Raw genomic sequence first — 72,089 nt, 5'->3', positions numbered from 1 at the left:
TTACTGCCTGATCATCCCTCCATATTGATCTGACAGAATCTAGATGCACAGACTGTGTTATGCAGCTCCTTTGCTCTCCTGATTTTTCTGGAATGGGTAGATTGCAGGACCTTGGGGAAGTGACTATTTATGGTGGGCTGATTAAGAGGTCAATTTATATTTTAAGGGTTGGGTAACTCTGGAAAGACTGTTAAAATCAAAAGATCTGTTTTTCTGCCATCCCTCTTTTGTTTTGGATGCATAGTGTGTATTTTGATAACATTTGTGATTTCCTTCATAGAAATTGCCCTGGTAGCAACATCTTTTGCTACCAGAGAGCATAGCAGCTATATACTGCTCAAGCTAAGGAGGAAGAGTATCTACATACCTATTCCGAGGCCCAAAGTTTCATGAAGATGAAGTTAAGGCTGGCAGTAATGTGTAGTTGCAAAGAACAGCTAGGAAATTCAGAGTTCTACCTAACCATAAAAAGGGACCTTGTGTACTCAAGTGCACTATGTGATATGATCTTTTGGAAAAAAAGGTTATGAAGTGATAGCCCGAGAAAGTATCTCCCATTATGATTGTCCCCTTGTAGCAGCTGGACAACATATGTAGGTTTATTAGTCTGTTAGTTTAGAAACATAAGTAAATATAAAGTTTTAACTCAGACAAATGAGGCTCCTAATTTTAGATCTTGGGTTAAATTCCTGAAGATGACTAACCCAGGGGTGCTGTTAATAAGGCTACTTGAAAATTTGCTGCCAAAATTGTTTTTCAACGTAAACTTGGGTTTGTCAAACACAAGTTTACATGAAAGAATTCTTCCTTCTGTGGAAAATTCTGAATTTGTCAGAAATGAACATCTGAAAACCAAAATGATTAAATTTGGAAATGTCAATGCCGTGCCTCATGGGAGTTGTAGTTTGTTTACATTGTGACCTCATTCTGTCCTGTGGGCTGAGTTCCCATGCTTGACTACTACTCCCATGATGCACGATTGCAAGAAACTCTCATGATGCCTCAGCAAGAGAGAAGACCAATAGTGGTATATCATGGGAAATGCATTCTAGCCAGGAACCCCAGCCAGTAGAGAGATGGGGTCATGCAGGACCCAAACTACAACTCCCATGAGTCACCATGGCAGCATTTCTAAATAAAAATATTTCATTTTTTTTTACTTTTTGCTAAGAAGTCAAAAATTTGTGTGTAAAAATATAGCATTTTCAACCTGTTTTAGTTGTTACATATACAATGGTAAGAAAACAAATAGTTTTTAAATGCTAGCTAAAGATAGCAAAAATTTCCTATTTTGGAAACATCCCAGTGGACAGTAAAGAAGGAGATCATGCAAATCACATCATATTAATTTCTCTCTTTAAATAAAAGATAATATTTCACCTTCCTCTACAACTTCTATGATTAAAGTGAAATTTTTGAATTCACCTAAAACAGGGGCAGTTAACAAATTATTAGTTCTGCTTAAAAATAATTGCCACTTGTTTTGTTTAATTTGAGCTCCGCTGGTGACATTGGATTAGATTTAACTGCATCTTATTTTGATGCTAACTAACATTTGCCCTAAGACTAGGCATACATAAATTGGAGTTTCTCCTGAGACAAAGCAGATTATTGCATCTTTTAAGGGAGCTAATAGACATAAGCAAGCCAATCACCCCACTATGAGATTAGAATTGTGGGTTTTTTCTCCTTTTACAGTTAATGAACACAGAAAAGCACTAGAAGCCATTAGGCTTTCTCCATAAACACCAAATAAAAATAAAACAATCATTCATTCTCACACACAAAAGCTTGCATGTTCTCTAAAATACACTGCCTTGTCCTGAAAAGCAGGCATTCTGTCCATGGGTCTGAGCTCCTTTTCAGACCTTCACATCAGTGGAGATTGAGAGAATTCATCATCTCCTAAGAACCTCTCAGGAGGGGGCTGTACATGCTTCACCTTGGAGCAAGTGTAATGCCATCAGCTGGGATAGACCCTGGAATTTCTGAAGTTTAGTGTATGACCCTCTACTGTATGAGCTAACAGACACATGGGTCTTAGCCAAGGATATAGCAGGCTCAATCTCTAACTGACCACAGGCCACTTGAGGAGGATAGAGTGCCACACCAAGCAGGCATGGGTTACACAAGCCCACTGGGGAAAGAAACACACATTTAGCCAAGCTGACACAATAGTCAAATAGTCTAACATACCTGAGGCCCATCGTCCCCTCAGCAGTAGAGCTCATCTCCCACTGGTGTCAATGAGACCTGAATGCAGCTGCCTGAGGGGACAATCTGACTTCTTTGGAATAAGACGTTTCAATCAGATGCAACACGTATGGTGTCCTTTGGTTTCTCTCATGTTCGTTCTCCTTATTTTTCCCTTTGTTCTCTGCACTGAAATACTCCTCTCTCCGTCTCCTCCCCAGCCCCACACTGCTACTTCCATTATGGTACAAGACGAGGGTTGTTCAGGGGCCTATGGAAAATAAAGATGGCCTCTCAGTCTGGTTCCCAATGAGACAGATGTGTACATGACAATAACCACCACTGCTACTCAGGCTAGCCAGTCCCCTTGTCAGCTGTCTCACCAGCAAGTGAAAGGTCCACCCTGACTGAGCCTTGAAGCCCAGAGGTGCTTAGGGCTGAGGCACATTGAGAGGGAACTTGTTTTGCTGCTGTTCTGGGGCTAAATGGAGGATGGCATTTTCCAGAAATGCCTTTCATCAGCACGATATTCATTCAGATAGACTCCTGCTGCTCCTCATTTCTGGCCCTGCTGTTTGCCTGGAGGAATTGGTGGTGGGACAGCAGGGATTCTGTTCTGTTTCCCAGCCCTGTAGATGGGTAGGCTAGGCAGGAGAAGGCCAACATTCAACTACGCATGCCTAGAATTAGAGACCTCAATCCATATTTAGCCACCTACATACTCCTGTGTGCTCGTTTAGGGATCTAAACACCCATTTTAGGTTCCCCCATAAGGATCTCAGTGCTTAAACATACCTAACTCAGACATCCAGGCTTGAAAATGTGACCTGTATTGTTAGCCACTGGTCAAGGCTGAGGAGCCAGTGACAATGGTGGGTGATGATCATAACCTTTGTCTCACTGCAGTTACTTGCTCATCAAACCATCACTATCCATAACTTAGTGACAGCCACAGCATCCAGCTTTGTTTGTATTATTAAAGTCTGGCTGTGGGCAGCCTGAATTACTTGTATGAGGGCAGCATGTAGGGACCCCCCAACCTGCTAACCCAACCTCTCTCTGGTGCCTCACAAGAAGCCCTGGCAGGGACGCCCATCTCAAACCCTCCATCCCCCTAGCCACTTGGGCATGGTCCCCCGCTCCTCACCCTGCCCTCCTACACAGCAGATTGCAGACTGGATTTATCTGATTTGCACAGTGAGGAATATAGCGTTAAAAACCAGTATAATCTGTCAGTTGCAGTGCAACACACAACATTACCTAGGTCAGTGGTCCCCAACATTTTCCATGGGGTGGGCGCTGGACGCCTAGTCACTGAGGACCATGGCTGCCAGACAAGCAGTCGCTGAAATGCCGCCATGAAGCGGCAACGTCAAGAGTGTCGCCGCTGAAATGCCACCATGAAGGAGCGTCATGAAGAGGCGTTGCGGCAGAAATCTGGTGGGATTTCGGCAATAGCGCTTCTTGACATTGCCACTTCTCGGCGGCATTTCAGTGGCTGCTTGTCTGGCAACCAGTAGGCGGGTGCACATGGATGCCCTGGTGGGCAGCATGGCACCCGTGGGCACCGCGTTGGGGACCCCTGACCTAGGAGTTCCACATTTTGGCTGTTTCTCCCACATTTCAAGGCTTGCATCACACACTAAGTCCAAGGTGGAGAGGAGTGTATGCAAAGCCTCGCTGAAGTTCAGGGCTCTATAAAAACTGCAGTGGGAGGTAAAAGGGAAATGAGCAGATGAGCACAGCAATGTGTCTCTTGTTCACCTGCCCTTCTTCATGTGTTACTGATTCCTTGGCAAGGCATATACGAGCTATGCTGGCGAGGAGGCAATATGGGGATATTCCAAAAATGCTGCTGCCTGATGAGAAGGTAACACAGAATGACACATATACAAAGGCTGTTTTTGAACTAGGAGGTGATCTTGACATCACATGATCTACCCCAGAAAAGGGGACGTGAGGTTATTCCAGTCAATCAAGCTTAGGCAGGTATTTGTCATCCCGAAGCTATGGTGTTGAAGGGCTTTGGATCAGAGGAGCAAGCGAGAAAAGCAAATGGAAAACAGGAATGTAACTTCTCAGAATGCCAGTATATTTAGAGCAAGAAGTGTCTGATGTCACCACACTATCTGGCTCCCTCTTCCTGGGATAGGGGTGGGAACAAAGGCAATAAACTTCTGTTGGGTTTCTCAGGATGAATGTTAATTGTTTATGGAGGCATGGGTCAATTTAAATCCAGACATCTAAATTTAGGTCAGGTGTCCTATATCCAAGGGCAATCCCAAGTACACTCTTGTTTCATGTAGGTTCTCTCTAAAGGTGCACTGTAACCTGAGCCCCTCCCTGAAGAATGAGTTCTCAGATGGGCTGGGTGGACCCAGGGCCACCAGGAGCGGGTTCGGGCTCCGATGAAAAAAAATTTTTGGGTCCCCCAGCAAAGGTGGACCAGCTAAACAGGGCCGACAAAGCTGGGGAAGCCAGGCCGTGGGCCCCCTTCCGGACTGCTGGGCCCTGGTAATTTGTACTGGCTTCCCCACTCCCTCTCGTCGGCCCTGGGTGGACCTAGAAGACTGTGTGGACTGTGACTGAGATCACCTCCACGAATGTGGGTATCAGCATTGGAAAAAAACAAAGAATAGCTCAGCCCATGTGTTACTGGTATCCTGCAATGCCAGCAGCAGCCACTGCTAAGAGGCAAGAAATGAGCTCCTCTCAGAGCATGTCCAGAAGCCCTCTGCTATTGGGTGATTTGGTGTGTATAGCATGCAGCTCTGGATTCTGCCTGGCAGCCTTTACAAGATAGTTCAGCTTGAATCATAACAAGATGCTAACCAGGCAGGCAGCATCTGTTATCTCCTAGATGCCTGCATGGCAGTGCTTTTTCCTAGCTGCTGCTTGCACTGGCCAAGTGATGCACAACATACTTGGTCTCACAAGGTGATGAATGCTCTTCAGTGCCATATGACATCAATGCGGGCCAAAGGCCTTCAGCACCTTGCAGGGTTAAGCACTGCTGCAAAGACATTTCTTAAGATCGTCAATATTAGAGCTGGGGGAGAGGTCCCATTCTGGTGCATGGACATCATGTTTTTAAGTACATTTTGGGCCACCTCTGGTTCTTTCCTTGCACCTCTGTTTTCCACATTAGCCTGGGCATAGCCACAATGGGTTCTCCTCAGAAGACTCCCCTTCACAAAGCTAAAAACAGTGGAGGTACAAACAGAACATAAAATAAAAGAGAAGCCAAGGGCAAGTAGGAAGCATCTACTAGAGGGAACAGAGGTATGTTCAGATGGAATCTGAAAATACCAGGACACCCAGTGTGGGCAAGAGATGTAGGAAAGTTCCTCTAGACAGGTGCAGAGGAAAAGGCTAAGGTGAGATTGTGGGAGGAGATACATAGGAGGCCTTAGCTAGATGGGTGAGAAGGGAAGGAGAGAGAAGATTTACGCAGTGGCTGGAGCAAAACACAGGAGGGTTCATTGAACAGTGAAGGTGATTTTGAACTGGCTCCTGAAGTGAAAATCTGATGGTGAGGTCAGTGGGTAATTCTTCCTTGTATTTATGTGAAGGTGGGCAGCAAGGTGCTACGGGCTGGGATGTGGGAAAGCCATCAGGAAGGGAGCTACAGTAGCTATGGCAAGAGGAGATGAATGCCTGGACGAGGACACCTATGTTAGAGTGGAGGCAGTGGCACTTGTGGGGCAACATGACGAGGTAGGAGGTGGAAAGTGCAGGGTTGAGATTCACACCAAGAATATAGACAGTGGAGTGCAATGGAAAGACCAAGTCAAAGAGAGAGGCAGATAAAGGAGATGGAAATCTCTTGGCAGGTGCTTCTCTCCCAGCCTTCAGAGAGCTTTAGCTGCAGGGAGTTAAGATGAAGCCACATGTTCCCTTGGCCAGGTGAGGCAGGGAGGAGTCATTAAAGGAAGCAGTGCATATAGAACTTTCAGGATCGTGCACCAAAATGCACACTAAGGCTACAGACAGAGATCATAAATCTGACCTGTCAGCTGTCTTAAGACTCACAGCAGAGACCTAGTAAGGGGGGCTTGGATCTAAGTTTAGAAAGTTTCATAGCGTGTGCCTGGGATTTTCAAAGGAGCTCAGGAGAGCAAGGCACCCAACTTCTACTGAATTCCAATAGGAGCTGGGCACCTAACTCCCTTAAGATCAGAGGTCTCAAAGTCCCAGCCAGTGGGCCATCTGCGGACCGAGCAGCAGCCCGCAGAGGAAAGACACATACAGCCATACTGCTGGCAATGTCTGCTGCAGGCGCCACCCCCCACAGCTCCCATTGGCTGGGGGAGAAGGACAGAGATACTATCACTAGTCGCTGGGGAGAGTCAGCCATGGAGGCAGCATTGTTAGTTGCCGGGCACAGTCAGCATCACTTTTTTCCACAATGAATATAAAGAAGTCTAAATACCGAACACAACTATCTGATGCACACCTTGCTGCAATCCTGAAGGTTTCAATTGCTCAGTCACTGAGGCCAAACATTAACAAACTGACAGAACTGAAGTGTTGCCAGGTGTCTGGCAAACACTAAAACTCTCTGGCAGGTGAAGAATTCTATACAGTTATATGACAGTTTTATTATTTCTAAGAAATTCAAAATAAAAAAATAAAATATAAACATTTTCTTTTCTGAACACCATTTTCAGTGACATTATGCACCCGCTGGGAGGATTTGAGGACTGGCACTGGCCCTAAGGTAAATTGAATTTGAGACCCCTGTTTAAGATCCTCAGGTCATCCCAGCCTCTATCTATTCAACAGGCTTTGCTATCACATGTGGAATAAAAGAAACCGTTAAAACTGGAGGCCTCCAAATGCCTCTGCTCAAATCTCTGATGAGCTCCTCCTTGTAGCTCTAGGTTTAATTAGTTTTCATTGCAATATTAATGATCCAAACAAACCATTTTAACTTTCTTGTTGCACAGCTGGAATCCTCTTATTTAGCATTCTGTCTCTATAAGGGACTCACACAAACTTCCTTCCCCCCCACCCTCATTTGGGCCATTAATATGCATTAAAATCATAATCTCACTTGCTCTAGAGCTTCCAACCTGCTATGTAGCTCTCATCATTTCCCAAAATGTCAGGGTCGAACTAAGCACACAGCCTCATCCAAATAATATAAAGATGGATCACTTCACGGTTTTGACAATGATGGTGATTAATATTTCATTTATTTACAGTATCAACCTTTATGAAGAGTATGCGCATTTCTCTGGGCATACTTATATTGTGGCATTAAGACAATAATTCATATTACAAGAATTCATAATTTGTTACCCACTATCAGCAGCAAATAGCTGATTGGGAGCTGGTCTATCTGCGACTCCCAGAAACATGTGCCCTAGTATTCCCAGCACAGGCCTACCAGCCAAGTATCCCAAAGTTCTTCCACCAGGTCCCAGTGGGCGGGGGTACAGCTCACAGCTCTCTCCAGTAGAAACATTGAGCAAAAGACAATCAGAGACGGTAAGCTGTTGGTCACCCCCTGTTGAGTTGTTGCCCCCCAGCACATCTGGGATTCTATAGTTGTATCATGTTGGGCTAGGATCTTGTAAAGGAGACATGGTTGGACCTGGTGAGCACTTGAATGGGGGACCTTCAAGGAAAAGCCCAACAACTGCTGGGAGTGGTGTTGGTTATTCAGTAGATGGGGCTCTCCCCTGTGACTCAGTGCTGTAACTATGCCCCAAGTGGCTTTATGGGGTCACTGTCTCCTTAGGGGAGCCATCTTCCAGCTGAGATACAAGACAGAGAGTTGTGGCCATTGAAGGTCTCATGGTAGTTTTTGCAAGGGCAGAAATGTGGCCAAATTCATTTGTTGCTAGTTTCAATGAATATTCTGCACTTCCCATCCTACACTCTGTCATGTAGCAGTGCTGCGCACTATTAAATAGCAGCTGTGTTCCACCTAGCGAATGTCTGCTAGTGAATGTTAGTGGGGAGTGAAAAGAGTCTTGTATGCAGTTTGTAAATAGTTTGTGGATCTTCTGTGCTGAAGGGTACTAGAGAAATGTTAACTTAGCACCTGCTTAAGGTCTGAGACTGAGTCCTTGCAAAAGGCACTCTCCTTTTCCTTGTGGAGTTGGTGTGACACAGAGCTAACTGCAGAAGTTTCACAACATAATTTAAAGCAGGCTAATTTCGGAACCAGACTCTTTCAGTATAGATTGTCTGACTTGTCTCAGTAGGAAGTCGGATTTTGTTGGAAACAATTCTGTTTGTTTAGAATATAATAAAGATGGAGGTGTCATTGCCATGCTAGAAGGGATCCAGTACAGAAGCATGTATACAGTGAGTGTGAAAGGGGACCAGGGCTCCATTTCTGCATGTTTATTAGAGATGTACTGAAGTTGAACAATTCAGATTAGGATTTTCAGTGTCTCTGAAATAAGGAGTGGGGTTTTCAAAGGAGTTGGGCACCCAAAATTCCAGGCTAGGAGTATTTGGACGGGAGGTTTTCCTTTGTCCTATTATAGGCATCAATCGGGGTAACATTTTCAAAAATGCTTCCGTGACCTAGGAATTTAAGTCTCGTTTTTACAAATTGTCTTTCAGTGACAGTGTCCTAAGGCCCAGATCCTCAAAGGTATTTAAGCACCTAACTCCCACTAACTTCAATGGGAATTAGGTGTCTAAATACTTGTTATAGGAACCTAAGTTTCTTCTGAAAATGGCACTTAGGCTCATAAGCCACATAGGACCTTTTGAAAATTTTACCCCAGAAGTGAAATTCAAATCCAGTTTTGAATTCCCAAACAGCTTTCCACCCAACCACACTGAACTGCAAGAGGGCTCACAGCTACCATTACGGGTTTGACCTCTCAGTGTGAAATAAAGAAATAATAAGTAAAAACATCATGAAGTAGATCCTTTAGGGATGAGCCAAGCAGTCAGAAAACAAGTCAGATGACGGCATAGATGACTGCAACTTCCAGAACAGCATAAAATTCCTGCTCTGGCCCAATATTTACAAGCATGAGGAACCTAAAGCTGCAACATACTGCAAATATACTACTGAGTCAGGGACCATGTAGGAAAACTCTGGGGTAGGGACACTAGCAAGCACCTCGTAATGTTATCTTTGAGGGAGTGGGAGCACTTTGTCCCTATTGCCTCACTCTGTCAGTCCCTAACCAAGGCATCTGAAATGGCCCCAGACTAAACTCCAGGACTGTCAGTTCTGATCTCTGACTCTCCTTCTCAACTTCAGAAAGGTAGAGGTCAGAGAAGGTGTCTCAGGGCAGGGTTCTCTCCCCCTGTATTCTTACCCCAAACAGTCCTCTCCTCCTGTCTGCCAGTGACTGGTTCAATGCCAAGTGTTTTATTTACAGTGTGCTATATAAGAAGTGTTAGTTCCCTGCAGCATAAGGCTTTTCCCCAAGTCTTTTATCTACTACCAAGACACAGAGCAGGGGGACTGGAGATCTGTACTCGAGTTTCTCTAGTCCTTCCTTTCAGCCCTCTCCCTCCTGCTGTCTCTTCCTGCCTCTCTTTTACCTGTTTCCAGCATCACCCAGCTTATTAGTTAAGCCCTTAATACTGGAACTGTTACCTCATCAATTTACCGCATGCGGGGACACTGCCAAAGTGCACATAGTGGTGAGTCACCATAGTCACACATCTCCCTCCATTTTTTTTTCCTCTACCAGGGTCTTGTCTCCTCCCTCAGGCTCTACTGTTCCTCTGGAGGCTACTGTCCCCTCTCATGAACTATGCTTCTTTCTCCTTGGTCTCTTGCATTTCTGCAGAGGCCACCTCCACCTTCCATCTGCACAAGGTGCACTCTGGCAGCAGAGTAACCCCCACACATCTCCATTTCTGTCCAGCTGTCCTTATGCCAGGGCAACACTTTCCCCTGTGGGACTCCTCCTCTGCTCAGAAAAAGTCTCCCTTTCTCCTCCCTCACCCAGGTTACTTTCAACATCCACATCTGCTTGACCTTGTCCTGGGTCCTTCTGGTCCTTGGTATTTTTGCCTCCCCATAGGCCTTCTTTATTTGCTAAGTCGTATTCTAAATTTACCCCCTGTTCATTCTTCTCTACTTTGGGGTCCTCTCCCAGGCTTTTGGTTTCATGGCTTGTCCACCGTCTAGTATGGCCTATTTCTTCATTCTGTAGTCTTTCTTATGTGCTCTGCCTTATTCTTTGGCACCTCATCTGTTTTGGTTCTGCCCTTTCTAGCTGCTTAGGCTCACAAGGGTTCTTCCTGGCCCTTAAAGGAAAAGGGTCCCAGTCTGTCACAATCAATACCACTTGGGTCAAGGTCTTGACCACCTCAGCTGGCTTCCATCCAAATGTGTCCCTATTCTCCAGAGGTACTCTGGCCACTGGACCGGTTTGCTCCTCCCCATGAGTACATGCCACTCTTAATTTTTCTCCCAGCACCATCCAATAGGGCTTCATCCAGTCTTTCCTGATAAACAAGGTCCATCCCTTGCCTGCACCCCAGTCTCACAGAGACAGTAGGTGTCTGTTTTGCCTGCCCCTCACCCCTGCAAAGGTTTCTGACCACCCACAGGATTCAGGAAAGTCACAAACCATGTAGTAGCAGTCCCTTTTCAAGTGCCCTGCACTTACACTGGTCACATACAATTTGTCAGTGTATGGGTGGGGTCTCCTCCTCATCCTCTTTCTTTTCCTATGGCCTGACCATCTGTAACCCTTCACCTTTCCTTCCTGGGTTGTATCCTTGCAATAGACAGGTGATTATTATGGACTTCTGCCTCCACGAGTTTCCATGGCTGCTTCTAAGGTGACAAGTTGGTGTCTCCTCACCCAAGCCCTAGTGACCTTGGAGATACTCTGTAATAGTTGCTCCAAAATGGTACAGTCCATGACCTCCTTGATATCTCAGACATCTGGCCTCAGCCGCTACTTGCCCCATCTTATAATTTTTTGGGGGAAAGCCCTCGGTTGCATCTCCTCTGACCACCTTGCCACTCAAAGCTTCTGTCTAGACCTTTCTGTAGGCAGCCCCATTCAGTCTAGGATGACAGCTTCTATAATATCATAATCATCCACCTGCACATCACTCAGCACCAAATCAGAAGTGTGGGTTTCACCCAAGCAGTAGGGAGCCAATCGGAGGCCCCATGCCCTCTTCTCCCATCCCACTCGTGATGTCATCCTCTCAACTGTTAAAAAAAAGGCACCAGGATTGTCTGTCAGGCCCATTTTACACAGACCTGTGCCGACCATCCGGTTCTCATCCCCTACCAGGAGACTCACCAGCTTCTCCAAGCGCTGTTGTGGCATCTGCACCTGGCCTGTAATAGATCACTGGAAATTCTGTTGTTGTTCTGCCCGTGAGGATAACTAGGACTGTCTCTCTTGTCACCAGGTCTGCAGAAATTCTTGGAGAGGTTTCTGTTACTCCTTCTGCTAATCTGCTACCCAGCACACCAGTTCCACCATGCTGTCCAGTCCATCAAACCTTCTTGTCAGCTCCCTTCTCCAACACTGGAGAGTAGGATATCCCGGACAAGCCCCCATTTATCACTGGGCAGGGCTCCCTCAGCCTGGATTATTTCTGCAAACAGTATACACACACACACACACACACACAACCTCATGGGCTGTGCTTTATAAATGTTCATTCCCCACAGCATAAGGCCTTTCCCCCAAGTCTTTACCTGCTACTAAGGCACAGGATGGGCAATCTGGCCTCTCTGACCCTTCCTTCCAGCCCAGCTCCTCCTAATGTCTCCTCCTGCCTCTTAACTGTTTCCAGCTGATGAGTGGAATCACCTAGCTAATTAGTTAATTACCTAGTACTTAAACTACCCCCATGTGAGGACATAGAATGGTGAGTGCATAGAATGGTTAGTCAGCTGATCACACCTTGTCACAGATGGAAACCGAGGACAGTTTAGGTGTGTGGGGCCAAGGAGGCAACCTCTAAACAGAGATCTTCCTACTTCAGCTCTAGCTAGAGTCCACCCATTTTAGGGCTGAATTGCTTTCAGACACCCTATAATATGGTCTGTGAGCAAAAGAGCAACACTCAGTCTTCAAGTAAGGGAGGTAACTAGGCTGTTCCTCTAGCACAGCTTCTCAGCCTTGGAATCCTTTAACTGAGTCTATAGCAGAGATAAGAATTGAACTCAGATGGCTTGAGTTGCCAGCCAGCACCTTAAGCACAAGTCCATCCTTGCTTTCAAGGGGTACCTGCTCAGTGGACAGACATCTCCTCACCAGAGAGGTACAAAGTCAACCGCTGGTATCCTGATCTGCTCAAAAACAGCTCTTTAAACATCATGATTATTTAAAATAAAAATACATTTTGGGTTCTTCTGATTTGCTTTGGGTTTCTGAGCCTTTGGGGCATAGTCAGTTTCAGGCTTTTCTCTGCAATCAAAAGGGATAAATGTATTTGTACTTTTAAAGGAAAGCTCAGATTTTTGCATAATCATGTGACTCCAGGAGTTGGACTTGCTGAGAGCTGTTAAACATGGAGCCCCCCAGAGCCATTTTGACAGACTCACTCTCCTGAGCAGAACTGCACTGCAGGAGCCATGTACATTTACAGTGCTGGATAAATAATCACAATGGAGGTGTGGAGGTGGCAGAGCAGGCTTCTTCTACTGGAACTGAAATATCAGAGTGAAATCCTCAGCCGTTGGGTGTTTGATTGAAAGCTTCACGCAGCGTGGCATTTCCACACATAAGCTCTTCCAGAGAAAGGCTTTGCACTGCCGATTGTTGTGAGAGCTAATGCAGGCATTAAAAATGTAGCCGCTTACCAGGGGAAAATGGGGAACATGTGTTACAAGCATATGCTGTAACTAGATTGTAAGAGTCTCTGTGTATTAATGAGCGATGGCTGACCTCCCCTCTGCTAGGGCACACATGTGGGTGTCCATCATGACAACACACTCTGAACTTATTCCACCGGAGGCTCTTGGAAAAATATCTACCATGCCCACCTCCAATTATAGACCTGCCAGTCTGCAACATAAGGCAGTGGGGGAGAGCAGCTTGATTGAAGAATCATTTGGAAACTGTGCTGGGTTTCTAGCCACTGAGATCCTCAGCATGGGATTGACCATCTCTGCTAAGAGGCAAGTGTCTGCAGCTGGTAAAGAGAAAATGCCTTTGAATGCCTCCCTGCTTTTAAAAGATCCCCACTGCCTGCACATCAGCCCACATGAAACATATGAAGCAGCAGCAGCTTGTACTGTACTTGCACTGGGTGTATATTTGCTGCTACACATAATACATAGACTGACACGTGATCTACTGCTTAGATCAGGGGGCTGGGAGTCAGCACTGTTGGATTCTATTCCTGGATCTACCAATGACTAGCTATGTGACCTTGGCCAAACCACTTAAGGAGAACAGCAGGTGCTCAGCGCCTATGACAATCAAGCCATCAAACTCTCTGTGCCTTAGTTTCCCCATCTGTAGAGCTGATAATAGCTCACAGGGGAATTGTGAGGATAGTTAATCAGAATTGAAAAGTGCTTCAAGATCCTTAGAGGAAGTGCTTCCTCTGTGGAGGAAAGGTGCCATATAAGGGCAGCAATTAATAATATAAAAAGAGTTCTTTTATTATCTTTTATTATCACTGTGAAATCACAGGGGTTTGGTTAATGTCACTCGAGCATGGTTTGTTTTTCCCTTTACTCTGCTTTGAAGACAAAGAACAAATCATTTTTCCTATTTCTTTTTAAGCACAGTGGGTGAAAATGATATATTGCTGTCTTTTAAAAGAAAATTAAAACTTTAACTCTACGGTATATGTAATAAAATGGCACTTAAATTCTCTAGTGTGCCATGCCAGCTTCTTCTGTTAATTTATTCTTTTCTTTCTGTGCCACATGTAATGTTCTGAAAATTATTAATGTGGGAATATATTTGACCACAAAAACTTTCCTTCTACTGTTGTTAAGGCCATGAATTAAACCCATAAACGGAAGGAAATTCAGAGTTCAGGTTGTTTTCTTTAAAACAATTAACAGCTAGACAGCTAGACAAAAACATTGAGGGTGACATTTTCAAATGTGCATAAGTGATTTAGGAGTCTAAGGGCTAGATGCACAGAGGAACATCGGCACCTATCTGCCACTTTAGGTGCCTATGTCTGACATATAGGCTTTCCTGAGATCCTCAAACCCCTATTCAGCTGCAGTCTAAACCCCATAGCTGACTAAATATCTGACAGTAGAGTCCCCTAGATGCATAATTTTCCACCAGTGGGCATGTGCAATCTGCCTAAGTTCTCATGACACAGAACTGCTCTTGCTCAGTGAGGTTCTCAAACTAAGGCTCCTCTCACCTATCTTGTCTGCAGGGTCCGATCCAGTCAGCGTGCTCTGAGCACATCAAGCCCTGACAAAAACCAGCTCTTATGGGGTGGGTGCATCTGTCTCCCAGGGGCTTTCTGCGAAAATGTTCACCCATCAAGCCTGACTTCCCGCACACACTGGCTGCAGAGGAGCTGGCCTAAAGCACATCTTTAGAACGATATCTAATCCTGCCTTCAAAATTCCCCGTGAAGGTGAGCCCACCTGTGGCAACATTTCATCACCCGCATGGCTAGGAAATTGTATCTGATTTCAAGGTTAAACTGGTCTAACTTCAGTTTCCAGCTGCGGGATCTCATTCTGCCTTTGTCAGCAAGGTAGCAAAGCTCCCTGTTCTCAGAGCTCTTGCCCATGTCTTGGGACCTACACATCATGATCCCCACCCCACACCTTCTCTCTGATAAGCTGAGCTCCTTTAACCTCACAGTGTAAGGCTGTTTTCCAGCCCCTGGATCATTTCTGTGGCCTCCTTTGAACTCTCTCCAATATTTCCTCAACTTTTTCGAAGTGCAGACACCAGAACTTAGCACAGTGTTCTAGAAGCGCTCTTACCAGCGCTGTGCACAGAGGCAAAAATCACCTCTCTACCTCTACTCCCTACACCCCTCTTTACACCTCCAGGGCTCACATAAGCCCTTTTTGCCACACCATTGCACTGTGTACTCAAGTTAAGGCAACTATCTTCGCTGACTCCTAAGTCTGTCTTTGAGTCGCTGCTTTCCAAGACAGAGGCTCCATTCCTGTAGGCGTAACCTTCATCCTTTGTTCTCAGAGGTATTACCTTGCATTTGGCTATGTTCAAACACATTGTGTTGCATTGTGACTATTTATCCAGGTGATTCAGATTACTCTATAACAGTAACCTGTTCTACTATTTCCTACCCCACCAGTCTCTGTGTCATCTGCAAGCTTTTGCAATAAAGACTTTATATCATTGTCTAGATCTTTAATAGAAACATTAAGTAGGACTGGCCCCACCACCAATCCCTGGAGGCAGAAGTAGCGACTTCTGGAATTCCCAGGGCGGTGCTCAACCCCTTGCTCAGCTCTAGCCACACCCCCACTCCACCTTTTCCCCAAGCCCCTGCCCCACCTCTTCCTGCCTGAGCACCCACTATTTTTTCCCATGGATGCTCCAGCCCTGGAGCACCCATGGAGTTGGCGCCTATGCCTGGAAGACCCTGTTAGAAACAGCCCTGTTCACTGATATTTCCCCCTTAACAACTACATTTTGAGATCTATCTGTAAACCAGTTTTTAATCCCTCTAATGTGTGCCCTGTTAATTCCATATAATACAAGTTTTAAATCAAAATGTAACACGGTCCACTATAAAATGCTTTGGATAAATCCAAGTACCCGCCGGGGATAGCTCTGGAATAGTGTCTTGGCAGGGACGTGAACAGAGAATGATTTGCAAAGATTGTGTCCTGAAATGTGTTGCTGTGCAATGTTGGATGTCTGCCCCGTATGCTGCTAGGGTAAGAGTCACTGCTCCCTTAGGAGAGCTCATGGCCCGGTTTTTACGGGGGCGACTGGTGTTCACTCTCCCCATGTGACTCACTGGCTGCACTGCAGACCTCCTGCCATCACTGTCTCGGGCTGTGGGCTGCAGGAGCAGATACTGCCCCATGTCCCATTGACAGGATGCTGAGCCACTTGCATCTACATATGCATGGATTCTGTGGCCCTGCCTCAACACCCCTCTCGATAGCGAGCTAGCAGAAGCACCCACTGTGCAGGGGTTGTGGAAGAGGCCTGTGCCTCTCACTCCATGGCAGCCCCATGCCCCGGTCAAGAGGTGAGCTTTCCCTTGGCTTGCTGCACCCTGACCCATTTCAGGACATCAGCAGATTGTTTGGACGCCTGGTATTTTTAAATCCCTTCTGTTCAATGTTAAGCCTGTAACGCCGTCCCTTAAAGGGCCATGGTGCTATTTGCATAACTGCACTGGATGTAGGCCAAGATTTTTAAAATACGTCATTTGCCAAGGTCATTATCTACATTGTCGCTATCTCAAGAGGTCATTATCTTGGGGAATTTCTGTACTAAACATTATTATATTATAATTATTTTTTTCATAAAAGCATAAGAATGGCCATGCTGGGTCAGATCAATGGTCCATCTAGCCCAGTATTCTGTCTTCTGACAGTGGCCAGTGCCAGGTGCTTCAAAGGGAATGAACAGAACAGGTGATCATTGATTGATCTATCCCGTTGTCCACTCTCAGCTTCTGGCAAAGAGAGGCTAGGGACACAGAGCATGGTGTGGCATCCTAGCTAATAGCCATTGATGGACCTAGCCTCCATGAGCATATCTAGTTCTGTTCTGAATCCTCTTATCGGCTTGGCCTTCACAACATCCCCTGGCAAAAAATTCCAAAGGTTGACAGATAATTTTGTGAAGAAATACTTCCTTCTTTCTGTTTTAAACCTGCTGTAAATGCGTGTAAATTGAACCCCAAAGAGATGGCTGCTTGTGCATTTGGTGGAGCTGCAAACTTCTCTGGAAGACATAGTAAAGCACAGGCTTTGCTCAGGGAAAAGTGTAACCCTAATCTCTCCCGTACACACTGCAGAGGCCATTTACTCCAGCTAGTGCTAGTATGAGCTGAAGAATCTTCAAAAGACATTGAAAAGCCATAAATTTAATGTCTCTGTTATACTCTTTTTTCTGCAAGAGTCCAAAAGAACTGAACATCTTGGGAAAAAATAGAAGATACACTGTGACTGAAGTTCAAATTAGTCCAACCAGGGTAAACCCACTGGCTTTCTCATGAGTGATCCTTGGCTGTTGTCTTAAAATTACTGCAACCGTTATTACTGGCTTTGGAAAGTCTCCACCAAGAAGGGGTGAATCTAAGTAGTGAGGCTGGTGGCCTACTGTTGCTACTAAGTGCAGAGAAGACTATTGCCATTCTCTCTGCTGCAGTACAGTAGAGCTTTGTCCAGCAATGGAAGCTATACTTGGAGTAGAGACAGACATTGAAAATGTACAGGAAGAAGCAAAGACTTCAGTCCAGAAGCTGACTAATGAAGGCACTTATAATGAGTTCTTAAGTGAAGAGGACCAGATGTGTTTATTATACCAGCTGAAAAAGTACACAGACTTGATTCTTACAAATCCACAACAGCGACTTCTGGATTCTACTCAACCTCTATGTAGCTTTTACAGATGCCTGTCTTATAAAACACCAACAGATACAGGCACCAACACTTGTTGGCGCCAGTGGGTGCTTGCACCCCCCCCCGTCCCCATCCTCACCACTGTCCCCACCCCAACTCTGCCCCTCTATGCCCCATTGGATCCCTCCTCAAATCCTTGCCCTGGCCCCACCTCTTCCACAAGCATGCCGCGTCCTTCCTCGTCCCCCCCTCCCTCCCAGGCTTACCATGTGAAACAGCTGTTTTGTGGTGCAAGCGCTTGGAGGGAGGGGGGAGAAGCAGGATGCGGCAGCCCGCTCAGGAGAGGAGGCAGAGGCAGAGATGAGCTGGGGCGGGTCATGGAGCTGCCGGTAGGTGCTCAGCACCCAAAAATTTTTCCCCGTGGGTGCTCCAGCCCCAAAGCACCCATGAAGTCGGTGCCTATGCCAACAGTTAAATGAAGTGAGGCACTACCAACAATGGGGTTGCCATGTGATTGGGACAGAGCAGAGAATTTAAACTCAAAGTGAAATGTCATACAACAAACAATTGAAGATTTGACTTCAACTTCTTTTTTTATCACTAGTGGTTCGACCCAATCTTTGTGCTATGTTTCCTGGGATGAAAGAAGTAGGAATCCATCTCTTGCTATTCCAAGTCACAACAGCTACAGTTGCGCATTCTTTTTCCTCATTGAATAGAATTTTGTATTCTGAAAGAAGTCACCTTCTGCCTGATCAGGAGCATATCATGAAGGACTGGCAGTACCGGATGCATGAGATGCCGCCAAAGATAAATGCACTGCATTTGAGAAGTTCATTAACAGAGTTGTGCAAAATTACAACAAGAAACCAAGAAGGATGCAGAGGTAGTGCTTCCCAATAGGCTTGAGTTGCCAATTTTAATTTCTGTGATGATTTTAAAACATGAGTTAAATCTAATAGAAAGGTTGTGAATCATTTTTCAGTTTTTACAACCTGCCTTCGCCCTCATTGTCTCATTCCTCATCAGCCCTTACCCCCCTGTAAATTCAAACAACACCCCCTAATTTGAATTCCTGGGGAAAACGCTGCCAGGAGGCTTCATTCTCCAGGGCTGTCAAAGAGCAGTGAAAGAAAACAAAGGCCCTCTTTACTTAGAAAAGGAGGCCTCTGACTTTTTAAGAGCTCATGTTTGCTTGTCACTCCTGTCAGCAGCACTGGCTCTTGCTGAAAGACCTTTTAGGCACCTGATTAGGTAGGAGGTGGAGTTATTTTTTTGTGCAATGTCACTGCCAATGAACCAGGAGGTGGATGGAAAGTTACAACTTACAGGGATGGGGGAGAAGGGTTAAATATCAATGCCCAGGAGTATTCCCCTCTGGGCTGCTCAGTGCTGGGTCAAAAAAGCAAGCCCAGCCACATGGGTATTGTTTGTTCATATGCCACCCCTAGCCTGTTCTAGGGAGGGTCTATGCTACTGCACATTTTCTTTCCTTAATAACCAGAAGCTACATATCAATTTGGGGTGTGCCGTGGCTTCCTTCCTGTGTCAGTGTGAAATACAGACCAGTGGTGTGAACCTGACAAATAAACAAGTTATCATGTTTTGATCTTGTCAACAGTTTAAATTCATTTTTCTCCCCCTTAAGCTTAACCCTAAAATCCTGCTGCAAAAGTAAGAAGTGTGTGCAAAGGCAACACGTGGTAAAATGTATAACTGCGCATGCTAACAGTGCAGCTTGTGAATACACGGGCTGCACTCCGTTCACTGGAGATTTCATACATGGACAGATTACTCAGTATGTTTCATTTAGACCTGCACAAAGTCACCTCGTGGGAAGGTTCAGGCAGTACCTGACCATTTCACCCTGATATAGCTTGGAAAACTTGGTCTACCTTTTTACTCATGGAGCTAAATCAGGGGTAGGTAACCTATGGCACACATACCAACGGCGGCATGCGAGCTGATTTTCAGTGGCACTCACACTGCCCTGCTCCTGGCCACCGGTCTGGGGGGCTCTGAATTTTAAATTTAATTTTAAATGAAGCTTTTAAAACATTTTAAAAACCTTATTTACTTTACATACAACAATAGTTTAGTTATATATGATAGACTTATAGAAAGAGACCTTCTAAAAACATTAAAATGTATTACTGGCACGCGAAACTTTAAATTAGAGTGAATAAATAAAGACTCAGCACAACACTTCTGAAAGCTTGCCGACCCCTGAGCTAGATTATAGGCCAAGTCAGTTGACTGTGGCTGAGATTTTTAAAGGGATCTAAGGGAGGTAAGCACTCAACTCTCATCAAGTTAAAATGGATTTGGGTGCCCAATTCCCTTAGGTTGCTTTGAACATCCCAGTTAGTTTCATTATTAAAGGCCTGGTCCTGCAAAGCTTTACTTACATGAGGAATTCTTTCGCACCTGAGCAGACCTGGTGGAGTCAATGGGAAACAAGATCAAGCCCACAAATTTTAGAAGCAAGTAATAGCTCCATTTTCCAAATTCTGTCATTGCTTTCATTCTTCCATACATTTTGAAGTCCCCCTGCCCTGCCGTCTATTCTTCCATATTTTCTTTTCCTTACTCAGAACCTATCCTCCATGCTTCTCATCCATTGCTGGGTTTCAGTTCTCTCTTCTAAATACTGACTCACATCCCCTTGCTTCGCTGGGACTTTGTTGGGCAAAGGCTTTGACCACCATCAGGTCATTCCCCTCACTGCTTGTAAATCCAAACACTGAAACTAGCATGCAGAGGTGTCTCTCTTCCCCTGAGGTAAGCTGCTGTGATTCTGACTGTTCCCTGAGAGTGATCATATTTTACAATCATAAAGCCCCCAAAGCCACCTCTGGGGTAGAAAGTATCAGCTGCTAAGGAGTGCCCGGCAATGGCAGGCAACAGTTTAGAGCAGAAATGAGCTCTAAATTACCCCTGAGTGAGGTAAGTTACACCAACAGAAGCGTCAATGGGGACAACGGTATGCCTGCAGAAGAGCTTCTCCCACCGACATAGCTACCGCCACTCGTTGGGGGTGGTTTAATTATGTCAATGGGAGAGCTCTATCCTGTCAGCATAGAAAGGCTACATGAGAGCTCTTACAGCGGCACAGCTGCATTGATACAGCTGGGTCACTGTAAACTCGCTAGTGTAAACATGGCATAATTATATACCTAGCTAGGGAGGCAGATACACGGAGGACATGATAATCCTACTGTGTAATTTTCAGTAGACAGAATGTGCTAATGAAAGTTCTGCCCTGGAGATTTTACCCTCTGTGGAGTCAGCATGATCTGATGAACAGGACATAGTGCTAGAAGTTAAGGACATCTGGATGCTAGTCTTGGTTTCACCATAGGCTCATTGTGTGACCTGGGGCGAATGACTTAACTGCTCAGAATCTTAGGACATGACTGCACAAGGAAGTTGCATCTATTTAACTAGAGGTGTCGTTTTATATCGACTGAGTTCAGCTGGCGCAGTCTCTCTGTGGATACTCTTACTTCAGCCAAAGAGTGCCTTATTTCAGTAGTGTCTGAAGTTGATTTCTAATTGATTTAAGCTAACTCAAAATAAAACTATTGGAGAACTTAGATTTTACAATCGCCCATTTTAATTGCTAATGTAACGGCTTGGTTAGTAGGGTGCTGGTCAGGGCTGGTGCAAGGAAGTTTCGCGCCTTGGGCGAAACTTCCACCTTGCACCCCGCCCCCCAGCTAACTGGCCCCCCTGCCCACGACAGCTAACTCAGCCCCGCACCTGGGGAGCAACCCCCGCAGCAGCTACTCCCCTCACCGCAACAGCTAACCCCTCTCCCCTCTGTCACCCCATGGCAACTAACCCTGCCTGGGGAGACTCCCCCTGTCCCCCCATGGCAGCTTACCCTACCTGGGGAAACTTCCCCCCTTCTCTTCCCTCCCGTCAGCTAACTCTGCCTGGGGAGACTTCCCCCCTTCCCCCGGCAGCTAACCCTGCCTGGGGTGACCTCCTGCGGAAACTAAGCCTGTCTGGGTAGTCCGCCCCAGCTCACCTCGGCTCCGCCTCCTCCACTGAGCCCGTCGGCGCTGCTCTAATTCTCCTCCCTGCCCAGGCTTGCGGTGCTAATTGGAGGAGACTTAGAGCTGGGCTGTGTGCTCAGCGGAGGAGGCAAAGCAGAGGTGAGCTGGCGCAGGGAGTGGTTTCTCTGTGCGCCCTCCCTCGTTATTGCGGGCAACCCTCTCCGTGCAACCCCTCACCCAGCTCACCTCCAGCTCCTCACCTGAGGGGGCTTTTAGGCGCCCCCAACCACTAGGCAACCTAGGCAACCGCCTAATTTGCCTAAATGGTTCCACCGGCCCTGGTGCTGGTCACTATAGAAAATGTTAAGATAGGGTATGTTATAAACTCATGAGTGTGTAAGAGACATTACAAACTAAAACAGCTTGAGTGCTAAACAAATGGAGCATGTGGTCTGAAAGCTGGAATACTTTGTGGAAGAGGTGAGTTTTCAGATGATGCTTGAAGGAGAGTGTGAGGGTTTGGTGAACATTAGCTTTGAGGTTGACTCAACAGAAGTGGTAGAACTGTAGAAAATGCAAAGTTGGATGTGAGTCAGGATACTGGAATTAAATATCTCCTGCAAAAAGTGCCTTGATTAGAGTGGTGTAAGATTTTTACAAATATTTGAAGTCAAAAGCAAATGTCAGTTTGAGTGTGTTTGCAGTTCTTTCATGATTACTTTCCATGAGCATTTGCGTACTCAAGCTTTACTGGCTCAGCGGCTAAAACAAAGTGAATTTTCAGATTCAATATTCGAAAGTAAATGTTTAATTTTGTATTTGACAGTAAAATTCACAATTCACACACAGTTGGCTAGTTACATGCATCATCTTGTATTGATTCCAGATTAAATGCCATATGTAACTAACCAATGCAGAGCATATTGAAATTTATGAATATTTACAACTGACTATACAATCTGAAATTCACACTTTCAGTTAGATAAAGATAAAAAAATCACTCAGCTGTCTGAAAATGTTTTACCTCTTGTTGTTACAGTTCTTGTTAAATTACTTCACCTGAAAGCAGGGTGGATAAAAATCATGGTTTAAAACTCCCTGGTCTTTACAATTTAAATCTTGATTTTTTTTTAATTTAAATTGATTTTTATCTATATGTTGCTAGTTCTTTACTTTCTTGCCATTTTATAGACTTAAAGTGAAACTTTTGTAATTGTTTCTATAATTATTTTCCTGTTAGCAGAATTTCTGATTTACAGAGCAATTTTTTTTTTGATCATGAAATTTCACACTTGCAATGCTCATCCATACTGACAAAGACAAGCCCAAGGCCTCATTAACGTCCTTACAGTGGGAACAACATAAACTAAACTAAACCACTGACCTGATGAGCAAATAGGGCCTCATCAGCTTCCGCTGAAGTTTATGGGAGTGTTTCCGTTGACTTTAATGGGAGATGGACCAGGCCAATAGTCTATGCTCTATTTGCAACCAATATCACCATTCAGTATATAGAACTTCCACAAGTCAAGAAAGCTGAAATGCTTTGACAGGCTCTACTCTTTATCTGGGTTTGCATTTTGAGGTCAGCGGGACTTATGCTCCTACACCACATAACGGAGCTGCTTTTGATTATCTCATCCTTAGGTGCATTCTTCTTTCATATGGAAGCAGAAACACTGACAAGTTAATAGGAAGGTGTGAAATCCTTGGAAGAGCTTTAGAAGATGCAGAGGGCACCTTCGCAATATCTCCTGGAAATGAAAAGATGGGGCACGGGTTCACAATGTGTCCGATGGTTTAGAGATCTCTGCATTTGCATTGTGGAAAATTCTGGATTCTGCATTTGTGTATCAGGTGCATGCATCTTCCACGGTCATCTCCGTTCTTCAGCAGAGCAAGAAATCTTGGAGTTCTGATGGTGGGATCATCTATGAGGTGCTTGTTGTTTACATCAGAACCTGCCCACTGCATCTGCCAGGTGTCTTCTGGGTTGAAGTTGGAGCACAGAAGAGCTTCTCCGGCCTCCCAGAATGCAGGATTTAAGGTGAATGAGTGTAAGGTAGGTGAACCAGGTTGTCATGGAGCAGAAGCTTTTGGTTAGCGAGAACTTTCTTGTACTCGCACAAGGTAGCCATCTCCTGTCCAATAGTTGGAGGGAGAATGTTTGTGAGGACCCGAAGCCAAGGCAACAAAGAGGATTTCAGGGTGCCAGTTACAAGTCTCATAACCACATTTAAAGCGGATATAAAGGAGGTCCATTTACAAGCATCTTCCCCAGGTAGGTGCATAGTACTTGGCCGGAAAATAAACTAAAGCCAGTGTTGAGACGGGCAGTGATGTTGGCAACCTTCACTTGGCCTTCTCCATTAAGTACACTTTAGTGTATGTGTAGGAACTAATGTCACCACTTTGGAGACTGAAGATCATTCATCGACCTCCCAATATGTCTGTTAGTCTATAAGGTGCCACAGGACTCTTTGCTGCTTTTACAGATCCAGACTAACACGGCTACCCCTCTGATACTTGACAGTCAAAATAGCAACTTTCCAAGAAAGGCTCCTTTCAGAACCATGCTAATCGATTAATAAGCCCATCAGTTCATCTATGCCAATTTAAATGTTGAGGGCCCGTCTCGTTTGAAGGCTTAGGTGCATAATATGAGTTTAGAAAGCTCACTTTAGGCTCCTGTTTTTGAAAATATTGGCCTCCATGCGTAAAAAGTTCACAGTAACTTTGTTAATGCACTGAAAGTATAAATAGTTTCCCATTGTTAAAACCGCTGCGATTTTGTTTTGTAGTGAAAAATGTTTTATGCCACTAAAAGTTTTTTTTACACAAATACAGGTGTAGCCCAAGGCCTTGCAAACACAAAAGTGCATGCTTAACGTTAAATACATGCAGAGTCCCCGCGAAGTCACTGATATTGTTCATGTGACTGAAAATACGTACCTGCTTCAAGGTCCGATTCCACAAAAACTTCTGCATGTGCTTAACTTTGTTACTATGATAATCCTATGGAAGTCAACAGGACTACTCACAACAATAAAAGTAAGCACATGAGTGTTTATAGGATCAGGGCCTTCATTTGCAATATTTTGTTAATAGCTGTTTTGTAAAATTCAAGTAAAAACCCTACCAGTCGTGGCATTAAAAAAAACCCCAAACCCTAGCATTTATAATTTAGTTAATTGTCATTTTAATCAAACGTTGCAATAACACATAATTAGTTTTACAGAGCTCCAAATTTTAAAGTCTTCTTTTTAAGTCAAGTGATTTAAATGAATGATTTAAACCATCTCAGGTGAAATTTCACTGCCCTAACTGCAAGAGATTAGAGGAAAACGGTGCTTTAGGGCGAGGTTTTCAGTGTTTTTACTTTGGCCATTCTAGACTATTGCATATAGTCAATGTCACTGTTTTCCCTACATAGGCCCATGAGTCACTTCACTCACCAGAGTAGTCCCTGATTACTGGGATCTCTTTAATTCAAGGAACTGAGACTTAATAATGCGGTACATAAATGATGAGCTTCACTGGGGATGCCTGTACTGCACGAGTATCCACACAGCACCAATTCACCTAGCAAAGTCCAGCTCCAGAAAAATGTGGACAGTCTCTTTTCTCTCTGCTCCAAAATCCTGGTCTGGATTCCAAACCAGATTTTCTGTAGGACAACCAGCAAAAGGTCTGCCTTAACCCCAGTTTCACATTGGCCTGGGATCAGGATTTCCTTCTCTGGTAGCAACATATATTTCTATTTCCTGTCTTTTGTGCAGCTGTACCTTTCACTTCCTCCATTCTGTTCTTTCCTTCCAAGATTCATTATTTAATAATATCCTTCTTCAGGGAAGTGCATGTGCTATCTTTCAGACCACGTTTTCAGATGTGCTGTGCCCTTCTGTGTTTGGCTCAACTGATCTCATTAGTTGCTGATAATCTCTGTACCCTGCCATCTGCATGCTTGTTAATCTTGCATTCATGGCATTCAAATAACGGCTATACAACAAAATGAATTCTTAAAAGGTGGGGTTCTACACTGCATTTCCTTTGGCACTGCTTCCTGTTGACTGGATGACAAATTCAGATTGTTTAGTGTTCTCACTGTATCATTTTGCAAAAATGCAAAAAATCTTTGTTTGTCACTATTGACACTCTACGTTTACATTTTGCATTTCACTCTGCTAAGAGGGTGGATAGAGGTTCATCAGTTTCATTTTCTGCTTCTCAGGCAGTAGCACTCATATTTCTGGCTCTGCAGAGCATGGTGTGTAGGTGTGACACTGGCATACCAGGTGACAGCTCATGCCAAGATCCCCATGCGTCAACTGAATACCGACAAATTCATAGCTGGAATCAGTCTGGCTCACCTGTGTGTTACAATTCTAATACCCATTTTAACAATACTAAGAATATGTTTAGTATTTAGACTTCATGAAATACTTGTAAATTGCTGTCAGTGTCCATCTCACTTATAATATCTGTATCAAATAAGATAATATTTGAGCAGTTCTGTTGTGAGCCTCTGTAACTGTGTAAATCACCAAATGGGAGCGAGACATCAGCACTTTGCGCTAGTTAGTCTCCAAGGGAAGGTATGTCCTGCCCAACAGGGAAGACCCATCAACACTAGAGAAACTATTGTGGAACATTAAAGGAGACAAAAAACTTTGTTGATTGCTCTCACCCACCACCATGAAAAGGAGACATGCAGGTGGATTCATCCCATCAGCTGACCCCGGAACGTAGAGCACAAGGGAGGAAGGGAATAAAAAACCCTAGCAAGCAAGAACTGTATCTTTATGCTGCTTGGACTCCGAGGGACAAGGATGACTAGGCACGAGCAAAAGATCTCCAGTAGATAGCCTGGGTTGGCTCTAAAGGACATACAAAGCTTGCTTATTATAGAAGCTTTTATTACTTTTTTGAAACTTAAGATTGGAACTCATTTGTGTGTATCTATGTTTACCTGCTTTAACCTTGTAAATAAGTCTTTTGTTTCCTTTTCCTAGTTAAGCAATCAAAATGGAATTGTCCTCTGGTCAGCTCTACTCAGCAGTTGCCACTTCACAACCCACATTAAGATCCCAAGGCAAATCACAGGGTGAAAAACTCTGCAAAGTTCAAGCAAGCTGCCCCCTATATAATAGCTCTAGTGTCTTCTAATTTCCCTCCTGACACCTACAGCGCCTGAAATGCAGCCACCTCTGGAGTGGAACTCAGCAGCTGAACAACAACACTACACAACTGTTTGGGACAGGAAGTGTATCTGATGAAGGGAGAATTTAGTTAACCCAGTTAGATATGTGCTTCTGATGTAAAGATTGTATCAGTGGTTTTGTGGGTTAGGGGCTGAACTGCAGCTCAGAAGACAGAAGTGCATGTCACTCAGTCTCTCCACTACTCAATTCTCCAGCAGTGAAAAACAGCAATAAAATTACTTCCTCTGTCTGGTAAGATTTTTCTGGGGGACTCTCTCTGACTGACTGTGGACAATGCCTAGCACAATGGAGCCCCAATTTTGATTGGGGCTTGTAGTTCCAACAAATAAATACATTATTAATTATTTATTATTATCATTCTTACTAAGGTTTGAGCTTTTCCTGACGTTGGGGGTGTTTGGCTCTGGGAAGATAGCACCAGATCCATCTCTAAAACAAACAAACTGGAATCTGGTGCACATGACCGGGTTATTGGCCTCATGAAAGATGTCATGGCATCTTAATGCCATCTGATCCAACATGTTGTGTAAAATTCAAAGTACTGCCTGAAATGTTGAGTGAGGTGGTGATGGGAAGCTGGAACACAAAGTGCCCTGGCTGACTCACCTTGTCTGTTGTGGAATAATACAGTGCGAAGTATTCCAAGAGGAACTATGTGACACAGCCAAGTTGACTAGCCTTCTAGCATGCTGGGCTTTCAAAACAATCTCTCATATGATTCCCTAAAAATAGGGCCTTATGTTTCCCATCACTGATGTCCGACTATTTTAATTAGCCCACAGTCTCCCCTTCTGCTCTTGCTTTTTCGTTTGTAAAGAGGAAATACTGATGTTATTCCAATAATGCTGCATTCCTCATGTCTCTTTTCCGAAATGGAGGGTTTATAAAAATGCCTGGTCAAGGTGATGTTTATAACATTTCTGGCACACTTGTTTTAACATTGGTAAATGTCACTGTCTTGTACTTATTATTTTAAAGCCTAATAACATCTCCTAGCTAATTTGGAGCACTCACACACAGTTCTTTATTTCTTATCAGCTTGAGCTGTCACATGAATGTGCCCCCTGCTTTGATTTTGAATAGAGATGCAAACTTAGTACACTCTAGAATCAGGAAGAGTGATTGTGGCACATGTTAACGTACCTGAGTCAGTTTTGATCTAGCTAGCTCAAGTAACAATAGCAGTGAAGCCATGGCAACACAGGTGGTCACCATTCTAAGATGGACTGGGATGGGTGGATGGAACTAGCCTGTGCAGATTAAAACTAGATCGACTATGTCTTCATTTGCTGCAGTGCAGACATCTTTAGTGCCTGATCTTGTGAGAGGCTGTTCGTTTCCTCCTGCAAAGAGCTGAATGCCTTCAATGGCCTCTGTCTTCACTGGCAGTTCAGGATGGTCAGGAGGGGACACGTTTTTCAAGGGTATTTAGGCCCCTAACAATGCAGATATGTGCCTTTGTAAATCTGGCCTGAGGAGCTTAGTACCACGCAGTATTGAGCCTCTTTGTTGTGCGATGCAGAGAAGGAGCCCAGCTTGAGTTTCAGATCCCAGGGGGAGTTTGCGAGGCTTGAAGCTAAAGGAATCACCTCTGATTTGTGGACTTGAGCCAGTTTCATCTGGATGCTGCTGAAAGAGCAGGAGTAGCTGAATCAGGCCATGTAGCAATATGTTTTACTCTAATTTATGGTGAAACCCACCTTGGTGGGGAACCCAACACAACTAGTACCACATAAACCCCACAGTGTGGCTGTGTGGAGGGGTGGCAGCTTGTAGCTTGGGGTGTGGGCTCCACACCAGCTCTAAATAGGGTGACAAGGCATGACAGCACCAAGAAAGAGGCCACAAAAATCTATGAGTAGCCACGTCCACCTACCCAAAGCCCTGCATAACAGGTGTGGAGGAACAACGTCCTTTCAGGCTATGGAGATCAGGCTCTAGACCCAGAGTTGGCATACCACCTACGGGCTGCATTCCGTCTCCACTCTCATCTGCTTTGTTCTCGTTTGTTTTGTTCAAGGAAGGGTGGATTTTGGCCAAGGAGTGGATGGGTTTATTCTGTTGACTTGGTTGACTGCTTTTGTGAAGTATGCTCAGCTGAGATTGGTGCTGTTGTGTCCAGCTATTGCTCCTCGCTGCTCAGGCTGCTGGTCAGGCACCCCTTATATGGAATAACTGTGCTGATTTAAGTAGCAGAGCTCAGGCCTTTTTGTTCTTTTCTTCAAGATAACTGCAAAAAAAAAAAAAAAAAAAAAAAAAAAAAAAAAAAAGTACAGCCAAGCTTCCTGGAATGTAGGCTCTCTTCCCTTGTTTAGCCAGTGCTCTGCAGTGACTCCTCTCTTTCAGCGCATCTATTCCCAGTTTCACAGTCCCAGTGCAACAGAATCCTTGTGTTTCTTTGTAACCCTTACCCGTTGGGGTTTATCTACTAATGAAATTAAGGCCTGATCCCCACAGACGCCTGTGTGTATAGCCTGACTCAGGAGAGGTTGGGGCTCCTTACCTGAGACAAGTTTGCCATGTCTATAAGTGTGAACAGAGGTGTGGGGCTTGATTTTGTGCAATGCCTCTTACAGCCCTGGCCTGAAGGCTGCTCCAGGGCTTAATGTAGGCCTGGCATTTGTTAGAGCAGTGGTTTTCAAACTGCGGGTTGCGACCCATTGCTGGGTTGTGGAATGGAAGGCACTGAGTCATAGCAGCTCTGGTCAGCACCACTGATTGGGCCATTAACAGTCCCATTGAGGGTGCTGATCTGGCTAAAGCAGGCTAGTCCCTACCTGTTCTGACACTGCGGTGTGCCCTGGAAGCAGCCAGCAGCAGGTCTGGCTCCTAGGAGATGGGGGGGCCACAAGGCTCTGTGCGCTGCCTTTGCCTCAAGCACCAGCTCCACACTCCCATTGGCTGGGAACTGGCCAGCGGGGGGCGGGGGAGAAATGGTGCTTGCATGCCTCCTCCTAGGAACTGGACATGCTGCTGGCTTTTTCTGGGAAGCAGCACAGTCCACAGTGCCAAGACAGGCAGGAAACCTGCCTTAGCACCCCTGCTGTGCCACTGACCGGGAGCAACCTGAGGTAAGCCCACACCCCAACCCCGCACCACAAACCCCTGCCCCAGTCCTGAGTGCCCCCCAAACCTGGAGCCCTCTCCTGTACCCCAAACCACTCATCCCTGGCCCCACCCCCAGATCCTGCACCTCCAGCCCTCACTCCCACCTCCAGCCCCAAACCTCTCATCCCCAGCTCTGCTGAGTCGCAGGCATCAACATTTTTCTTCAACTGCATCACCAAAAAAAAAAAAAAAGTTTGAAAACCACTGGGCTAGAGCAGCCACAAGGACTGTTCTAATTTATGGCAGCCATATCTGGGTGGCTCTGCCAGCCATAATTGCTGGAGTCCGATCTCTGCTCCACTCCTAGAACAGCCCACTTCCAGTGGCTGCAAGGAGGTGCACCACAGGGTCACAGATGCATATTCCCCCAGGGGGAGCTGCAGCCACTCTAATGTTACCAAAGCAGTGCAAAGGGGTTGGAGCAGTGCCCAAAATCTGACCCCTTGTCTTCCCTTTGCTCTATAAAGTACCTAGCTTGCTTTTGGGCTATGTAAACCTAAATAAATAATGCATCATACTACTGTGATGTGAGAACCAAGCCTACCTTACTCTACATTGTGCATAGAGATATTGTACAGATAAACAAAACTCAATATGATATTTTTTAAAATTGCTTTCCTCTGTTACTATGTAGCCTCTTTGTTTATTAACACAGACAGAATTGTAAATCCTCTGTGTTACCTTTCACAATGGAGGCTGTTTGTTCATTTTTTGCATTTCACTTACAATAGAACCTCAGAGTTATGAACACCAGCGTTACGAACTGACTGGTCAACCACACACCTCATTTGGAACTGGAAGTATGCAATCAGGCAGCAGCAGAGACCAAAAAGAAAAAAACAAATACTGTACAGTACTGTGTTTAATGTAAACTACATACAAAAAAGGGAAAGCAGCATTTTTCTTCTGCATAGTAAGTTTCAAAGCTGTATTAAGCTGAGGTTCTACTGTAGTTTGCCTGGTGAAAAAAGATGCTCAACACTGTGGAGGAAGAGCTAAATAATCTAATCTAGCTATATATTATTTTAATTGAAATATTTTTATAAACTGTAATAAGCTTTTAGGTAACTTTAGAATGTGTTCAGTGCAAGATCCAGTCTAACTAAAACCTCATTGCACTTTTAAAGGGATCTGTTATTGAGCCACCATCCAGTGAAATCAGCAGGAATTTTTGCTACTGACTTGTGTGCCACTGTATTGTGTTTGCTGTGTGCTGTTAAACTATTTCAGCCCAGAGGTGCTTCATTTTAGCAACAGGCAAAGTTATCTCTGTATTTAGTTTGTTTATTAAAGTTTGTGAATGCATCTATTCATTATCCATTCAATTGCACAAATAGAATGATTAGAGCTTGGGATGAGCTTTTCAGGATCTTTAGTCTGGAAAGCACATATAATATTTTTATTAGTCCATGGCAATTTGACAGTGCCTTTTTCAGATAACAGGCCATCCTGGGTTTTTCCACTTGATGCTTTTCTTCCCAATAATGCACTGCACTTGAACAACATGCCATCTCCTTTGCATAAACAATCAGCTGCTCCTTCCAGCACTTGAAAGGCATGGTTAATTTCCACAGGAACCTTTTCAGCTGTGATTCAGTCACCTATACAGAGGGGTCACCAGCAGTTGGCAGAGACTAGGCTGTACCTGACTCTCTTCATAGACAGTGTGACTGTTCTATCTCTAGCAGAGACATTGCAGAGCTTTTCAGAGCTGTGTGTGTAAGAGACAGTTTCCCCTTCATCAGTGTCTATGGGTGCTTAAAGGTCACCTGCTTGCCTTTCATTTTCACCCCAGATCTGAGGGGAGGATCTCTTTTTCACCCTCTTTCTGCAACAAACATGAATTCTCTTGAGTTGAGGATGTTTCCATACTCCAGTTCTCCTGGTGTATGTGATCAGGGCTTGGATGCAACTAGCACTCAGAAATATGAGCAATATCAGGCCACATCTTGGCATCACAGGGGGAAAATGCCGTGGAGTTAATGGGATCTGGAATTGGCCCGCAATCTACAAAGGAGACATGGTCTAGTGGTTAAAGCACAGACCTGGCACTACTACAGACTCTGGGTGAATCATTTAGTTGACTAAAGTTGGGTATCTGTAAGTAAAGGCCACCTTTGAAAATGTGAGTCTTAATTAATCCATGCCTCAGTTTTTCCATGGGTTAAATGGGAATAATGATTGTGACCTACCGCCTGGTAAGGATTAGTTCATTAATGCCTGCAGAGTGTTTTGGGTTCCTCAGACTGAGGGTGCTATATTATTATTATTCACATTGCCATGACTCGTTAATTTCATCTGTAGCTAAAACCTTTTAATAATGCAAACAAGTCCAGGGCCCAATCCCGCTCCCAGCAAAGTCAGTGAGAGCTTTGCCATGGACTTCAGTGAGAGCAGGCGTGTAATCAAGATGGTTCTGTTTCTTATTTTTGCTACAGTAAGTGTGCCAAGTCCAGATTGGTGCTGACCAGCCACAGATCCCAGTGACTTCAGCAGGAAGATGGGCAGACTCAGCGGTGCTGCTCAGAATACATCTCATTGTTTACATTTCTGAGACCAAAACTTAGCTTGCTGACTTCTTGACGTATTCCCCCTATTATTTAGTACCCTATTGCAATTCTCATAATGAACAACATGACAGCGCCTCTCTCACGATGGCTGCTCATGACAATGACAGCAAAGCAGGGTCTTTACACTAAGAATGCAGGATACATTTGGCCAGGCCTGATGATGAAATGACTAATGAGCTATTTCTGAACTGGCATATTGGGACAATCATGTGTTACTCATAAGCTCATGTTTTAGATATTGTCTTTAATGATCACTTTAATGAACATTTTCACCCACCACCTAGAGACCTAAAAATGCAATGCTTTAAGGTTTGAATCATTGGCTGTGGCCAGCCAATCACATAACATCTTCTGCCGAGTATCTCTGAAGCATTACCACTGGCAATGTAAAAATAGCTGATGAGTGAGTATGTCTGTTACTTGACACCACATGGTTATTCTAATACGTATGTTTGCTTCTTCCCCAGCATGAACTCCATTTGGTTTTCCCTTGCCTGATATCTATTTAAGTACATTTTAGTAAGTTTGAATTTCTTGCTCGCTTCATTTCACCTGACTAGGCAGGTCTGTGAGGGCTCAGAGCTTGGTCTTCTCTACTTTTTTTTGTTCGGTTTTCAATTGTTATTCCCATTAAAGAGTCATGTTAAAAAGGGTATCCCGGAGCATATAAATAATGGGACGAGTTAGTAATCAGCTAACTGTTCTATACAGTGGGGTAAGGTTTTGGCTTAACTGAAGAAAGCACAATGCTGTACTATTTCTGATCAGGAAACTGGATCACAGAAGGTAAGGGGCAAAATTATATGGACTTTTTAAAATAGGGAAATGTTGATGCTGTGTGTGTGTGTGTGTATGAGCGTGTGCGCACTTCAATATCCACTGTGAAACTGATCAGACAAGAAACTTTAAGCAGCATTTATATTTTTCCTACAGTAATTAGAGGTGAAAAGACTCCTTGGTTACTCTTGTCCATCTCCTCCCACTCTGGAGAATGCAGGATTGTTCTTAGAGTCTCCAGATGGAAAGTTGTTGGGTTTTTGTTATTTTTTATGGGACTAATGTTTATGCAATAAAATGTAATGTTATATGGAAAATTAGCTCGAGCCTCTAAAAAGATTACTAAGTTCTTATGAATGTCTCTTTCAGCGTGTTGTTTAACTGTCTATTGTGCTGTGAACAACTTTAAGCAATACAAATGGATTTTGTTTTCCAGCTGGTTATTGCATACACAAAAGATAGTTCTAAAACTCTGGGCAGATATGTGTAGGGTTTGGGGGGGGGGGATTTTTCCTTTTTTTGACAAATGGAAAAATTCCATGCAATGAGCGTGCTATGAGTGCATGAAAAAAGAAAATAGTTCAAATGTGTAGGCAATGCACAGGGGCTGATATAAATGACCAGGGCTATGACATGTATCCAATTGTAATCGCTGGAAAATTTCTTAAATGACATGAGCTTTTGGAGGGCAGTTGTTGCAGGAACGTCTCAGTCTGCCAGCATAGGGAACCATGTTTTATTATCCCAGCTGCAAAGCTCATCAGCAAAAAAAATAAGTAAAAGTCCAAATAGATCTTGAGAATCCAGACTGATTATGCTTAGTTCATTAGTCTATAATTAGACAGTCCTTTAAGAGAGCTGAGGAGGAAAGAGCATTCAAACCCTGGGCCTATGGGGCTGATGGAAGCTGAATTTATCATTGAGATGCTTAATTTTGTACTGTATTGGTCAGAGGGACACTGCACTCGTTTACCACCATTGCCAAGACGCAGGCTGGAAAGAAAGAATGGGGGAAACAGAGAAGGAGTGTAAAGGAATGGAAAAGAAGTAATAATCATGAGGTCAAACACTGAAGCCAATATACTTTTTTTCTTAGTCTTGACTGAGTCAATGGGATTTTTATCTGCACAAAGACCAAAACTCCTGAATAAGGACCTGAAGGTGTAGCCTATGGAAAATACCAACAGGTAAAATTGATCCCGTTGTATTTTGGACCACATACAATTAACTTTATCTATCCACCATGTTTGTCACCGTGGTATCCGACCGTTTTCAAATTATGTACAAGTGTTATGCCTCCCAATCCCAACTTGGTTAGCAAACTATTTGTAACAGGGGCTTATTTACTGAATTTGAAGGCCACAACAAAGTGTGGTTTCAGAGTAGCAGCCGTGTTAGTCTGTATCTGCAAAAAAGTACAAGAGTACTTGTGGCACTTTAGAGACTAACAAATTTATTTGAGCATAAGCTTTCATGGGCTACAGCCCACTTCTTTGGATGTATGCAGTGGAAAATACAGTAGGAAGATATATATACACACAGAGAACATGAAACAATGGGTGTTACCATACACACTCTAACGAGAGTTATCAGTTAAGGTGAGCTATTGCCAGCAGGAGAATGGGTAAGAAATAGCTATATCCCTGCAGCGTGAGCCAGAAATAGATTACCCTAATCCTTCATTCCTACCTGTTGCTCTGAGCTGTTTGCCTTGTCTGCTCTCGGGATTTGATTGTCTGTGCTGGTGTTACCAGAGCTGAGCAAAGATGCAGATCAAAAAGAAATCAGAGTCAGGACCAGAGAAATTCCACTTGCGTGAAATGCAGTTTTGTTTGTCCACTGTAGCCAGGTTTATCGATACATTGGGAGTTGCTTGATCAGGCAAATGCAGCTGCTGGGTTTTTTTAAATCTATTTAGGATTTGTTCTCTGCATATAATGCAGTGGAGTGTAGCATGCAAGATGACACGTGAGGAAGTTGTGGGTTTCCAGGGTTTGTGTGTTGTGCCGTGAGGTGGTGTGTGTTTCAGGATCCAGGTGTGTGAAATATTTACCAGACATGTATGGCATATGTAACCGAGAGCATGTATCTTGGGGTGTGGGGGTGTGAACTTTGTACTGGTGGTGGACAAACTTTGGCCAGAGGCAAGTGGTTGTAACTCCACTTACTTCAGTGAAGTTGTGCCATCTGCATCTGGCCCAAGTTGGTTGCATGCCGCGAGCTGGCTTGTGCAAACTGTGATTTGGTGCACATTCGTCTTGATTTGTATCTAGATACGATGTGATCAGATGGTGAGAGTTGTGCCACTTGTCAGGTTCATGTGCGCTGCTTGCTTGTCCATATGTTTTGGGGGTGATTGCCATTCGCATAAAGTTCTGGCCCTGTATGAAGTGGGTGGTACAGATCTTTGCTCCCTTCCAGAATCCATTTGAATCAATTTGTGAGATCATCAGAGGGTGCTCTCTCCCCTTAGACTTGGGATAATGGCTTCCCCTTCTCTCAGAATCCCCTTGCTGTCCTCCCACTTGGTCATGGATGGACACGGGGTGTGTTTCTTTAACTGAGTTCTGTGTTGCCTGTCTCCTGGGCTTGCTAATAGTGATGTATGCAGAGGCACTAATTGGGAGTGATTAATCTAAATTATGCAGTGATGGAATCCAAGTAATCTAGCCACAAATAGAAGAGGCCCGGCAGTGGTGCAGACTCATTTCCAAGTCTCTCACCTAGCTACATCTCAGCAGCGCTTCCTTTACATCACTCCCCGCCCTTTTCCTTGCCTTGCGTGTGCTCTCAAGTGTTACTTCTGCAGCTATTTGGAACAATGTGCTAGAGATTTGGATCCGAACAATGCTTGGAAACTTCATATCTCATGTTCTGCACTTAGAAGGATGCCACTGGTGGGTTGCTCATTAAGATCACAGAAGGCCCTTTAATTTGTTAGAAAAGTTTCTAAAGAAGCTTAACAAGATTAACTCTGGCCATGCATCAAATTAATGTGTGGAGTCAGCAAATGGCAGAATCAGCCAGTTCACAGCTACTGTAGAGCCCGCCTCTCCGGCTCTGCCTCTGTCATCAGCTTTAGTTGGATCATACATGGGTTGCCATACCTTACAGTCAGTTCTGCTCAGTTTGAGCTCATTTTGATGTCCCCCTTTGCCCTGGGCATGGTATATTTCAGCTGTTTGCCATGCCCTTGGTTTTTTTTTTCACCATACAAGACATTGTGTTCCAATGCACACATCTAGGAAGAAATGCAACGCAACATGATATAGCATCCACACAAAGCAGTGTACCTATGCATACTGTGTCATGCCAAGGGAAAACATAGAACTGATCCTGCACCTATGGAAAATAATGGGCCTTTCGCTATTGATTTTTGTTGGGCAGGCTTGGGATTTTAGTGGAGAATGGACCAGCTCCTGTAACTGTTATCCAGGCAAATCTGTCAATCCTTTTGCTTGAGCCATTGTGGAATGACTCAGGATTTGATATATGGTATGTTTCCACAAAAGGGTTGGATTGAGAAGTAATTTTGTTTACCTATGTGGTCTCAGTTCTTGAATGTACCTTTGAATTGCTTGTAGACATGTGCACATAAGTAGACTGGGCCTTTGGGGCCCAGCAACACCTGGGCCCAAAAGGACCCTGATTGGAGGGTGATCCTGTGCTCAGCAGGACTGTGGAGTCTGCTGCTGCCTGTTTGCACTGAGTGGTGCTCTGTTAGTGACACACAGCGTCCAGCAGTTAGCCAAGCACACCTCTGGGAAACGACCTGGTTTAAGGCCTTCTCCATCCTCTCAGCCAGGCAAGCGGGAGAGCAAGGAGTGAGGAGATCTGGGAAATAGGGAAGGAGGATAAAATGAGAGGATGAGTATCTTACAATAATGTCTTGCTGGGGGGCTCCAAAAGTCCATATTTGACCCTGGATTCTGGAACCTCTCCAGTGAGCAAAATACCTGCTGTGGCAATGGATACACAGAGAGGGAATTGGCCTTACCGAGGCGACGGTGAGTGATGTGGTATACAAGATGGGTGACAACAAACTCATCTATGAGCAGGACTAGATTCTGGTTAGAACTAGTTGCTTGTCATCTTTCTTTGTTGTTATAACGAATATTTATAATCAAAAGCAACCAACAGTCAAGGTCTCAGAGCGCTGCTTTAAAACGGAGAACAGAAACTAGGACATAAGTACAACAGCGCTGAGAACAAAGCATCAAATCAGGTTCCCAAAGCAGAACAGTAAATACTAGGAGCCCATCAACGCAGCCAAAGAGGAAACAGGTCATTCAGAAGGATGCCACTGGTGGGTTGCTCATTAAGAGGAAGAGAATCCAAGATCACAGATCCCTCAAGAAAGAGACAATAAAAGAGAGAAAGAGAAAAGGCCCCATGTCCTGTCTTCTCAAGGTTATTTCATGGATGAGCACCTGTTCCACACATATCTCCAGTGCTATGTAGGTAGATGGGGCCCTGCCTGTCCTCCACTAGACTGGTTAATTTTATATAATTACAGAAGAGGCAGGGGACAAATTCTGAGGAGCAGGATATAATCATAGGGAAGATATTACTATGTTAGATTGATTCTTTTGTATTTTGTATCACACACACTGGCATGTATATGAAGCTTTAGTTCCTTCCCCACCCTCCCACCACTTGGTTGGCAAAACACTTGTGACAGGTACTAATCTACTGAGCGTTGACGGCTACAGCAGTATGAAATAGCTGTATTCCTGCAGCATGAGCACGAAACCTTGGAAACTGAATCTCCCAGCCATATATCCCTATCGGGTCTGAGCTGTTTGCCCTGCCAGCTCTCAGTCTAATTACAGTTGTTGGGTTGGTGTGCGGGTGCAGGGTGGTCTCGGTGGCCTGTGATAGACAGAAGGTCAGACTGGATGATATGACTGTCCCATCTGGCCTTAAGTTCTATGATTATGTCTGTATTGGTGTTGACTAGCGCTAAGCACGGGGTGCATGGAAATGCAGAATCACTGGAGAACAAGAAATAGTGAGTCGGATCCAGACTAACAGTAAAAGACCTAAAGTTTAGTTGCTTTTTTTCTGACATTGGTTATTGCTAATGACTCAAATCCCAAGGCCTCTACTCAGGCTCAAATTCTGCTCCCACGTACCTTGCTGTAATTGTGCCATAACTCCAGTGGAGTTGATGAAATTACACACGTGCAAATCTGGAACAAAGGAAGAATTCAGCCCTCAGTTTCTGTCAGGCCTTACCCTGGGCTTGAGTAATAACTGAATAAAGTCCTCAGTCTCTGTCCCATAAGTGCATAAAGAGGCGCTGGATTTGGATAAACTGGTTCTTCATTTTTATCTGCTTATGGCCTAATTCTCCACGGACTTATACCCCCCTGAGCCCAGTGAAGCTGCAGGGGATGCAGGTCAAGCTAGAATCTGGCGTGGTGTGTAGGACATGGCCTGTAAGTGCTGCACCTGGTGCCTGTTTAAGAAGAATGTTCAATGGTTTATGGTTGCGCTGCTGAGACATTTTCTGAGGCATCACTTGTACCTGTCTGACAAGTCAGACTTCCTATTTGCAGATAGGGTATGTTTTCCCAGGATGCAATTTGTATGAAGCCTATGAATTGCATTCAGTGATGGAGGATCAGGGACGGGTCCTCAATAAATAAAAGTGTTACACTGTTTTCGATTAAAACTGAAACTCAAGTGTCAAACCTTGATGTCCATTTTGTGTGTGAAGGAATTTAGTTTAATAAACCCTGTGATATTCTGGATTTCACAGGATCTTTAGAAAGTTCTGTATGGATCACAAATCATCCTAGACTCATCCGAAATGTTTCCTTGGAAATATTAGACAGCCCTGCAGTAGGAGTTAAATGTACTTAGAAATATATTGGCTGTACTCAACACCTTAGAGGAACCAGAAATATGATTTTTCCTCTCCCCAAGAAAAATAAAGGCCAACAAAGTCCTACTTCAACAATCAAAAAGGGCAAAGTAGGGACAAAGGGGGGAGCCAGCAAAAACCAAGCGATTGCAGCACATGTCTGGTCAACGGTGCCAATTCAGATATTTCTGAGTGAGGGGAGCAAATTCTGGTCCCAACCCCCACCAGCACAGATGCTGTTCTAATCCCTGCTTCCCCCTGCAGGGACTCTGGGTCTTTCTTGACTAAGGAGTCTCCTCTTTCTCTCACCACATAGTCATGAGCGGGGTTGGCCAGGAGTCAAGTTCTCAGAAGATGCCCCCATACTCTGACATACTGGAACAGACTCCCTAGGTCACACACTATGGGTGATTTGGTCTGGACAGAATGGTGGCTAGGCCAAATTTCAGTAGCATTGTGACCACCACAGCAGGAGTGATGGTCTGGCCTGCTCGGGCAGCAGCTGTACTGATTTAGTACAGGACCACAGCTTAACAGTGGTCGGTCAATGGCGGTCAGGCCCTGACTATGTGGCCTATGAAACTTTGAGCAAGAAGCAAAAACCTTGAGGGGGACCACATTCACCCTCCACAGTGCCTCCCTCGACTGACGCCACTGCACCTTGTTAGTTCCTCAGGTTGTGTTTGTGCGTGGGTGGGTCTGAACTTCCTTCTGGGGTGGACTGGAGTTCAGACACTTCACTGACCTAAGGATGGACTTGAAGGAGGAGAGGGCGGAGGTGTATGCGGTCAGGCTCAGGCGGATGTCAGTCTTATATTTCCCAACCGGGATGGATAAATCTACCAAGGTCAGATGCTTGCTGCAGATACTCTTGTGTAAGCGACAGGGGAAAGTGCCACAGGGTCCCCGTCCTGTGCTTCTCACTTTCCAGAGTTCAATGGAATTGCAGTCTCCCCATGACTGCAGCTGTCACTCTGCCTGTCTGGGTCTCTCCTTCCAAGGCCTTCTCTATCTCTGCTTCTGGGCCTCCATCTACCTTTGCTTCCAAACCCTATTTCTGTCTTTCAGCACTTTCCTCTCCGTGGGAACTTGTTTTCCACTTGTGTCTAGCTCCAGTGCCTTCTGCTGTAGGTTTTGTGTCTTTTGACCTACTGCAGACCATGCTAGCACTCTGCTCTGGGATCTTTTGCTTTCCTCCATTCTTTCTCTGGGAAATTTCATCCTGTTCCTTTTATTGAAGAGGGGAAGACAGGAGATGAAAACCTGCTTCTTCAGCCTAAATTTTGTCACTAGAAAGGAGGTTTGAACCCACACATCTGACTCTGGGAAAGCTCTTCCACAGTCTTGAGGGTGGGGCATCTGCAGTTTCAGAGAGGGACAGAACTGAAGGGAATCCTCAACTTACCCAGGGTGGTGGTGGAGTCTCAATCATGGACAATTTGTAAATCAGGGTTGGATTGTTTTCCTGCTCTAGGAATTATTGAGGGGCAGTTCTCTGGTCTTGGTTATACAGGAGGTCAGACTAGATGATCCCAGTGGCCCCTCCTGGCCTGGGAATCTATGAATCCTGGTATCTGTGGGATCATCCCCCTGTAGAGCCAAAAGGATTTCTCTGTACAGGATGTTACTGGCCTGTGGATTTCTAATCTGTGCTGTCAACTCTGATCCTCGGGAACTCAGCGGCTCTCAATTACCCAGTGCCACTGCAGGGATCCACCATGGTGTACTCCTCCATTTAGCTATTTAATAGCAAGAAATGCCCTGCTCTTCAGTCTTTAATGCTTAAATATCATTCGCTTGTGTCAGTCACAGGGCTGTGCACACGGCCCCGGTCCTGTGGCTCTGTAGGACCCTGATGCTCTGCTCTCTGCCTTCCTGCCCTGTACCTTGCCATTTCCCCACACTGGTTTTGCCACTTCATTCCTGGTCATTTTTGCACTTCACAGGATCTTACTTGTTTCAAAGGTGATGGGCAGGGCACCGGTTCTGGGATGGCATAAACAGGAGGAGCAAAAAAGCTTTCCCTGTAACATGCATTGTGTTGCAAGCAAATCTTTTCCTCCTTCCAAACTAAACAGATCACTTGCTAGGATTTTCTTTGTTGAGGGACATTCAGGGGGTGCTAAATACACTGTGGCACCAACCTCTACCACTTGAGCTAAATAACCTGGCTCAAGTGCATGGGGCTATAATAGGCCCACCTCCTCTGTGGATCAGGTGCCACAGGGGACATATAACACACACAATGAGAATTATGCTTATCTTTCATGTCACACTCAAACTTCCTCATAAGCAGTGTTGCCATCTCTCATGAATTTATCGTAAGTAATGGGACTTTGGCCACTGTTGGTGGCAGCCTTGTGATGACGTGAAAAGCTGCAGCCTTCACATGCATTTTGGGAAACCAAACCAGGGTGCAGCACTTCCCATCACAATGTCCTCTGGGCTACAGAGCATGCACTGATCTCCAGCAATGACTTCTAGTGCTAACTTTTCTTCTGACCGCTGTCAATATTTCTGGGCCCGCATTATTAGTCAATATTTTATATTTTGAGGGGAACCTATACTGCAGATTCACAGCTAAGACAATGGAGGACTTGCACAAGGTCACTTCAGGCAGAGCTGGGAGTTGAAACCATGTTTTTAATAAAACAGATCTAACTCTCATCCACTTTGCAGTCTTTCAAAAGGAGCCTGTCAGACAGATTAGGTGTGTGTGTGTAACTCATGCTACTACAACCACTAGACCTCATTCTGCTCCAAGAGCCAGGAATAGAAACCAAGAATCCCAATGTTTTACTGATGTCTCTCAAGTACTTGTGTAACCCTCTAGAAATGCATGTGTTGCATCTCCCTGTATGGCCCCATCCAGGCAGAGAATAACACTGTAGTCACTGCTGTAGTTGAAGCAGATGAGGTCAGTACAGTGACTGGGAAGGTTTTGTATTTAAAAGTGGGTTTGGATATTGTGCCTAACAGTTTATTTTACTGTCACATTTTTATTATTTGCATATGATGAACAAGAGTGGTCCCTTTCTGAATAGAGCGTGGCAGACTTAGCGTGCACTTGACCCCTTAATTCATAGAATCGGAAGGGACCTCAGGAGGTCATCTAGTCCAACCCCCTCCTTAAAGCAAGATCAATCCCCAGACAGATTTTTACCCCAGTTCCCTAAATGGACCCCTCAAGGACTGAACTCATAAACCTGGGTTTAGCAGGCCACTGCTCAAACCACTGAGCTATCCCTCCCATGCTAACTTTCACGTGCAGAGAAGCCCTAAGAACAGCGTGTGAGAATTTTGTCTGTCTGGGCAGAGAAGGGCACACCCTGCGGGTGTCCGCTCCAGTGGTCAGAATTTGATGTAATAAACCTTTCTTTCCAGAAAGCAGTCTCAGTCCAAACAGTGTCAGCTTAGCGCCTGTATGGAAATGAACACCCCTGGAGTTAGTAATGAGTAATGAAAGCTTTCACCCGTAGATCACCTGTTTGGAGCCTGCCCAGCTCAGCAGAGATCAAAAGCCATTCCCATCTAATGGAGGTTTGGTGGCCCCTTATGAGAGTAGTTTAGTAAATCCCAGCTGCAGATCCCATATCACAAACTTCCCCCCCAGGCTTTGCACTAAGCTGTTAGGGTATGTCTACACTGCAGCTGGAAGCAAGTGTTCCCACCTGTGCAGACAGGCTTGTGGTAATGGGGTTTGAGCTACTGCATTCAAAAGAGCTGTGTGGATATTACAGCAATGGCAGAGACTCAGCCAGCCACTGGAGCTTGGATCCCATGGGTAGGGTGGCCTTGAGCTCGGTGGCCAGCCTTAGCCTTTGCCATTGCCCCAGTGTCCACACAGATCTCTTCAGTGCACTGGGCCAGCCCCGCTACCACAAGTCTCTCTACCAGGCTGGGAGGCTCACTCCCATTTGCAATGTAGACATGCCCTGAAGGGCAGGAACTGTTTCTTATTATCTGTGGGGCCAGTCCTTAGCACAATAGTGCCCTGCTCTCAGTGGATTCTCTAGTAAGTGCTCCTGCATGGGGGAGCAAAGGGCTGGTCTACACTATGGGGGGAAATCGATCTTAGATACACAACTTCAGCTACGTGAATAACGTAGCTGAAGTCGAATATCTAAGATCGGATTACTCACCCATCCTCACTATGCGGGATTGATGTCTGCGGCTCCCCCTGTCGATTCCGGAACTCCGTTGGGGTTGGTGCAGTTCCAGAATTGATATAAGCGCGCTCAGGAATCGATATATCGTGTCTAGATGAGACGCGATATATCGATCCCCGAGCAATCGATTGTAACCCCCCGATATGGCGGGTAGCCTAGACATAGCCAAAGTTGCCTTACTCACTATAAACCTGCGAGAACTTGCAACATAAGTTGTCACAGACAATTGGAAAGGAGAGTTGTTAAAAACCAGAGGAGTGACCAAAAAGCATGATTTAATTATTTCTTTTTAAAGCTCATGATTTTGGTGGAGGTCTGACTCAGGATTTTTAAATATGGGGGCTTAGTAATACTGGATAGATTTAAAATCCCTCGGCTTGACATGTTAGTCACACCACCATCTTGTGGCTATGTTCCCCCTACAAGGAAGTTGAACTTTACTATGTTACAATCACAGTTACTTAGCCAGTCCCCTTCACATAACTCAAGAACAAGAGGTCACCCAGTGGAATTAATAGGCAGCAGGACGCACAGTCAACCTGTGGAACTTGTTGCCAAGAGATGTTGTGAAGGCCACAAGAATAACTGGTTCAAAAGGAAATAGATAAGTTAATGGACTCAGGTGTATCAATGGCTATTAGCCAAGATGGTCAGGGACGCAACCCCATACTTCGGGTGTCCCTAACCCTCCAACTGCCAGAAGCTCTGACTAGGTGACAGGGGATGAATCACTCAAAATTGCCTTCTCCTATTCATTCCCTCTGAAGCATCTGACAGTGGCCACGGTCAGAAACAGGACATTAGGCTAAATGGACCATTGGTCTGACCCAGTCTGGCTGTTCTCACGTTCTTATGAGTAACACACGGGAGTTGGACTTGGAGGTTAATGTAGTTTGAGTCACACACGGCCAAATTCTGCTCTCAGTTACACTAATATAAATCCAAAGTAACTTTCCTGATGTCAGAATAATTACTGTAGATTTATACCAGTTTAACTGATAAGAGAAGTTGGCTTGAAGTCATGAAGAGCCTCTGCTACAGTCCAGAGAAAGCTGTCCAAGATACTATTGTTGGAGCAGATCTTCAGCTGAAATGGAACCACATCCATTTATACCAGTTGAGGATTTGGCCCAAGGTTTTTCCAAATCATCTCCCACTGCAACATTCAACCACATTATACTTGGGTAGTTGGAAGGCACCCGTGCTAGTTCTTACATCGTTATCACCTCCCTGATCAATCTCTGCATTCACAATCCTTGTTCTGGTCTGGAAGGAATCACTGAACCATCTTAGTCCTGGTTGTCTATGGTCTTGCACCTTGTGTAGTCATATATACCTCAGCAATGTCGGTGCAACATCCCCAGACTGGAGAAATCCGATTGGTTCCCATTGACAACCACTTTGTGCTCACTTTGCTTAACTGAAAAATGACCCCATGGGGGCGAGACAGGGTAGAGGCCTGCTCACATATTGTGCCTTATGGCCATCTTCACCCAGAAATTCTCTCTCTGCAGAGCCTAGGGAATCTTGTCTATGTGGCACACACCCTTCCGACATGCCTTGGCCTGTCATTGCTGGAGATGTCAGAGCTAGGAATTACACCCCACCCCATCCCCTATGGTTATTATCTGATCCCAGCTTACTTCAAAACACTTCTGAGGCAGTTTTAAGTTACACTGTGGGCCAACCCAGTCCCCAGCCAGCCCAGGCATCGGGAAGCACAAAGATGGCTTTTGATTCCCTACCTTCTCTTTCTGTGAGCAGTGCTCTGATTGAGCTGAGGCTGTGGCCCATTATTTTTCAAGGGGGTATCTTCATTCCAAGCATCCCAGCTCACCCACTGTTGAGTCAAGACACCTCTAACAGATTATACTGTATTCTTACAATGCTTAACCCTCTATTTCAGTTTTGCCGCTTTAGAGGACTTTCAGTTACATTGCAAAGGTTCTTTGAGCCAGCGTGAACACTCGGTTGTAGGGTGACCAGACGTCCCAATAAAATCAGGACTGTCCCAATATTTAGGCATTTGTCCAGATATTTTTTCCCTGTTTTGTTTTGTTTTTTCTACACCAGAGTAGAAGTGTGTGTGATTTTCTATGTACAGAAGTTTTGGGTTCTTGTCTCAACCCCTGGCAGTGATTCACTGGATGACCTTTAGCAAGTCACTGAAGCATCTTTGGCCCAGATCCTCAAAAGGTATTTAGATGCCTGACTCCCACTAAAATCAATGGGAGTTAGGTGCCTAAATAGCTTTCAGGAGCTGGGCCTGCGTGCCTCAGTTTCCCAATCTGCAAAATGAAGATGATGATACTGTAATAAATGACTGACCGCACAGGACATCCTAGTGGTCACCGTGCTGAATAGAATGGCCATGTAGAACTGTCCCTGCTGTTGCCAGGATGAACTCTGATCCTCCTGCTCCAAAGAAAACAGGCCAGTGCTACTTCAGCCAAAAGAGAACAGCCATTAGCTGTAAGCAATGGAAACCTATGACACATGGAGGAGAAGTTCTGCTCCCACCCAACAGAGGGTTGCGGTGCATGTGTCTGCACAAGCAATGGCCAGTTCATTAGAGACTGATCTGCTTCGCCGGGGTATGTGAGAATTAATTGCTGTTTGCAAAGAACGTAGGAATCCTCTGATTAGAGGCTCTGGGGAAGTAGTAAGTGCAAGCAAAGCACTCCCTTAAATAAACCTTGCCCAGTATTCACCCTGTGGATGCAGATTTTGGGATTCCTTACAGACTAATATCTTACAGCAAGTGCCACATTGAAAAATCATCACATAAAAATAAAAAGATACCCACCCCCCAGGGCAAGGCTGGGCTGATGACTACAGGCTGCAATGTAACACACAGGGTCCCTGCCAAAATGCCACAGTGATGCATCATGGTGCAACATTTCAACCAAACGCCGACCCAAAGGAGAAAAATAAAAACCTGTCTTCAGATATTGCAGCAACAGTGATGTCACAAGCCTTCAGTCAAGTATACTGCTTACCTAGTCCCTGCCCAAAAGCTGACGTTCAGCCGTTGCCAGAACAGGAATAGCATGTGTAACCTTACCTCCTAATCACAACGGGCTAGGCATGGAAGTGCTCCACTGAAAACCTGGGATAAGTCCGTTAGGAATGAAACACCCTTTTTTCAGTTAGCTCCCTTAAATATTCACATTTATACAAGTGCTTTAATTATTTCAGATCAGAGATGAGCCTACACTGAAAACTCAGCGCTTTAGAGTATTGCCAATCCGCCTCCAAACTTTATCACTTGCGCAGCCTCTACCATAGGCCAAATGCAAAGTCCCTTGAACGGAACAATTTGAATTCTGATCCACGCCTGAATTTTACAGCTATTTCAAATGTAATTCCAGGGCCTCGCTGGGTGCAGCTGGCTGCCATGTATGTCCAAAAGGGTAGAGGAATGTGGCTTCACCAGGTTACTCAGTGGGTTATAAACAGCTTCTTTGTCCAATATTTCAGCTGTTGTATCATGCTGGATGACTTTGGGTTGCTGACATTCTGTTCCTCTAACAGATTATACTGTATTCTTATAATGCTTAACCCTTTATTTCAGTTTTGCTGCTTTAGAGGGCTTTCAGTTACATTGCAAAGGTTCTTTGAGCCAGCGTGAACACTCGGTTGTAGGGTGACCAGACGTCCCGATATTTAGACATTTGTCCAGATATTTTTTTCCCTGTTTTTTGTTTTGTTTTTTCTCTGATGACGGGACCTCAGCTTTTTTTTTTGCTCCACTAGCGGGACTCCCCCTTCACATGCGTCCAGATATTTTCTTCCATCTGGTCACCCTACTTGGTTGCCACCGCTGTTACTACTTCACTTCTGTATAGAGAGCACTCCAAAATTTGACACTACCTGTGCACCCACTTAAAGTGTGCTTCACAGCAACCAAAAAACAGCAGAGCAGGTATTTAGTCCACCCCAGCCATACAGGACTCAGTCTAGAGGTCCTTGTACATGCAACATTCCCACTGAAGTCAGTGGGAGTTTTCCCTGAGTCAAGATTAAATTGATGCTCCCCTTAAAACCAAACTACAAAGGTGGAAAACACTGTGCACCTCACCCAGCAGTGACTTTGGGGTGCTGCACTGTAGGTTTACTTGCTGGTGAAGCTCATCATCACATCAGTGGAGAGCCTTTCTAGAGTTTCTAGGGGTCAGCACTGGTAAATTCCCAAAAAGGGAGGCTAGTTTTGTTTTGAGGAGAATGTGTATCCATGATCAGGGAGACTATCAGGTAGAGCCCATGTAAAGGTTTTCTGAGCCTGTTTTAGTCTATTTGCTAGGTTCTTCATCCAAGTGCCAGGCCTGCTAATGATTAAATCCAGTTTCAGTGCTTTTTCTAACAGTAGTTAGCTGCTGTTCTTCCCAGCTAGACAGCTTACTCTCTGAAAGGTCTTAAAATGTCAAGACTTCTTTTCTGTTGCTTGTTCATTGGTAATGAATATTGTCCTTATTGCCAAAGACAACAGTGGCAAAAAGGCACATGAGCCTAACCAGGCAGGTAGATATTGAATAGATACAGGCCTGAAATCAAAGCACCAGATCTGGGCCTGGCTGAACTTGGGGGACGTTTGGATCTGAATCCAGAGCCAGACTTCCCAGTTGGTCTCATCTCTATTATGGGCTGAACCGAAATCCTGGATCTGAATGCTCCTGGAATGTGCAGATCTAGATTTGCTATCTGAGGCTTGACCCCCATCTCTAATATGGAATCTGTACTGTTTCCTCTTTCTGATCTTTGTTTGTTCTTTCTGGTGAATATTAATCCATGTTGGAAAGTTCAGTCTGTTTCCATTTAACTAAAACGTACCTGAAATTCTCTGGGTTCTCTACAGCAGAGGGGCAGCACTGGAAACAGCAGTGTGTTTCCCCCATACACCACTCCTCTTTTAAGTGTCTTGGCTCTAGGCACGAAGGACCACCGTTTGGAAAGGGAGGAGCACTCAGTGACCATAGCTCATTCAGTCACTGCTCTCTGCTTCAACTGCCACATAGGGTCCATTACAATGCAATTAGACATCCTTGGCTGGCCCACGTCAGCTGACATGGACTCTCAGGGATGGGGCTGTTTAATTGCAGTGTAGACATTTGGACTGCAGCTCAAGCTCTGGGACCCTCCAGCCTCACAGAGTCCTACAGCCTGGGCTCCAGTCCAAGCCTGAACGTCTATACCACAATTAAACAGGCCCCTAGCCCAAGCCCCCTGAGCCCGAATCAACTGGCATGGGCCAGCCAAGGAGGTCTAATTGCAGTGTAGACATACCCTGAGTGTTAGAAGGGTGGAACTGGACTAACGCTCATCTATTCATAGAATACCAAAATACCAAGCACACGGTAACAATTCCTGGCTTTCATCAGCTTGGGCTGCCATCAGATGAGCAGCCTAAAGATGAAAGGCTCCTTACCCTACTACCTGAGGTGTCGAACCCAGCCGCAGTAGCTTTTCTGGTGGTGGTTTTTAAAAAATATAAGCTCGTAGTTCATGTTCATAGCCCTCAAAATTTTCCCCCTGCAGTTTCCTTTTTGTCAGCTGTCTGGGCAAATACCAGGTTCTCTTGGCAAAAACACATGAAATACTGTTGTGTTTTAAAATGAACTAAATTTGGCTGTATGCAGTGTTGTTGTAGCTGTGTTGGTCCCAGGATATTAGAGAGACAAGGTGGATGAGGTAATATTTTTTATTGGACCAACTTCTCTCGGTGAAATAAAGATCCAGTAAAAGATATTACCTCACTCACCTTGTCTCTCTAAATTTGGCCAGACAGACATAATTTACTTCAATTCTCCTGCATTTAAATACCTGGCTAATTTCCAAGGATTTTTCTCATGTGTTGGAGAGTACAGGGCTGGGGAGAGGTAGTTTCTTGCTGCTGGGAGACTGAGGGGATTGGTACTAGCTCCCTGCCTTCCTGTTGAATAAAACATCTCTAGTCTTCAATTAGGCTGCCAATATGTCCTACCTCCCCAGCTGGTGTGCTGGGCCAAGGGAAAGCAGACTACATTGGGGTGTTAAACTGAGGGCACAGAGGAACCAGTATGGAATACTTAAACCTATTGTCTTGAGTGCATTAAGGTCCAGATCTTCAAAAGGCACTTAGGTAACTTCCACTGAGAGCTGAAAAAGTGGAGCAAAGAGAAATTACTGCAGCGCAGAGTTCACTGCAAATTGTGCAGATTATGGATAAAACTGTGCTAAATTGAGAATTACAGAGCAGCAGTGACAGTCTGGAATTGGCCACTAAAATGGTTATTACAGGGTGAATGTATGAATGAATAGCTCCAATACATGAGCCAGTCATACCTAATTCAGCTCACACAAACAAATGAATTTGTTTTTGAATTGCAGAGTTCACTAGAGATCAAAAATGCTGAAGGTCGAAAACATATTATGACACCACTTCTGCCAAATCTACTTCATTGAACTATTTTTAACTCCTCGCTAAAGATGGGCAGCAATGAGGCCAAATGCAAGCATGAGAGGAAGTTCTAAATACACCCAAGCACAGATGACAAAATTACACAAAAGGTTTGTGCCTGCAGTATCCACTCACATAACAGGTAAGAGCCCCAGCAAGAATGAGATGGCATGTCATTTGTGTTCTCTTTGTTTTGGCTGAACATAATTTAAGCTGGGGTAGGAAGGTTAAGCCATGTCAGAGAAATCCTAGACAGAAGGAAATGGAGTATCAGTAAGTATTGGGCCTGAGTGTGGTCTTATTCTGGAGTAAATCAAGGGTAGCTCCACTGAAATCAATGGGGACAGAATCAGGTTCCACTATAGCCAGGTGAGTCTAGGAATAGGTTGGCCGAGTTTTTAATGAGAGCAGGAGGGTAAGAACTAAATCTGAATAACCCATCTGAGCAAGACTGTTCCCTGAAATATCCCTGATATAGACCACCCCGAGCCATGTTTGGGGAGTTTACTGAAATCTCAGCATCCAGCTGTCAAGCCATTTCTACAGGAGACCTCTTTAAAGGAGAGATGGGCCAAACAGGAACCCTGGATCAAAACATAGGGGGAGTTCAGATCTGGATCCAAACTTCATATCTCAGGTCTATGATAGGCATTTTATTCAACAGCCTGGCTCATGCTTTTGAATATATATACAGGGAGAATCAAAAATAGTTTAGGGCTGTACTGTGCCTATACAGTTCAGCTCTGCATTGGAGGTACAGTGGAGCCACACCAGCCCACCACTGGGTCCAGCATAATCCCCAGCGAGCCCTGGTCCATCTCGGCAGACTGCTGTAGAGGAGCCAAAAGCTGTTACAATGTGGCTCTTAACTTGCATAATGCCAGTGGATTAATGGGAGACCCAGACAGCCTCTGACTGAACTATTAACAATTCTTGCCTTTTGGTATTGTCCCTTCTGGAAATTGAGAACAACTGTTGCTTGTGCTCCTTTAGTGGGTCTAATGGGTCCCCCTAGGCTGTCCTGCCTTCTGCTGGCTATGCTGATATTAGCAGTCTCCTCAATTTCAAGATACCAGATCCACTGCGTTCTAACATACTTGGCGAAAGTATGTTGTAGCAAGAGCATTTGCCTGGGATTTGTTAATATGCAGTGGATTAAATTTATGTCTGGTGTAACTCTACTTACTCAAGTGGATTTGTGCTGGGAATAAATACATCCTAAAAGACCAAGTGTGATCTTGGTGAGAGCAGGTGCAACTCTATTGATGTCATTTACCACAGGGCCAAGCTGGTACAAGAACCTGAATAGAACAGAGATAAGGTAGGTGAGGGAATATCTTTTACCGGTCGAATTTCTGTTCGTGGAAGGTACAAGCTTCTGAGCTACAGAAAGCTGTACTTCAGGGCTGGGGAAGGAAGCAGAGTCACACTTGAAGAAGGGCTCTTTGTAAGTTGAAACCCTGAACCTTCATGTTTAAGCATCTAAATAAGTGGTCAAATGATAGAATAAACCCCTGAAATCAATGGGAATGGTTGGGTGCTCAGTTCTTTTAAAAATCTAGCCATTTATTAGGATCCTAACTATGGGATCACATTTTTTGAAACCTTGGCCTATAACACGTAGATTTTACTCAGTCTTTGACTATTACGGGTCTCTATAGGGTGTGTTCACTGTAGGAAATACCATGTATTATTAGCCTTACCATGCATTATTTATTATTTGTTAACTAACAAGTGGTAAAATCCCACTGAAGACAAAGCAGTTTGTAGCTTTCATGCCATTTAGGGGTGAGTAGAGTTTACTTCAGTTTACTTACATGTGTGAAACCTACAACTGTCTCTTTTCTTCTCATGTAAAAGCATTGGCCCATGTTCAGCAAAGCACTTTAAACACATGCTTAACTTTAAGTATGTGCTTAAGTCCCATTTAAATCAATGGGTTTTAGGTGCTTTGCTGAATCGAGACCCCGTCTTATGAATTCAATGGCACCTTCCAATGATAGAATTATCCAGTGATACTCATTTACGGTGACCAACATAAGAGTATTTTTAAACACTAATTATTTGATTCCTGAGATTTTGATTTGATTAAATATAGGATCAAATTAATGGAAGATGCTGTATGTAGGACAGGATTGTACAGTGTATGCTCATTTGTATTTTCATGTTTGTTGGTTTTGCAGAGGAGAAACTCCCGTTTTGTGATTCCATAAGGTGAATTAATGTAAAGTAATACATTCTGGAAGAAGAATTCTAGGAGAAAACATTGCAAACAATTGGGAATATCCAACAGAATCTTCTACCTATTTGACATATGCAATTAATGCTTGGGATAATTTATTCATGACTCACAAGGACAATGCAGGGAAATAAGAAACACATGGATGTACTTAGTGACTCCTCTAGTATAGGGAGCCTCCTGGATGACACAGACAGAGAGGTATGTAGCCTCACAGACCGAGCATTCAAGAGTTTGTGCGTGGCAGAACTTGAAGCATCTGACAAGGAATTGGAGCTTGTCATTTCACCGGAAATCACCCACCAATTCTCTGGTAAAATTCACCAAGGAACACTAAACCATGCCATCAGGAAAAGTAATATCTGCAATAAGTTATCATCGAAAAACAACGAGCATACAACACAGGCTTCAACATTCCAGCAATTACCAAAACGTGTTCAAGAAGAGAAAAAAGTTGCTAAAAACAGCACTGCAGAAAGGAAAAAGCCAAATTTGCCAATATCTGGTCCAAGGAAAAACAAACATGCCTCCAAAGTGTCCTGTTTGATTAAGACATTCGATAAGACTGAAAACCAATATCCAGAAGGTTCCCTGGGAGCAGTTAAAAATAGTTCTCAAAAATGCAAATTAATTCAGGGAAATGACATGGCTTTCTGGGATGACACAGCAATTTTAAATATCCAAAGGGAACTTTTCCACTTTTCTGATCTGTGTCGAGATAACCACTGGCTCAGTGACAAACACGAGGTCCAGAAGAGACATAATAAAATTGATGGGGGCTATTGTGGTCCAGATGGTTATCATCCTGTATGGATGGACACTTCAAACGTATTTAAGGCAAATCTCACCAGCTCTTCTAAAAAGACAGTCAAAAACAGGCGTGGGAAAGTTAAAGAGCCAATCAAAAAGGGCAATTTTCTTCACAGCGAGAACAGTGCTTTTGAATCATGGAATGCCCATCATAATAAACTAAGTGAAAAAGAGGAATTTGCAGATCATATACCAGAAAAGGAGGATATTACACACTTTGAAGAAACACCATTGGTTAAACCATCCTACACCTCTGAACATAAACCACTACCCAGAAAGGTCATAGGTGCTAGAATTCAGGAAAAAGATTTCCTAATGGATTTATTTCCCCCCACAACTGAATTCCAGGACCATGTCCCACCAGCAACTGTACCTCAGGTCCTTGGCCCACTAATGCCTGTACACCTTGACCCTCGAGAAGCTCAGTTTCAGGTTCCTATTCTACCAGCACCTATACCCCAAGTCTCTGGCCCATCAACATCTGTACCCCAGGTTTCTGTTCCAACATCTGTAGCCCAGGTCTCTGGTCCACCCCTAGCACCCATGTCCCAGACCCCTGATCTCCCCTCATCACCTGTATTCAAGGCCCCAGCTCCACCACTGTCTATGTCCCAAGTCACTTGCACTCAGAAGAAGGCAACCAAGCCTGAATTGGACTATATCTGTCCACCATGGAGGAAACAGAGAAATATAAAAGGGGTAGCAGCAAAAGCACAGGAGAATTCAAATGAAAAGTTACAGCTCAGTGGAGAGGAATTCTCTTTTTATAAAAAGCCATCTGCTGTTGAACCTTTTGCTGACACAACTGCAGTAGATAACCAGGTAAACTCCCCTGAATCCATTAGCCCCTCTTTCAACATCACAAAACTTTTAACACCAATCATACCATTAAAACTAGAGACAACAAATCAACCAGTGCTGGTGACACCACCAATACCTGACATTGCAGCCACAAAAGAACATGAGGGAAGTGGATTTAGTGATTATCAATCTCGGGATAATTACAAGTCTAAAGCACCAAGTTTATTATTCAACCTGAAGGATGTTCGAAAACGTGTTAAAAGCACTTATAGTCCTTCTCCTCTCTTAAAAGAGAAAAATAAGGCTAAAGAAAACATGAAACAAGAAAGTGTAAAAATGAATGCTACAGTGTCCAGTTTTCTAGAAGAAAGTAGCTTAGAGCTTGCAGAGAGAGATGAATTAAGCCATGGATCTTTGGTACAAACTGACAGTATCCAAGAAAAGGACAATAAAACTGATTTAGAGGGACACGTCACAGATAATTACCTATCTTTAAGTTCACCCCAAGTAACAGTAGATACTTCATTTTACCAAAATCAGGACAATTTGCGACAGGATGATTCAAAAAACAAAGATCTATTGAAAGACACTGAGAACAGTGAAAATGTGTCCATCTCTGGACACCAGTCAAACAAACACGGTTTAAGGAAAAGTCAACATTATCCTTCACTGAAAGGCTACAGTAGAGACAATGCAGATGCAAAAGCTGTGCAGCAAATGCAAATGTATAATTCGAGTGTACAAGGCCACGAAAATGAGAAAGATGCTGAAAGCCAGAATGGAAATGATGACCCTAAAATTCCCCCAAAACTTCTTTCACCAGCAGAAGATGATGCACCGAACAATGCAAATCAAACCAGTGTAAGAAGTAGCAATGAAAATAAAGGCAAAAGCAGCAGTAGTTCTTCCGAATACTCTTTTGTGCCCACAGTCGATCAGCCATTTCAGGAGGAGCCCTTTTCACTGATTCAGCTGTTTCAGAAAGCATGCCTTGAAGAAAGCCAGAGGAGTAGGAGTAAAATGAATATAGATGACAAGCAAAGTAGTAAAGTGAAAAGGAAACCGGTAGGGAAAGAGGAGTTGCAGTATTATGCGTTTAGTAACTGTGACACCAGCACAGAAGAAAAGCCTGAAAGAAAGGTGGCCCAGGGTGACAGCGAGAGCATGGCAGAAGAGAAATTGATGAGTGAGAAGAGGGAAGAGATCAGTAGTATGAATTCTCCAGCAGAAGGCAACAAGGATGCTTCCACCTCCCTGTTACAAGAGCCAGCATCACCACTGTCTTCAAATTCATTCAAACCCAGTCTGTTTCTGATTAAAGACAACACATTCAAATCATCTCCTGTGATAAAGGCAGTCAAGCTGCCTCTGCTTAGGTCCCTGTCCTCAGAAGATACAGTCAGTAGTAGTTACAGGGACACAGAAAGCAGATTGGAAGCTAGTGTAGAGAAGGACAAGCAGCTTTACAAGCAGGGCCAAGGTACACCTACCATTCGAGAGATTGACCGGTCATTATCAAGAAACATAAAAGAACAGGATGCAAGAGAAGATGCACTAATCAGAAATGAGGATGCCAATGCACTGGGATCTACTCCAGCTGGCACAGGCTTTCAAGGGGCAGATAACACTAGACTAATATGGGACCCCACCCTTTCAGAAGATGTAGGGAGTTTTTCATTAAGGGCATCAAGGGAAGACAATGAAGTGACTCATACTTTATTAAATAAAGTTGGGAAAAGTAATGAGGAAAGTGTTCACCACAGCAAAGAGAAGCCCATGGTTGGAAAGATGAAGCACTACTTAGCACGGTCAAAATCAGCTTTAGGAATTAGCTCAGCACAAAACAAATTGAGCTCCCCTTCAGAAGAGAAGACAAATTATTTTAAGAATTATCTTTTGTCTAATCGGAGAGGTGGATCATGTGCGAAAAAAATAATCACTAGGGAGATAAATTCTCCTGCAATAAGCTCGATATTAGAGAACCATGTGTATTGTCCTGTAACCAGTGACGTGTCAAGAGACATCAGACACTTGGAAGAAATACCTGCTGTGTTAGACGATCTTGAGTGTACCATTGTAACAAACCCAAGGTCAGACAGCATTACGTTCTCAGCTGTTACCAGTCCATTGTCAGAGAAAATTGCCAGTTCTAGTGTAACAAAGGCAGAGGATATTACAAATTCCACTTTGTTGAATTTGGTAACGAAGAACAATGCTGATATTTCTGCAGAGGAAATACTCGATTCAGTGAGGAGGAGCCTGCTCGCTGAGGACACCAGCAATTCTAGAATGACAAACGAGAGATCACAGAGTCATATGGAGAAACCGCTGGGCAAGCCACCTGCTGTGCCACCAAAAAGCGAAAAGGCCCTGCGGCGAGCAAAAAAGCTGGCAAACAAGAGAAAAAAGATAGAAGCACAGCAAAAGAACCTTCAAACAGAGCACAAAGATACTGTTGTGAGAAAGCTGTCCCATTCTGGACAGATTCCATTATCCCCCTTAACCCTGATCCATTCTCCACCATCTCCTGTGTCCTGTTCGCCTTTCCCTCCTACAGAATCTAGCATGGTGAGACTCAAAGGTGCCCAGTCAGTAAGCCCCATACCCTCTTTACCTGCAACTCAGCGTAAACTCCTTCAAGATCCTGACTCAGGGCAGTACTTTGTTGTCGATCTCTCTGGTCAAGTTCATTTAAAGACCTTTTATGAGCCAGAAACTGGCAAATACATCCAGGTACCCATCTGTTCCTCAGAAAGGGGCTTACACCAAACCGCCTCTTTGGAAAATTTAAGTTCTCCTTGTGTATTATACCCTAGTGCGCTACCTTTACCTGTGGCACCTATGAGATCAGTTTCCCAACTCTCTGAACCTCTTTCACTAATGCAGAAAGTACCAGGAGCACCAGCAGAAGCAGCTGAAGACTGTTGGCAAGATGGCAGAGATGCTCAATCGCCAGAGAGTCAACCCTATATTGAACCTGTATCTGACTCTCACAGTCAACACGCTGAGGAAACTCAGTGTAATTGTACAAAAGACACAAGTCCAGCTACAAACATGGACATCATTTCAATCAGTGATTTAGAGGATTTTGCTGTTGAAGGGATATCTTAAGAACTGAAATGATAAATTATTTGAAATATAAATATATTCAGACAGACTCACATTCGAGATATGTAAACACTAAAAGTCTGAATCTTGTTGTGGCTTGGTTTGGGTGAGAAAGAAAATGAAAGCTTGCAACTCCAAAGGGGAGAGGTGTCACTGTGAAGAAATTTGCTGTTGGGGTGAGCCCCTGGCTTATCAACAAAACAAAGGGGCAATGCTGGCAAAATCCAAATCTGATGGTAGGAAACCACCTACTGCTGCTGCTGCTGCTGCTACTGCTGTTGCTTTGCCACTAGGGTCGCAAAGATGGCAAAACTGGAGGCGATCTTGTCCAGTGCTTGGAATGGTCTGTGTGACAGATGACGGGGAGTAAGAGTGCTGAGTAGCACAGTCTCAGAACAGAATAGACAGCAACTCTAATTAAGACTCTTCACGCTCTCTGTCTTGGACCCACATTTACCAATAGACAATATTGGGCTGTGAACATCAGATATACTTGACAGAGAGTCACCTTTTTTGTGTACACTGAAAAGCCAAAATTTAATGACTAGATTATTGTATATTGGATATACAAAACAGCACCTGAATTGAAAGCAAATCAAAACCCTGAAAAGTAAAAGCAGCAGCTCTGCTCTTCTGATATACCTGTGTATGCCCGCTAAAGTGCTGCTAGCATTTTAAGATTGACGAATAGTTCCATATATTCACCCACAGTCTCAGGAGTTACAACAGATTGAAACTTGGCCTGGAAATAGTCTACCAAGGAGCAAAATTGAAAGAGATGCAGTTGCAATATGCTTTGTTAGAATGGGAAAACTTTGGATCATTGTATTTCAGATGCTTTTCTTTTTCTTACCAAGCTCCAGTGAAACACAAAGCTAACCTTAAAAAAAGTGAGAAATGTTTAGTTGTTCTTTATTTCGGACTGGTGCATTCTGTGATTTTAAAAAGTGACAAGGAACAGCCAACTTAGTAATTTCTAGAAAGTGCAGTAAGTAAGCAACTTATTTTGATCATCGCTTTTTTTGAAAGATCTGTATCAAATTTGTACCACCCTTTTTTAAGCTCTTTTTTTCACCATATACTGGAGGATACCTTGTCAAAGATCTGCATAGTCAGAAATGCATGGTCACAAGATGGCACAAGTATAATATACATTAATATGTCTGCTTATAAATGTCTCTATTCTGTGCACTGGTTTCTTTTTTAATTCTTACCACTTCCATTTTTCCTCCAAAGGAAATATAAAAGTAAAAGCTGTATAGAAGAATAACTTCGGGCCTGATTCTCCTCTTACACCAGAATAACTCAGTTGTCTCCAGTAGAGTTTCTCTTGATTTTCAATTGAGTAAGAAAGGGGAGAATCAGGCCTTTTGTCTATAATTGAAGAAAAACAGTCAAAAAGCTGAATTCTAAACAATAAGTCTGACAGTTGTTGTTCTTTTGGCATAGCCTAACAGGCTCCAGGAAATTCTGGATTTCTCATGAGAGACCTTGTTCTCATGACATAGACCAAAGGGGTTTGATTAAACTTCACTTTTTCAATATTTCCCCAAACTGAGCATGGATTTCAAACCATCTGAGGTTCACCCATCGCTGGCACACACCTGTACATTCAGAACCTATACTAGCCAAACAAATGCTGCCATTCATCGCACCCATTCAATGATACAGTTCCCTTAGAGTCAATAGTCTATGGGAATCATTCTGTTTATTTCAGTGGGCTTTGGATTGGGCCCTAAATTATTTTTTCATGCATATTTTAATGGTTGTGGAGAACTATGCAAAACTGACGCAATTTTGTGACTTGGGGGCCAGTTTGCACCTCTAGGATTTGAGTTTTCAATGAAATTCAACAAGATGTCTAAATATAAGCAAATATTCTGTGACAATTCAAATTTCTATGCAATCTTTGACTTGGAGTGGGCTCATTTTACCTCAGAAAAATGCATTCCAGTTTCCCCTGGAAAAGGGGCTCATTTTTGAGCACAAGCATTTGTAAAACATGAGTGTTTCAGGAACAAATATCCCTTCTCAAATCGGTATGGTAAGGCACGAGTCCAATGTTGAACGCTTTTCTCTTTTATTGCCAATATTTTGCAAACTTCTAACATGGTACCATCCACATTAGAAGCATAGGACTGGAAGGGACCTTAAAAGGTTATCTAGTCCAGTTCCCCGCCCTCAAGGCATTGTACTTTCCTGTCTGCTGTGCCAACCTTTATACAACACAACAGCTTATCAAGCACAAAACAAGTATGTATATAAATATTTCTAGGCTTGGAATGATTAGATTTTTATTTGTAAATGTTGATTTCACTGAACACACACAAGCTATCGAAAAAATATTTCCATCAATAATAATCAAAAATTATGCATAAGGAAAGAAAGAAAAATGCTGCTTGAGAACTTATTAGAATTTGATTTAAGGATACTTACTTTGTATATTTTGACATATGATGTTGATAATTTGTGTTTTTGCAGTTATACAGCTTTAGATTTTTGAATCTTAACATCTATCATTAAATAATTATTGTTTGACCCCCTTATTGTCTGATTCACCATAATTTCCTGCAACAGTGAAAATGTCAACAATAAAATGTCAACAATAAAATGTTGATAAAAAAAAATTTTTTAAATGTTTAAAACCCATAGTTTTGTGCAACTGAAAATTTAAACAAACAATATCAATATTATCTGTCAAAATTATAAAAAAAAAATAGAATTCTGCCATGTCTAAATATTTGTTATAAAATATTCAATTGCATGGACAAAGATGTTGCAATTTGCTTTTTGCTCATGCAAATGGATATTCTTCATGATTTATTTGCTTTGCACATGTAGCTGAATATTTTGTATGCTTACACTCAACAGCCTGGCTCACGCTACTGGAAATGAGTGTGCTGGCACAAATGGAAGGTCTTAACAAAATAAAGGCTTATAAGATCTATTCAATATCCAACAATACTAAGCACAGTCATCCATTCCTTCCTCAGCTGAAACATTGCTAAAGTCACCGGGAACTTTGAGTGTGCAAGGAATGAAGGAGCAGGTCCTAAATATACTGCCAGGCAGGACTTCTTTTTACCCATTTCTGTAGTTAAACAAAGCTCATTAACAGCTGACTGAGTCTCTAAAATAGTAGATACTTGACAGGGAGACATTCCTTAGGGCATGCCTACAAAGAAGAGAAAAACACATACATAGAGAGTTTTGAAAACAAATCTGAAAATGATTCCTGTTATATGTCTGGAGTTTTCCTTAGGATCCTTCTTTGGGGTAGGGGGGGAGGATTCAGCTTTACTGCCCTGTACCCCAGTCCGGCAATGACTCTATATGAGTGAGCAATGACTCCATCCACCAGTATAGAGCTCATTGTGGGGTCAGACTCCTAGTGGGCACAAACACTGTTTACTTGGAATTCTGGGTTAGGTTCAGGAAAAAAAAAATCAGATTAGATTTATTAATAGTAACTAAAAATGCTTGGTGCTTATATTTCATCTGACTACATCTTAAAAGCAAAAGATATCTAATGAGAAAATGAGTAATAGTTTGTTATGGTATGGTAAAGCTAAATGTGTGAAGCAAATAGGGTTAATATTTTTAAAAATAGGGGGCCAGATACTCAGATGGTGAAAAAACGGTGCAAATTCATTGCCTTCAGTGGAGGTGCACCAATTTACATCTGCTAGAGATCTTGGTATAGGAAAAACTTCATATAATTCTTTCCTTCCATTTTTCAAATGCTGTCGTTTTAGATTTTTATAAGCAAACTGCGTATAGGCAACACAATGATTGTAGCATTACTGTCAGTTTTCTATTTTTACATATTAATAATCACTTAGCATCAGTGGTTCTCGTTGCTAACATCGCATGCTTGTGCGCCAGAGGAAAATCAAGTGATATCAAATGTCCACTGCTTTAGATTTTTTACATCACTGCACTTAGAAGTTTTGTGATGCACAGTCCATCTTCTATGATCACAATGCAAAAGTACTAAACGTAGCTCTGATTTGTGTGGGGAATGTGCAATATTCATAAAAAATAATGGGCAATCACTAGATTGGGAGTCTAACTCCCAAAGAATAATGCTGACTTTAAATAGAAGTGTGAAGCCAGTTCTAGACTAATGAATCTAGAACAAAGCAAGGTTTCATCCTTTCCAGAAGAGAAAAGATAGGACTATCAAAAACAATAGACTTTTTGAATGCAAAGAGGTACAGCAAATTGAATACTGTTTATGAATCCTGATTTCACAAAAGCCTCCTTATGTCTTACAAATGGCCTCCTTTGCATGCTGCATTTCTTGGTGCTCTGGGGCTTTTTCATGGTGGTTCTTCCTCAAAGGGCATGGCTTGTTCAGAAGCTGACCTGAGATTCCATAGTCATTTGTTCTGGGCGCCAGCTTTTTCTCCCTTTGAAACTCACTCCTCTCACCTTTCTAGACAGCCACAACTCCTTCTCCTCCAAATGCCACTTCTCAGACTGAGGCCAAGCATCCACACCACCAGTGGCTGCCTCGCCGCCCCAAGAGCTCAAGTGGCATTTTCTCCCTCCTGAATGTTGGATTTGTTTTGATGAATGCAGTTTGATTTAACTGGCCCACATGTATGGATTTTATAAACAACTCCCTGATTGTTCAGTCTCTGGCTGGATTATCTGTTCCCAAAATATCTGTGGCTGGCATATTTTACAGATGAAACTGTATTTGCAAATTAACAACAAAAAAAATGGGACTTATTTTACAAGGCTGTTACCCAGCTTTTTCTCTTTAATTACATTTCAATTGTTAATTGTGCAAAAGACGTCAAAAGACAATGAACCGGAGAACCAGCTGGCTCAAGGGGCAATAAGGGCCTAGAGTAGGGATTGATTGAAAGAAACACACACACGCAAGGACCTCATCGGCTAGGGTTGCCAGCTCTGAGGTACAAAAACCTGGAACATCCAGGATGATCCTGAGCCCATAAAACTGGACAGTGGTCAGTGTATACTGAGCACCCAGACAGATTTCCTAGGACAGCTCCCTCAAAAAGAGAATCCCTGGATAGAGGGCAACCCCACCCCACACCTAAAAAGAGGGAGCAGCAGACCGAGGAGAAAGGTCCCAGCCATAGTGAAGGCCAGGATAGTAGACCTCCTGCCTGCTAGACCTTTTCTTGCTTTGATGCTACCACACCTGGCCTTGTAACAGAGTGTCCTTTGGTGGCAATGAAAGCATTACTGTGTTTTGAACACATAGCAAAGCACAAATGGAAAAAGAGACTAGTTACATGTTTACTGGATGTGATTTTCATACGTACATTTGGGGGAAATATTTTTAACTTTTGTCTCCTGCGTGAATAAACTGAAAATTCTGAAGCTAGATCCTCTGCTTCTGAGCCAAAAGCTGCATCAGGGGCTGACTATATTGTACATGATGGGTTACAAAGGCTCCAGTGAATAAATACAAATGGGTAATTTGGAGCAATTTAAGTACATCAGTCATTTTTATTCAGGAAATTCTGCTTCAGAGCCATTGAGGACATAGAAAGAACATGGAGTACTTGAGTAAATTGAACTTTAATGTTTCTGTAAGCTGTCCATTATATCAGGAGGGGTCAATGATTTATTTATTTTGAAGTATGAACTATTCTTCACCATTATAATTCTGGTTCTTCTGCCACTGTATACTACTGGAATGCAAGGGTATATGTACCATGGGAATAAAATAGGCAGGAAAAGGGTTAAAGGTGACCTATAAAAAAGTGGGGGAGATAGAAAACCAGGATAAGGGCCTTTCTTTTTGATATATAAAGAAATGCTGAAAGGATGGTGTCTTTTTTGTTTTCCATCCTCACGGTTTGTTACACTATATATTCAGGTCTTATCTACCCTGGAAGACACTATGGGCAACTAGAGAACTCTTTCTATTGTGATTTCACAGATACTAAAGAAGCTGAACTTCTATAACTGAGAATAAAAGTAATTAATAGTCCAAGTATTTAAAGCTCTCTGCTTTTGTTAACACCTGTTTAACTCAAACACTTGGATAAAAGCTCACTTTGTTAAGAATTCAGCACTCTCACTCTGAGTTAAGGGCTAAGAAACAACATGTCTAAGTCCTTCAGCAAGGACTGGGAAGACAAGATTTACTTTGAGGTGATCAACAAGCATGTGGACAAGGTGGATCCAGTGGATATAGTGTACTTAGATTTTCAGAAATCCTTTGACAAGATCTCTCACCAAAGGCTCTTAAGCAAAGTAAGCAGTCCTGGGATAAGAGGTAAGGTCCTCTCATGGATTAGTAACTGGTTAAAAGACAGGAAACAAAATGTAGGAATAAATGGTCAGTTTTCAGAATGGAGAGAGGTAAATAGTGGTGTCCCCCAGGGGTCTGTACCGGGACCAGTCCTATTCAACATATTAATAAATTATCTGGAAAAGGGGGTAAATAGGAATTGCCAAAATTGTGCAGATGATACAAAATTACTCAAGACAGTTAAGTGCTAAGCAGTTACTGTGAAGAGGCTACAAAAGCGATCCTCCAAAACTGGGTGATGGGCAACAAAATGGCAGATGAAATTCATGTGATAAATGCCAAAGTAATGGCACATTGGAAAACATAATTCTCAACTATATCTAATAAAATATGGGGGTCTAAATTAGCTGTTACCACTCCGAAAAGATTTGGAGTCATTGTAGATAGTCTCTGTAAAACATCCACTCAGTGTGCAGCAGCAGTCAAAAAGACAACAATGTCAGGAAACATTAAGAAAGCGATAGAATAATAAGACAGAAAATATATTTCCTCTCTTAAATCCATGGTTCCCCACATCTTGAATACTGCATCACACGTGGCTACCCCATCTCAAAATATATATATTGGAATTAGAAACTTCACAAAAGGGCAACAAAAATGCTTAGGGGAATGGAACAGCAGCCATATGAGGAGAGATAAAATAGACTGGAACTTTTCAGCTGGGAAAGAACGGACTAAAGGGAGGAATAGATAGAGGTCTAGAAATCATGACTTGTGTGGAGAACAGTAGAATAGGAAATTGTTATTTACTCGCTCTCATAACACAAAGAACTAGGGGTCAACCAAATGAAATTAAAATAAAGCAGCAGGTTTAACAACAAAAGGAAGTATTTTTCACACAACATCACTAAGTCAACCTGTGGAACTCCTTTGCAGAGCAATTGTGAAGGCCAAGACTATAACATGGTTCAACAAAGAACTAGATAGTTCATGGAGGATAGGTCATCAATGGCTATTAGCCAGGATGGGCAGGGATGGTGTCCCTAGCCTCTGTTTGCCAGAAGCTGGGAATGGGCAACAGAGGATGGATCAGTTAACGATTACCTGTTCTGTTCATTCCCTCTGGGGTACCTGGCATTGGCCACTGTTGGAAGACAGGATACTGGGCTAGATGGACCTTTGTTCTGACCCAGTATGGCTGTTCTTATGTTATTATGTTCTTATGATTCAGGTATTTCTAAGGGGGGCAGTGGGTGGATTCCAAGCAGGAAAAAACCCAATACTTTAAAAAACACTTTCAGGTATTTTTTATTGTTCATAAAGAAGAAAAATGTTGCAACTGAAGTAGTACTCAAAAATCAGGACACCCCCAAGTTAAGTTTGCCCAGACAACCTTCACTTTTTCTCTTGTGTGTATTTGTTACAGTACTGGCTCAGGTTCTCCCATTCTTTACACCCCGCAGGAAGTGGTAGAATCAGGCCAGCTGAGAATTCCCTCAGTTTATGTGAGCTCTTGGCTAGCACAAAGCCACAGAGACAGCTCTCATGCCACCTTCCCCTCACTACTCCCCACCCCTGCACACATTCTGGTATAGGGAGCAGGAGGGCTGGTGTTGGAGTGTATCTGCTATGCCAATTCACAACTGGGGTGAGGTTCCTAGCCAGTTGGTATAAGTCAGAGCACCTTGTGGGCTACCCTGAACTATACTGATGGGCCAGGGCTGGCACAGATGAACCATGAGAAGCAGGGAGGTACCGTTTGCTCCCTGAGGGCCCTCTCTCCCCCTACACCAAGCAGATCTTAGTGCAGGAGAGAATATAGGCCACTGTCTTTAATCACATGATCACATATCCAGACTGTAGCCAGCCAACCAAAACTGAGATGGCTGGAGGAAGCTTTGAGGAGGCTAAGAAAAAGGAGATTGGGGGTGGGTGGGGTGTCAATGTCTGAAAATTCTCAGGTCAATACTGTACTTTCCCAGTGTTTATCTCTACATCTGCATTTGTCTAACTTGTCATCATGCCAAACCTTATTCCAATACAATGTCAACAACATACCCCAAAACCACTGTGCCCTACATGCCCTCTTGCATTTCCCAGTGGCTGCACAAGAAACACGCAGAAAAGATATTCAAAAGCCAGCCATGTTTTTGTGGGGAAAACACCAAGCCTGAGAGTCCAGAACTCATCAGCCAGTCCTTAAAAAAGCATAAAATTAAAATAAATAAAGAAATGTGGGGGCTCTCTTTATTCATCTTCTGACTTTTGAGCCTTTACTTTGCACCTGGGTCACATTTTCAAGCTTCCCTCCGCTATCGGGAGGGCTGGAAACGTACTTATTGTTTTAAATAAATGCTGAGATTGTTTCCAGGAGTTGAGGCTTTAATTAAACCACCCAGTATTGCAAAACTCACAATAAAATAAACATTCACAACACTGAAAAACACAAATATAAAGCTAAAAGCTGTTGCCTCTTCCCATACACAGAGCTACAGAGCTTCCATATTCACTTTCTACCCACAATCAGGTCACTTCAGTCTCCTTGTCTGGCCACATTCACACTGCCTGAAAGGTTCCTACTGTATAAATCTGATCAAAGCAGCACGGTCCTGATCCTACAGCCAGATCCACGCAGAGGACCCCTGTGCAAGCACCCAGGGATAAGTGGCTATTTGTGTGGATTAGCTTGCAGGATCGGGGCCTAGGCGTGCAGTTTTAGGCAATGTTTTGGCACCAAGTTGTCTATTAAAAAATAAATAAAAATGATGCGAACAGAATGCCATATCTCCGCTTTCTATTCTAGTCATGCCAGCTTTCACTGCTGCCTGCTCCCTTTCATTGGCATAGTGTGTATTTAGACCATAACTGCTTCAGGGCAGGCCCTGCATGTGTCGTCAAGCACCATGCACATTGCCATATAATTATGAAATGACAAAGGTAACTCATTGGGTCTCCCTGTGTTTCTCTCCTGCTCCCTCCACAGTTTTCAGTCCCATATCACTCTTCCGTGTCCATATTTTGCAGTTTAATTTTCTGCTCTTCTGTCTTTCTTCCCTTTCCCTCTCTCTCTCCCAACACTCTCCCCCTGCCTTGGCCGACTTATTTGTTCCCCTCCAGTAGAGGTTTCTCTCCCCATTCCTCCTGGGATCTCTCTGCTCATGTCCTCTCCTCCTGGGACTCACTCCAAATTCCTCTCTCCATCAAGTCAGGGGTTGCTAGTTTCCCTGTCCTGCCCCTTAGTCGAGGTGGTGGTGGGGGTGTCCCTGCTTCTCCTTGGGAGTCTCTCACTCCCCGTCAAGGGGGCACTGACTTCCCCTGTGCTCCTTATCAGGGCCATCCCCACCCCCTTTGTCAAGAAGGAGATGTATACGTGTCTTTGCTCTTTACTCTCTCTCATTGGGAGAGGTTACTAAATCCCTTCACCCACCCCAAGTCTCCCTCATGTTCACACCCAGCTTCCTCGAGGTGGTGGGGGCTAGCTGTCCCTCAGCTCTGCCCTGCAGAGAGGCATGCTGAGTTGGAGGGGAAGCAGCAGCCATCAAACCCAAGGCAGAAGCAGCACCACAGCAAGAGGCCATGCAGGGCTGTGAAGAATGAGGGATCCCCTCCCCCCAGCCATAGTTAACATACCCCCTAGCAACCACCTCCCCTAACAACAGGACTGGTGCTCACACCCACCTTAGCAATAGTGCCAGCCTTCCCTTCTGTGATGAGTTGGCCATGACAGCTCTGTTGTGGTCTTGGGAAGCAGCTGCTCTGGATGCCTGTTACTCACAGGTGCTGCTGTGGTTATTTTGCTGTTAACTCTGGGTGTGGGGAGCTGTTGCTCTCACTAATTGTAAGTGGTCTCAGGTGGCAGCAACCTGTGGCTTTAGAACTAAAGGATGAGAGTTCTAGTCCCAGTTCCCTCTGTGGGAATATCCCACACAGTAATGGTGTGTGTACTCTGTAGCCCAAGGATCCCCTGCAAGGAGATGCCAGATTGCCCTACCCAACGGGCCAAATGACTCAGTTATTGATTCTCAAGCTTCTCATCTGTAAACCCACAGGAAGGTCTTGTTTACACAAAAACCTCAGTTAAACTGGTGTGGATGCTCTTATTTTGGTTTATCTCAAACTGGATGTCAGTTGACTTAAGCTAAACCAAAATAAGCCACACCGCAGCTTGAACCAAAATGAGTGTCCACACAGAGATTTGCATCAGTTTGATTATGTTAACATTAATTCACACCGTTAACTAAAAGATACTACTTTCTGTTTAGACAAGCTCTAAGACTTGCCCCAGTATGGGACTCAGTAAGTAGTAATTCCCACAGAGTGACAGCAGGGTACCCCCAACCCCACACACCTTGTCTGTTTTGGCAGTGCACGTCCAAAGGGCCAGGGACAGACATTGCTCCCAGTGAAGTCAATGCCAACTCTCTCACAGATGTGGATGGTGGTTGGAGCAGGCCCAGCAATAGGTACAGAACTAAACCATGGTTCTTCCTTCTCATAGAAATGCAGGGCTGGAAGGGATCTCAGCAGGTCATCTAGTCCAGGCCTCAGCCCTGAGGCAGGACTAAGTAAACCTAGACCATCCCTGAGAGGTGTTTGTCCTGTCTGTTCTTAAAAACCTCCACTGGCGGTGATTCCACAATCTTCTTTGGAAGCCTGTTCCAGGTCTTAACTAACCAGATAGTTAGAAAGTTTTTCCCCAATATCAAACTTAAATCTCCCTTGATGCAGATTAAGGCCATTACTTCTTGTCTTACCTTCAGCGGACATGGAGATCAATTGATCCCCATCCTCTTTATAACAGCCCTTCACATATTTGAAGACTGGTCTTGGTCATCCCCCTACCCCCTAGTCTTCTTTTGTCAGAAAAAAAACATGCCCATTTTTTTTAAACCATTCTTAAAGGACAGATTTTCTAAACTTTTTATAATTTTTGTTGTTCTCTTCTGGTCTTTCTCCAGTTTAACCACATCTTTTCTAAAGTGTGGTGCCTAGTGGACACAGTACAGTGGAAGCCTCACCAGTTCTGGACAGAGGGGGACAATTACCTCCTGTGTCTTACATACAACTTTCCTGGTAATAAACCTCAGAATGTGATTAACTTTTTTTGAAACTGCATCACATTGTTGACTCATATTCAATTTGTGATCTGCTATAACTCCCAAATCTTTTTCAGGGGTACCACCACCTAGCCAATTATTCTTCATTTTGTAATTGTGCGTTTGAATTTTCCTTTCTAAATGAAGTATTGTGCACCTGTCTTTATTAAATTTCACTTTGTTGATTTCAGACCAATTGTCTCATTTGTCAAGATTGTCTGAATGCTAATCCTGTCCTCCAAAGTTCTTGCAATCCTTCCCAGCTTGGTCTCATCCACAAATTTTACAAACATACCCTCCACTCTATTATCCACGTCATTAATGAAAATATTGAATATTACTGGACCCAGATCCTTGTGGGACCCTCACCAGATTTGTCCCCCAAGTTTGACAGCAAACCATTGGTAACTACTCTTTGAGTACGGTCTTTCATTCAGTTGTGCAACATACCTCATAGTAATTTTATCTATACCACTTTTCCCTAGTTTGCTTATGAGAATGGCATTTGTGTCAAAAGCCTCATTAAAATTAGGATACATCCTGTCTTCTACTTCCTCTCATCTACTAACTAGACCAGTAACTGATAAACATACTGATAGACAAGGTGGGTGAGGTAATATCTTTTATTGGACCAGAAAGATATTACCTCACCTACCTTTTCTATCTAATACCCTGGTATTGACAAGGCTACAGCTACACCACACATAAGATACCGATAGTCCTGCTGATTAACATACTACATTTTAAAATTATAATGGATGCTTGTTCTCTCTCTGCTTCCTCCCTTCCTAATTCCTCCCACTCTTGCCTCTCAATTTGCCAAATCGAAATGAGAGAGACAGTGTGAGTTGAAGGTGCAAAATGAAGACACAAAAAACTAACGGCATAAGGAGCTTTTATCACAATCTGGTTAATTTATGTATTGTAAATAACATGGTCTAGAACTCCAGGTTCATGATTCCACTTCTTTGATGGCAGGATAACATAAAAGTGGAAACAAGACAGCACAAGATAAGGGGTCTAAAGTGGCTGACATCCCTCCTACTGAGGGACAGTTGCAAGACATGCACCTAGCAGGGCCAGTTCAGCCATACCAGAAAGAGTACCACCCACATGAGTCTGGCTATTCTGGCTCATATTCCAGTGCTACATGGTGTGCAGCAGGAGAGGCATCACACAGAGAGAGTACACTGAACTGATAGTAACTTGGCAAATCAGGATATCTCCCTGTGGCTGAGGCATACTGCTCTCAGCTCCTGTTTAACATGAATCCCTCATCCCTGATCCCTCTAACTGCTGCCACTAACCCAGTCCTGAGCCTCTTCCCAATCTGGCATGACACAGACATTGTGGGGAGGTAGGCACAAAAGGTTGCACAATGACCCTTGGGCCTTGTAGCAAGTCAAATGGCTTTGCAGGGCACTCCAAGTTGGCTTGAAGCAGCCAACTGATTTATCTAACATGCAGGTCCTCAACTCTGTTGTTAAGATGCCTCTACATGCATCTGACGAAGTAGGTATTCACCCACAATAGCTCATGCTCCAATACGTGTGTTAGTCTATAAGGTGCCACAGGACTCTCTGCTGCTTCTATTGATAAGGGAACCCCAAGGGGACTGCATCTGTGGTTTGGTTTGTATAATTACCCAAAGAGTTGATTGCACAGCTGAATATCATCCAAGCAATCTACCTGAACCTTGAGTCTGAAAAAACAGAGCTGGAGAGCTCTGGGGAAGAGGCTCACAATAGAAATACTCCAAGAACTAGACTTTTTCTGAGGGGATTATGGAACCTTCACTTCTGATCCTGGCTGGCAAGTGGAAGTGAAAAACCCAACTAGAGGATTTCAGAACCTTCAGAGCAATTCCATGTGAGTTCCACTCAAGTCAGGAGTAATGGTCTGAAGCAAAGATGGGACTTACTGTTTTCTCCTGAAAATCTTCCTTTCCCACTGTCCTTCATGCAGCTGGAGCCTGCCCACCATCAATTATTTTTACTCCATAGAAACATTTCATTTAAAAAGCCAACCACTCCCCAAGCCCTCATTTCAGCCTGACACCAATAGCACTGAACCTAAGGAGTGAAGCAACTATGTTCTTTGTCCCATTTCGGGGAGGTCTACACTTACAGTGCTGCACCAGTGCAGCTGTGCCACTGCAGTGCTTCAGTGAGAGAGCTTCTCTTGTCACATAGTTAATCCATCTCCACAAGAAGCTCCCTCATAGACACAGCACCCTCTATACCAGAGATTAGGGTAGTACAACTGCATCTCTCAGGGGTAGGGATTTTTCACACCCCAGAAGGACGTAGTTATACTGATGTAGACCGTGCCTTAGAAACCTGATCCATTCAGTCAGCATGATGGTGCCACAATAGGTGCCCACTCCGTGGGTGCTCCCACAGTTAAAAATTAGCAGATGCTTAGCACCTACTGGCAGCCAGTTCCCTTGCAGCACCTCTCATCTGCTGAAGGCCTCGCTGATCAGCTCCTCCACCCTCCCCTCCAGTGCCTCCTGCCTGCTACAGAACAGCTGATTGTGGTGGGCTGTAAGTGCTGGGGGTGAGAGGAGCAGGGACGGGGTGTGCTCAGGGGAGGAGGTGGAATTGGGTAAGAGGAGGCAGGGATGGTGCGGAGTGGGGGCGGGAAGAGGCAGGGCGGAGTGGTGGAGTAGGGGCAGTGCCTGAGACTGAGCTGAGGTTGAGCACCCCCGGGCAAAGGAAAAAGCAGGCGCCTGTGGGTGCCAGAGTGATCTGAATACGATACCAACAGGCAAAATTTATGATCCCAAGGCATCTTTGCAGAGTTGGACTCTCTCATTAAAGGAGGCTTTGGAACTCATTTGACACACCAACTCTTAAACATGCAGATCTAAAAAAGCTGTGTGCATTTAAAAAAAAAAAACCCTCAGGCTCTACCTTGCCTATGGGAGGACTAATAAATTTGCTGTTGTAGCAAGTGTTAGTCTCTGTGGGAAATACTGGATGCTGAAGTTTAATAAAGGATAATTCTTAAGTAGAAGAACTGAAAGGGGAACCAGTTCCGATGACAAAGCAAATACAATTTAATTTGCAAAGAAAGTTCTGCACACATAAAACAAGAGAAGCACTGCAGTAAAAACAGTCACTATCCATTTGCACCTGTGAGAATTATAAAACCATCTATTACCGATGTATAGTCAGGCTGAGGCTTCTCTTTATCAGGGTGTCATAAGCATAATTCCTAATTCTGAACCTTAGCGTCCAAAATGTGGGTGCCTAGCATAAATCCTCTAAGCTTAATTACCAGCTTAGATCTGATAGCGCTGCCACCAGCCAAAAATTCCAGTGTTTGGCTCACTCTGGTCTCCCCAAAACCTTCCCTGGGGGACCCCCAAGACTCAGATGCCCTGAGTCTTACCACAAAGGGAAATAACCCCCCTCCCCTTGTCTTCTCTTTACTTCCTCCCCAGGCTTCCCCTCCGTGGGTTATCCTGGAAGATTACTGTACTTAAACTCCTTGAACTACAAAACAGAGAGGGCTATTTACCTTCCCCTTTCCTTCTTTTTCCACCCTCCCAGTCTTTCCCTGAGAGAGACCATAATCTGGCACAGGGATTTCTATCCCACATAGAGACCTCCACTTAAGAAAAAAAAAAATCCAAAGTTTAAAAAGAAAAGCTTTAATAAAAAAGAAAGAAAGACATAAAATTGTCTCAGGTTCAAGATAACAATATAACAGGGTCAATTTGCTTAAAAGAAAAAATATGAATAAAACAGCCTTATTAAAAGAAATACATTTAAACACCCAGCAACTACACACATGTAAAATACAAAAAAAAACAAAAAGCCTATTGTTTTTCTACCTTTGTACTCACAACTTGGAAACTGAAGATTAGAAGCTTGAAGATAGAAAGATCCCTCTCATAGCCGAGAGACAGACCGGAGATACAGACAAAGGGACACACACCCAAACATTCCCTCCGTGAGCTTTTTAAAAATCTTGTTTCCTGATTGGTCCTC

General features: G+C 43.9%; 1 protein-coding gene across 2 annotated transcripts; it reads left to right on the top strand.

Moving 5' to 3' along the window:
• Positions 1 to 33,031: 33,031 nt before the first annotated feature.
• Positions 33,032 to 58,361, top strand: C16H10orf71 (chromosome 16 C10orf71 homolog). 2 transcript variants are annotated; one of them, XM_032766654.2, is made up of 4 exons: positions 33,032 to 33,334; positions 34,422 to 34,512; positions 49,730 to 49,941; positions 51,983 to 58,361. In XM_032766654.2, exon 4 carries the CDS (start codon positions 52,159 to 52,161, stop codon positions 56,758 to 56,760), a length of 4,602 nt encoding a protein of 1,533 aa, XP_032622545.1. In that variant the 5' UTR covers positions 33,032 to 33,334; positions 34,422 to 34,512; positions 49,730 to 49,941; positions 51,983 to 52,158; the 3' UTR covers positions 56,761 to 58,361. The 2 variants fall into 2 exon arrangements, with proteins under 2 accessions (XP_032622545.1, XP_032622546.1); XM_032766655.2 differs by lacking the exon at positions 34,422 to 34,512.
• The last annotated feature ends 13,728 nt before the right edge of the window (positions 58,362 to 72,089 follow it).

Source organism: Chelonoidis abingdonii, chromosome 16 (assembly GCF_003597395.2).
Source record: "Chelonoidis abingdonii isolate Lonesome George chromosome 16, CheloAbing_2.0, whole genome shotgun sequence".
NCBI classification, from domain to species: Eukaryota; Metazoa; Chordata; order Testudines; family Testudinidae; genus Chelonoidis; species Chelonoidis abingdonii.
This window is presented reverse-complemented; position numbering and strand designations above follow the sequence as displayed.

Excerpts from the sequence above, each read along its gene's own strand:
- C16H10orf71 (XM_032766655.2), top strand. The coding sequence starts at position 52,159 with ATGCAGGGAAATAAGAAACACATGGATGTACTTAGTGACTCCTCTAGT.